The 71,465-nt window shown below is 34.7% G+C and overlaps 6 protein-coding genes and 1 pseudogene across 11 annotated transcripts in view; 3 read left to right on the top strand and 4 right to left on the bottom strand.

Annotated features, from left to right (window-relative positions):
• The window catches only part of LOC127795107 (BTB/POZ domain and ankyrin repeat-containing protein NPR1), an 18,536-nt gene extending 12,137 nt beyond the window's left edge, over positions 1-6,399 (top strand). For both annotated transcript variants that reach the window (XM_052326562.1, XM_052326561.1), the window contains 2 exons: positions 5,148-5,351; positions 5,861-6,399. In XM_052326562.1, coding sequence (XP_052182522.1) covers positions 5,148-5,351; positions 5,861-6,132 — 476 coding nt within the window. In that variant the 3' untranslated portion in view covers positions 6,133-6,399. The remainder of the gene's footprint in view (positions 1-5,147; positions 5,352-5,860) is intronic.
• A 2,816-nt stretch (positions 6,400-9,215) lies between these two features.
• On the bottom strand, positions 9,216-11,527 carry LOC127793949 (heat shock factor protein HSF30-like). 2 transcript variants are annotated; one of them, XM_052324775.1, is made up of 3 exons: positions 10,887-11,527; positions 9,717-10,510; positions 9,216-9,564 (listed from the first exon to the last, which is right to left on the bottom strand). In XM_052324775.1, the coding sequence occupies exons 1-2, from the start codon at positions 11,307-11,309 to the stop codon at positions 9,725-9,727; spliced, it is 1,209 nt and encodes a 402-aa protein (XP_052180735.1). In that variant the 5' UTR covers positions 11,310-11,527; the 3' UTR covers positions 9,216-9,564; positions 9,717-9,724. The 2 variants fall into 2 exon arrangements, with proteins under 2 accessions (XP_052180735.1, XP_052180734.1); XM_052324774.1 differs by having other exon boundaries at positions 9,216-9,570; positions 10,887-11,525.
• Positions 11,528-15,045: 3,518 nt separating this feature from the next.
• On the bottom strand, positions 15,046-25,093 carry LOC127795619 (zinc finger CCCH domain-containing protein 65). The gene is made up of 7 exons (XM_052327406.1): positions 24,828-25,093; positions 21,704-22,746; positions 19,769-19,834; positions 19,250-19,378; positions 19,065-19,115; positions 16,566-16,706; positions 15,046-16,465 (listed from the first exon to the last, which is right to left on the bottom strand). Exons 1-7 carry the CDS (start codon positions 25,006-25,008, stop codon positions 15,314-15,316), a joined length of 2,763 nt encoding a protein of 920 aa, XP_052183366.1. The 5' UTR covers positions 25,009-25,093; the 3' UTR covers positions 15,046-15,313.
• Positions 25,094-26,708: 1,615 nt separating this feature from the next.
• LOC127794621 (cytokinin dehydrogenase 5-like) lies at positions 26,709-28,814 on the bottom strand (annotated as a pseudogene).
• A 1,757-nt stretch (positions 28,815-30,571) lies between these two features.
• On the top strand, positions 30,572-35,112 carry LOC127795558 (30S ribosomal protein S16-2, chloroplastic/mitochondrial). Its single transcript, XM_052327321.1, has 3 exons — positions 30,572-30,800; positions 31,052-31,097; positions 34,486-35,112. Exons 1-3 carry the CDS (start codon positions 30,668-30,670, stop codon positions 34,724-34,726), a joined length of 420 nt encoding a protein of 139 aa, XP_052183281.1. The 5' UTR covers positions 30,572-30,667; the 3' UTR covers positions 34,727-35,112.
• Positions 35,113-37,070: 1,958 nt separating this feature from the next.
• LOC127795557 (DNA repair protein recA homolog 3, mitochondrial) lies at positions 37,071-47,436 on the top strand. The gene is made up of 8 exons (XM_052327320.1): positions 37,071-37,394; positions 38,042-38,099; positions 39,555-39,772; positions 40,483-40,570; positions 41,196-41,368; positions 41,575-41,721; positions 45,588-45,719; positions 46,599-47,436. The coding sequence occupies exons 1-8, from the start codon at positions 37,338-37,340 to the stop codon at positions 46,986-46,988; spliced, it is 1,263 nt and encodes a 420-aa protein (XP_052183280.1). The 5' UTR covers positions 37,071-37,337; the 3' UTR covers positions 46,989-47,436.
• A 5,175-nt stretch (positions 47,437-52,611) lies between these two features.
• Positions 52,612-56,427, bottom strand: LOC127795556 (putative transcription factor bHLH041). Of its 4 annotated transcripts, none has more exons than XM_052327315.1 (8): positions 56,077-56,427; positions 55,859-55,987; positions 55,593-55,698; positions 55,437-55,451; positions 55,285-55,347; positions 54,481-55,182; positions 53,908-54,288; positions 52,612-52,939 (listed from the first exon to the last, which is right to left on the bottom strand). In XM_052327315.1, the coding sequence occupies exons 1-8, from the start codon at positions 56,190-56,192 to the stop codon at positions 52,871-52,873; spliced, it is 1,581 nt and encodes a 526-aa protein (XP_052183275.1). In that variant the 5' UTR covers positions 56,193-56,427; the 3' UTR covers positions 52,612-52,870. The 4 variants fall into 4 exon arrangements, with proteins under 4 accessions (XP_052183275.1, XP_052183277.1, XP_052183276.1 ...); XM_052327317.1 differs by having other exon boundaries at positions 54,481-55,152; XM_052327316.1 differs by lacking the exon at positions 55,437-55,451.
• Positions 56,428-71,465: the final 15,038 nt, after the last annotated feature.

Raw genomic sequence — 71,465 nt, 5'->3', positions numbered from 1 at the left:
AGCTAGAAATCCCAATGTTCGATGGATTGAACCCAAGCTGGTGGGTGCGCCGGTGTAAGAGAATGTTCATTGTTTACAATATATCTGAACAATAGTCGGTGATTCTTGCAGCTGCCTATTTCAATCATGCCAGAGATGCATGGTTCCAATGATGGATGAGAGCTAAGGAAGGTTGCCGTTGGGCAAAATTTGTGGAGGATCTGTGTGAATGATTTGGAGATCGAAATATGTTGGATGTTGTGGAGGCGTTCAATAAGCTAAGGCAAGAGGGATCGGTTCGATCATATCAACTGAGGTTTGAGGGGCTCAAGTCTCTCATGTTGATTTTGAGTGAGACCCATCGTGAAGATGTTACAAGCCCCAAAACTATAAAACAAGCCGTGAAGTGCGTGAGATTGCAAGAATTGTTAGTGGAGGCTCTAATGAGGAAACGTAGATGGCAAATGAAGGGAATGAACTCCGATGTCACTCAATAGGGAACAAAGGATTTAGCGGGGGGGGGGGGGGGGGAGGGAGGAATAACCAAGGGGTGAAAGGAGTAAGCAACTCTACTGCCATTATCCTTGCCCCAATAACCAATGGGAAGATCACGGAGCAGATGAGGTAGGTCGGTTTATATTTTCATTGTGGGGATAGGTGTACTCCAGGGCATCAATGTCAGAGATAGCTCCTACTATTAGAAGGAGAAAAAGAAAAGAAGAGATAGAGGTAGTGGATGAAGAGACTAATATTCTTGCAGAATTAGCAGGGGATGGAAATGTAGAGAGCTCTCTCCATGCCCTAAGGGGACTAATTAATAGGGACTGACAAGATCATCAAGGTAGAAGGGAAGGCTGAGGATTGCAGACTTATGGTTTTAATCAACAGTGGAAGCACACATAGCTTCCTAAACAAAAGTACAACTAAGAAATCGAATTGCGAGCTAACGGGAACCCAACCACTGTCGATGACGGTAGCAAATGGCCACAAGGTGATGTGTAAATCAGCCTGCGTAGGATTCTGTTAGGAAATGCATGGAGAGACATTCAAAGTTGACCTAAGGTTACTCAAACTTGGGGGATGTGATATTGTCTTGGGGGTGGACTGGATGAAGGGGGTGAGCCCCATTAGTTTTCACTTTAATAAGATGGAACTAATGTTTGAAAAAGAAGGTAGAAGAATGACACTTACTGGCAGTCCTGAAACAGGGGTGTGCAAGATGATTTTAGGGAAGAAGTTGCAAAAAATATTCAAAAGTAAATGGGCATAGGTGGCTCAACTCTTTTCGATCCATGTGGTGGAGCCAATGGGAGATGACCAAGAATAGGAAGGAGAATTGAGGTTCTCTATCAACTGCCAACCTCCACCCCAATAGAAGGTGCACGAACTCGATTTACTTGATTGAATAACTTGAATTTGAGGACCTATTCATGGAACCTAACTCTCTGCCTCCCAGCAGACCCCTAGACCATTCTATCACCCTCAAACTCAACACTGAACCGGTTAACATAAGGGTCTATTGATACCCTCCCAAGCAAAAAGCAGAAATTGAAAGGATGATAAAGGACATGCTTAAAAAGTCCATTATTAGGCCCAGTCAAAGCCCATATGCCTCATCAATACTCCTTGTTAAGAAAAAGGATGGTAGCTGGCGTTTCTGCGTTGACTACTGATAGCTAAACACCCACACTGTCAAAAACAAATTCCCTATCACTATCATAAAAGACTTATTAGATGAATTGAAACATGCCACTATCTTCACTAAATTGGACCTATGATTGGACTACCATCAAATCCACATGAATCCTAATGACATACCTAAAACAACCTTCACCACTCACCATGGGCATTATGAATTTTTGGTGATGCCTTTTGGGCTCACCAATGCCCCTGTCATATTCTAAGCTTTAATGAACTAAATTTTCGAGCCATACCTCAGAAAATTCATTCTAGTTTTCTTCGTTAATATCCTTGTGTATAGCCCTTTGTTCCAACAACACCTAGACCACTTGAGAACCACACTAAAGGTCCTTAGATTCAACCAGTTGTTTATTAAGAAATCAAAGTGTCCCAATGCACAACAGAAGTGGAGTACCTGGGACATGTGATATCTAGTGCTAGAGTGAGCACTGATCTAAAGAAAGTGGCTGCCATGACAGCATGGCTAAGACCTACCAATGTGAAAGCGGGTTCTTGGGTTTGACTGGGTACTACTGGAGGTTTGTGAGGAATTACGGAGTGATCAACAAGCCCTTGATGGATTTACTAAAGAAGAAGGGATTCAATTGGAGTGATAAGGCAGAGGAGGCCTTTGAACGACTTAAGAAGGCCATGAGTGAAGTACCTACTCTTGGTCTACTTGATTTCACCAAGCCATTCATACTAGAGACAAATGCAAGTAGCTCGGGGGTAAGGGTAGTACTTACACAAGAGGGCAGACCCCTGGCATTCATCAGCCAAGCCTTGGCACCTAGACATCAAGGGTTGAGTGTTTATGACAAGGAGTTGCTATCAGTGTTGATTACGGTAGATAAGTGGAGGCATTATTTGGAAGGGGGTCAGTTCACATCAAAACTAACCTTGAAAGCTTGAAATTCTTGCTACAACAAAGGTTGCACTCTCACCTATAGAAGAAAGGGATAATGAAGCTTATGGGATTAGACTATGTAATCCAATATCAGAGGGAAAGGGAGAACAAGTCTGCCAATGCCCTATCCCAGTGTGTGGAAGAAGGAACCATGGCATCAATCATCTCATTCATTCCTGATTGTATCAGGAAATCATTGCCAGCTATGAGAAGGATGAATGGTTCAAGGAATTATTGGAGCAACTCATCATAGACCCAGATAGCAAGCCAGGATTCTCACTAAACGACGGGGTAATGCGGTACCAAGGGAGATTGGTAATTGGGGATAATGAGCAACTAAAGGAGTAAATCCTCCAAGCCTTGCATGGATCCTCCCTAGGAGGCCACTCAGGTATGCAAAAGACTTGCCACTGAGTTAAACAACTATTCCATTGGCCAAAACTAAAGAAATGGATAGTAGAGTATGTCATCAAGTGTGATACATGTAAAAGGTGTAAACATGAGACTGTTGCCATGCCTAGGCTACTGCAGCTTTTAGCTACCCCAAAAGCATGGTCTAGCTTGTTGATGGATTTCATAGAAGGATTGCCAAGGTCGGAGGAAAGAGATTGTGTACTGGTGGTAGTGGACAAACTCACCAAATTTGCCTACTTCATAGGGTTGTCACATCCATTCATAGCGCAAGAGGTGTCCTGGGTTTTTTGGGACCAAATGGTTAAATTTCAAGGGGTTCCCCAATCCATAGTGTCAAATCGAGACAATGTATTCACCAGCCTGCTTTGGAAAGAGTTGTTGAGGTGTTTGGGTACAAAATTACACATGTCATCAGCATATCACTCGGAGACAGATCGTCAAATGGAGAGGGTCAACCAATGTTTAGAAACATACATGCAATGTCTTTGTTTCCTACAACCTAAGGGATGGCACTGATGGTAGTCCTTAACCCAGTGGTGGTACAATTCTTGCCACCATAGCTCCATCAAGATGACCCCATTTGAGACCCTATATGGATATAAACCACCCCTACTGCCTACCATCCCGAGGCTTACTACAGTGGCTACGTGGACTCCTATCCAAACACAGACAGCATGTGCTGAATTTGCTTCAAAATGAATTGGCTAATGCTAAAAATAAGGCTAAACAGTTTGCAAATCGGAGGAGGAGTGACAGGGAATTTGCAGTAGGAGATAAGGTTTACTTAAAATTGAGGCATGCCCATTTGAAGGCTTTAGCCCAAGGTCAGATCTCTAAACTAAGCCCTAAGTATTATGGTCCCTATCCTATCGTGGCAAAGGTGGGAAAAGTCACATACAAGCTTCAATTACCTGAGAACTCTCAAATACATCCTATGTTCCATGTGTCACTACTCAAAAGGATTAGTTGGGGCAAGCCCAATGAGTGCAGCCTTACCACCTACTCAATGAAGCTCATGAAGAGTCAAAACCCTTGGCCATCATCGATAAGAGGGTTATTTACTGGCAAGGAGCCCAAGTGACACAAGTTTTAGTGCGTTGGTCCAATCTACATCCAGAGAACAATACATGGGAGTACCTCCTAGACCAACTCTCAATTTCCAAAGGTGGCGGCGGGGATACTCTAAATTTCTTGAGGGCAAGGAATGTCCTAGTTGGGGGGGGGGGGGGGGGGGGGGGTTAAGAATTGTCATGGGACAAAGGTTGTAATGGCAGATGGCAGGAATTACAGTTAGGCAGTTGTGGCCTATTTCCATTTCAAATAATATGTAATATTTGAATTTTAGGCAGCCAATTGGTGCCGTTTCTGAGCTTGGATCAGTATAAATATCAATGGATCCTGCTCCATTGGAACATCTTGGAATAGAATTGATCTCATTCTCCAGCCTAATTCTCATTCTCTCTCTCATTATTCTCTGTCCTCTCCCTCCCTACCTTCAATTCCCACCAATTCTCCCCAATACAGAGGAGAATCCTCCCTTGTCAGATTCAGTTCTGACAGACTCTAGAAATTTTAAGGATTGTGTTGTATAGGTAAATAAATTGTTTCAATTATTTTTCCATTCTTTTATTTCTTAAATGTTCTAAACCTATATAATCATTTGTAATTCCTGGAGGTTCTAAATCTTTACTCAATAAAATTATTTTTTGGAACCATTTCTTTGTCTATTCTATAATTCATTAATTGGAAGCTTTGTTTTCTTGAACAAGTAATTAATGATCTGTGATGGAAGCTGGAATCCACATGAGATGAATATATGTTACTGTTAGTCAATGTGAATTTCAAATGATCAAAAATTTGGAATGTGTGACTAATAATAATATCATAAAAAAATAATTATAGTAACATCAATAATAAAAGAGAATAATTGTTTGCCCTTTACTTTTAAGTAACTCATCATGGTCTGTCTTTACAGGAATTATGCTCACCTGCTATTAGGGAACCAAGCAGATAGAATGTTTCTTCTGCAGTAGAAACATGCAGTATTTTCAATCTGTTTGCCCATTGTTGCTATCCTTGTCTTATTTTCTGGTAAAGACTTAAAAAAAAATGTAGTTCTGTGCAGGCTTGTTATGATGATTAATATTAACTAATTGACCATTGCCAGTTGGATTAGCAAAGCTTCTCTTCCCCATGGAAGCCAAAGTAGCAATGGATATTGCTCAAGTGGATGGTACTTCAGAATTTACATTGGCTGGCATCAACTCTACGAGTCTGGCTGGTGGCCAGAGGACAACTGTGGACTTGAATGATGCACCTTTCATCATCAAAGAGGAGCATTTGGATAGGCTAAAAGCACTCTCCAAAACAGGTAATAATAATTCATAATTTTGTTTGTTTTTTCAATTGAAGTGCTTTCTACATTGAATCTGAAACCCTGATGTCATCAGGCATGAACCCTAAACCCTCAGACTCATCAAGAAAATATTTTTCTTGGTCTAGCAAGAGAATAATGAGATAAAGTTCCAACACCATCTTATATGGAGAAGTTTGATGAGATGACAGTGAATGAAGATAATTGATATAGCTGTGTTGCCAAAATACCTACATAAGAACATTTATTTTCCAGTTCTTCCTTTTCCTCCCACAAATCCAAGTTCCCAAAATGCTGTTGAGGGTTGAATTTCAAAATTTCTGTTTTTCACCACAATGTCATAATCGCCATACGGAATCATCTGTTTATATAAAAAAATAATCTGAAATCATATGATATAATGCTGTTTGGCATTATCAATTATTAGAATGTGAATACTATTGTAAAATTGCATGTAACCTCTTCCACTCTGTTTTGATTTTTGTTTTTTCTCGTTGTATGAGCAGTGGAACTGGGGAAGCGTTTCTTCCCTCGGTGTTCAGAAGTACTCAACAAAATCATGGATGCCGACGACTTATCACAGCTAGCTTATATGGAGAACGAGTCTGCCCAGGAGAGGCAACTGAAGAAGGAGCGGTATCTGGAACTCCAAGAAATTCTGTGCAAGGCATTTGATGAGGATAAAGAGGATTTTGGTTGGTCTACCTTATCTTCTTCATCATCATCAACTTCCATAGACTTGACCAAACCTAATGGTACGCTTATCTTCAAGAAATAGGCGACTGCAATTGCAACCCAGAAAAAGCATCCCGCTCTTGTACCATATTGTCCTCTATTACCTCAGTTATAGGTGAGAATGAGCCAAATCGTATAGTTTCCAATATGATTATCAGGATTTTTTTTTTTTTTTTTGGTCTGGTTAATTTTTGAGAAATTATAGGTCACTTGCTATATTTATGTATCCTAAGTACCAGGTTCAAATTTTTGGATGCAATGTGCATCTTTGTGCAAAAATCTATTCACACTAATCTGTATTATCTCAGAAGGAACACTATGCAAAATTATGTTGATTGTGAAATGCATGCAGTGTCAGTCCCTTGCATTATCATTTTAGAGTGCGATTTTGTTCACCTCCTTTAACGGGGTGAACGTAACCCTGTCAATTTTTTGGGCCTAATGTTTTGAATACCAACCTTTTTCCTCATTCTCTCTCCTCTCCTCTCTCCTATCTCTTCTCTCTCCCCTTCCCTCTTCTTCTCTAACAAGCCTCTCGCCGTCACCATCTCACAGCGATTGTATCCTCCCTCTCCACGGCGGTCGGCATGCCAGAGGCGATGAGACAACGTGAGACAAGAGGAAGGCGATGAAAGACTCGTTGGAGAAGAAAAGAAAAGAAGAAAAGAAAAAAGGAGAGAAGAGGAGAGGGCTTCATTAGTTTTTTGACGGGTTATGTTCACCCCTTTAAAGGGGGTGAACCAAATTGCACTCATCATTTTATCCCATCCTTCTAAGGACATAAAAGTCCCTGTGCCCATACTTCATTACTCTTGATAGAAGAAAAGAGGAGCTACATCTTCTTGGATTTGGAGCAGCAAGGTTCCAGAAGAACATACCTGACATGTCGGGGTTCGCTCTAGGGCTAATAATCAGGGGACAACTGGGTTAATCAAGGACTCTCTGAATTCCAGAGTTGCTTGAGATGGCCCGGAAATAAATGACAGAGAGACAAGAGGATGTGTAATCTCATGGATTCTTGCTCAAAAGTGTCAGTTGAAGGCAATACTCAGTAATAATATATGTCAAGATCCTCTCAGTAAACTACTACCAATGGAGGATCAAGTCGTGACAGGTTGTTTCCAGGTTCACATGGCTAAGGACACTCTGGCTGTACTTGGTTTCCTTAGCATCACTTGGGATTTAGCATTCTGTTAAATGGTCTGCTTGCCTGTGCATCTGCAAGTTGGAAATCCTTCCATTTCAAGAATCCAGTACCAAGGCCAGTGTAACCTCATTAGCCCAAACTCTTATTGCTAAATTCAGGTTTTATGCCAGATTAATGATGTGCTTCGATCTATGGTCTTGGAAGGACAAGAAAAAAAAAGATGACTCCATTTTTCTCATCATTTTAGTGACTTATGAGCCATGTTTATTAAAGCATGGCTATACGACTTTCAATAAATAAATAAATAAAAGCATATCTATATGATTTAAGGCACAGCCCCTCCTAGGATAAATACAATCCCAGCAGGCTGAGATTATCTGTGTCTGACCCTGCCTGATGGTTTGTTGATTTGCTTTTATCCTATATTTTATTTATAGCTAGCTAAATGAAAATTTCTTTAAGACGTTTATTAGATAACTTTATTATTATATGGTAGAGAGTGTTGGCAATGAAGTATTAGTATGTGTAAAATTTAAGTGTATTAGAGATGATATTAAGCTGGATGTATTTTTGTAAAATAAAATATAAAACTAAAAATGGGTTTGTTATATTTGAAGATAAGATGTATGAATTATAATAAAAATTGTTTGATTATGTGAGAAAAAAAAAAAAATAGAGCTTGAGAGCCTCATGGGTGAAAAAGAAAAACACTAGTCACACTAGTGTAAAATTCATATGACTAATTTTGTACAATAAATTCTGTGCGTTATTTTTATTTTATTTATTCATATATGAGATTAGAGTGAGAGAAAATAGGGGATGTAATAATTTGAATTTGTAGAAAGTTCTTAGGTGGGACCAATTCCATTGCCACATGTTTAAGAATGAGATAATCTTTGATAAAAATTGATAAGAAACTCTAGATGGGTCCTTTTTTGTCTATAAGCTTTGTTTATGTCCACAAACAATCATTTGGGGCCTCTTTTCCCTTGCCTCTTTTCCCTTGCCTCTTTTACTTTTAGGCAACAAATCCAATCTCAAACCCCCCTACCCCGCTCCCTTTTGGCCACATCTTCACCTCCCCAAAATGATCCACCATCTACACTTAATAAAATATTAAGTACAACTGGCGTGGCACAAATTCCATCACAGGATTATGGCATTGCATGAACTTTCAGGTGGAGATTTTACAACACCTATCAGCTTCATCATCCACATATTTTATTAAATAGAATTGAGACGAGATCATCCACTTTGTCAAATGTTAGGGAACACACCCCCTATCTTGTCTCAAAACAATATAATCAATTTCAAGAATAAAGAAATAGGTTCTTGTAAAATTTTGATGTACCAAAAGTGCAACTAAAGCAATACAATAAAGTGTTGTTATAACTAAAATTAAGATTTTTCACTTTATACGAGAATTCATTTACAAAGACATTTTTCACAATTTGAATCCATTAACTTTTGATTATAAAAACACAAAATTTTACAGTTGCCCATCAAGGTTTATCTTATTTTTTTTTTAAAATAAACGAAATTAAGAGAAGTTATGAACTTCTTAATTTGTATAAAATCAGTCTTGTTAAACATTATTTTGATGATTTACCTAATCTTCTAAGTCTTTAACCTTAGCAACAAACTGTAAAAATTTTCCTCCCATAAGCTTGCATAGAGCCGACCCTTCCTCAATTCTAGATGAAGGGGTAGTTTTGTATAACTAGCGACACCCTTAATTAACCAATATTTTATTAGACGAATCTAACACAATATAATTGCATTAATCAAAATGAGCCATTTCTACTAGCAACAAATTATAATAATCTTCATTAAAACCTAACCACATATATATAATATAACTACTTTTTCCGAGCCCCATTGATCTGGACTTTCAGAGTGATATAACCTCCTCTGTAAAATTTTAAATGCCACCCAAATAAATATATGAACAAAGATTCCACACACATAATTCAGGAGAGAGAAGAAATTAACCAGGTAGGAACTTTATATATGAAATTGGAACTAGAATATGAACAGCTGCTATATAGACTTGTACGTTTTGGGTATAGAAGGTAACAAAGACGAGAACAAACTGTGCCATGACTTAAATGGCAGCCCTAATTTGTACATTGCTTTAGAAAGCAGAACTCCACATTTACAGGAGTTGAATAAAAGGGAGAAAAACACAGTAAGAATTAACAATGGAGAGAGAAAGAGAGGAGTTCCTTTGATACAGGCTGCTGCTGGCACCTTCACTAGTGAGCTATTCAAAGAAAGAAAAAGGCCTATGTATGGATCCATCCGAAGTTTCTACTGATCTCCTCTAACCTGCTCCTGTAAATAAAAACTCATCAACTTCGCAATTGTAAAAGGACAATAAATATAATATAGACAAAAAAAAAATGAGTGGCTCATAATAAATTTCATCTTCTTGGCATTTTTCCTGTAGAAAATTCAGAAAAAGAACAAGGAGATCATACCAGTGAAATTACAGCTTCAGTTCAACACAACCCACTTGCCCCACCATGTCCTTGGCTATCAGATTCTCCAGTTCTAGAACAATCTTAGACTGGTGCTGCGCCATTTCTGCCTCTGCCTGAGCTTCATTCTCAAGAATCAGTTCATCCTCCAGCAGTTTCTCCCACAAGATGTAGTTATCAGAGCAGAAATCTGGGCTACTTGACCCAGAAGCTCCATTAGCCTCCTGGTCTTGGCCAGGGCTTCCCCCCTCGTCCAATGAAGCAGGGAACAGTATTTCCACTTCCTCCTGATTTTGGCTCCGCCCATTTGAAATTTTCTTAGCAATTTGCATTGAATCTCTGTTTTCATTGCTTCCAGGGGCTGCCAATCTCCTCTTCTTCGCGATTTGGCCGTCGCAGAGCTCACTCTTCTGCCTCAGAAGCCGGATGAATTGATGAAGAAAGGCAGGATTGGTGAAAGCTTTGGCCATGAAGATGAAGATCTGTTTCTGCCTGCACTCGTTATTTTCTATGCGCTCTTTAATGGCGGCCAAGTAACTGTCTGTGTTCTCTTGTTGCTGCTTCAGCTTCAGGATTTCCATTTTCATTTTGTTCTTGTCACTCCTCAGATTTTCTAGCTCGTTTTCTATTCCGAAATTTACTGAATCAAGCCAGGCTGGTTTCATGGCCCCTTGTTGCTGCCAATTTTGTGGGTTCTGTTTCCTCCTCTTGATGTTCTTCAGCAAATGCTTCTTCCCTCCTTGGAACCCTTCATTGGCAAATTCCCATCTGTCTGAATCTATCTTTTTAAAACCCTTCAAAATTCACAGAAAAGAAGAGAAAAAGGCAACACCTAATCAGCAGCTTCCTTAAAAGCCCAATTTCAAGACAGTAAGTTCCTAAAACTTCAATTAGCCGCCAAACCAATCAGAGAAAAACTAAGCCAACAAAGGGTGTGGGTTGTATATTTACCTCCCTTACATAGTAAGCGTGACGGGCTGTTACGTGTCCCGTGAATTTACCTATTACACAGCCGTTCGGTAGCGCATAGAAAGGGGGATAAACCGCGAATTCAGAAGGCTTGAAAAGATGAAATAGCTAGGGCTTTGAATTTGAATCACAGGAAAAAAAAATAAAGCACATATTCAGGCCTCAAAATTAATCATTAATGGAGATAGAACACAAACTCACGTAAGTATTGAGTTGGCGAATGAAGCTCGAGAAGTTATTGTGCTTGAAATATTTGGGAAGAAGATTGCAGGAAAACCGGTGATGATCCCAAACGATAAAACTTTTCTTGGAAACACTCCACGAAATGATCTCATCCGTTTCTGGATCTTCCACCATTTGAAATATCTTCCTCAGAAACGGAGGCGGCCCCGATTCGTGCAGCCCCTCCATCGGCTTCGGCACCAACGTCGCCGGAGACTGAAACCCACTGCCTCCACCTCCGCCGCCTTCACTGCCGCTTCCACTGTACTCATCGTCTAGAAATATCAGCGGCTCTTCCTTAATCGCCTCAACTTTCAGCGCCATCTCCTTCCCGGTAAAACCTTCAGCGTCGACCACCACAATGCTCTCCTGCTTGATACTCAGTGATTCCATGGCTGCCATGGCAAATACGCTTTATCTTCTTCTTCTTCTTCGTCTTCTCTCTACTACAGTAATCTCACCACTTCGAAAGGAGCTGAAGCAAGATGGATATTTACGCGTGCATATATATAGAGATCCAGACATATATTAATATATATATATATTATAGAGAGAGAGAGAGAGAGAGAGAGAGATATCTATAGAGAGAGAGGTGCCTGTGTGTGTTGTCATGGCAATGGCCAAAAATGGCAAGGTGTTGCCAATCTCACTGATTGCAATGCCACTTGGAACCCTATTTTTCCTACAGATATCCTGTCTCCATCTAATCCAGTCCCCGTACTTTCTGGAAACTTCTTTTTGACCCCCACTCCTTACTTTGTCTTCATTCTTATTTTCATTTTCGACCCCTCCAAAAGCCCAATAATTGCTATCTACCCCCCCTAGGGAGCACACCCCCTTGCCGCTACCATCAGACATGCTACTTTGTGAAATCACGGCCGTTGGCAGATGAAAATCAAATGCCTTTTTGATCTCATCCAACTATATTGTTATTAAAATCGAGCCGATTTAGCTTGTTGCGTTGATAAAAATGTATATTCATTGTCGTAATAACAGTCTCATTCGATGAAAGGATTAGACAAATCATAAACCGATTCATGAATCGGTTGAATTAATAAAATTAAATGAATGAAAGCGTAATTCAATTGTCATACTAGTTGTTCGTTCAAAAAAAAATTAGACAAATTATAAATTAATTATTTTTCGTGAGCCGATCAAGTTATTACAATTGAATATGAGGTGTCTGTTTTAACTTTTAAACTAATACACGAAATACTCTTTTGATTTTTCTTTCTTTTCATATAATTTTTTTAATTTTTAAGATATATTTCTTTAATTGAAATGTGAAGTACTACTTAATAAAAATAAAATTTTAAAATATAAATTAGTTTAATAGTTTTTTTGATTTTAGTAACAAGGCATCTATTAACCACCACATTGTGCCATTGTCTTTGTCATGTCTTATTGAGATGCTCTTTTTCGTGGGATCTTTATCACTCAGTCTTACAATTTTTTAAAAAAGAGATAAATTTTAGTCTGATCTATAATAATTGCGCAAAGAGTAAATTCGAACTTAAAAATTCAAATCGCCCACCATTCTTTATTGATCATAATCTTTTCATGCTCTCTCATCAATATATAGGTTGAGGTTAAGAATAAATCCTTTATACTTTAAAATCAAAATAAATAATAATGCCTTAATAATACTTCTTCAAGTTCAAGACGTGAACCCTCTTTCAGCACAATTGGAGATTTGGATAAAAAAAACATTGAACGGTTGAGATTGCTCGGTTACGAGGACCGCGTCTGTCGGTTACCCATTTACATGGCCGCCACGTGTTGCTATTTGGGAGAGTTGTCTTTGGCGGGCGGAGTGTGAGAAAGCCCTTTAGAGCCCCCAAGGAAATCTCACTCTACTCCGCAAGTTCATCATAGATAGCACGGTCTTGCATTAGGATTCTCTCGCGTGGCATGAACCTTGGTCACAGTTCATGGATTTTTTTTATTTTTTTTTTGGAAATTTACAAAATGAATTCAGAAAAAGTATCGGATATGTGTGCTTTTATTTTTTTATTTTTAATTATTCAAATACAAGTCGAGAATAAGTTGTGGTGTAGTTGTCAAAATTATTTTAATTTCATCATAATATCGAAATTCATGCATGTTTGAGGTAAAATGAATAATATTTCGTGCTATAAAAAGACATATCCTAATTATATGAATATATAAATGATTTTATTTTTTTTAAATAAATATCACTAGAAGCATAATGCTAAAACTTTATTTATTTCTTTTAAATATAAACTTATACGAAAATATAACGTGGATAACTCCGATCTCCGATGCACGTGAGAGACTTGGATACGTCACTAACATTCATTGAATCTAATTAAATGATAAAAATGAAACGAATATCTCTTACATTGTATCTAAATTAAGAATTACTATCATAAATTAATTTATCTTCTCCTTTCAAATCACTTATTTTAAAAATGATATTCTCGTCAAATATGTATGCATTAGTAGGCACGAAGTAATGGTGGTGCATTCTATATGATGTTAAAAAATGAACATATAGACGTAAGTTTATTATTTCTGATGAGTAGTTCGAAGGAGATGGGGGGGTAAGATACAGAGCACCCGTGTGAAAGGGGGGACGAGACGATGGAGATGAACTTGAAGAAGAAGAAGAAGAAGAAGACAACACCGCCTGAACTGAAGTGAAGGCTGAACGATTGGATTTTCAGTGGCTTTCTTTTTTAATTATTATTAAGTAATAATATTTGTTAATTGTTTGTGGGCAGAGGAATTGATACAGAGTTGACAGATAGGTGCCAAGTAAGGGGTGACCGTCTTCTTCGATTCAAAGAATCATCAATTATCCATTCCCAAGTTTCAGGACTTTTACTTTCCTTCTCTTTTCTCATCCCCACCCACTTTTTTTTTTTTGTTCTTATCACATGTCATTCTAATTTTATTTTTTTTAATAATAATAAGATTAATTTGTAAGCCGGATTAATTAGTTGAATGAGAAAAAAATTTAGAACACTTTTATTTTGAATTTATCGATCACATGTTAAATGGTAAGAATTAGAATATTCTTAATTTAATTGTTAAAATCAAAAACAGTTGATCGACCCACCAATTTAGTAATTGTATCATTATCCTTCCTTATTTATTTTCTATTTATTTATTTTGCCTCTTTGATGGAAAACAGAGACCATCAAGATCAAGGCGCCTTTTAATACAGTAAAATAAGTGTAATTGATAAAAGAAAAAAATATATATATATATATTGTGAACTGGGCCAGGCGGCGCGGCTTAGCCCATAGGCCCGGGCCTGGATGGGCTGCGCTGGGGCCGAACCCGACAGGCCCTTTTTGTTTCTAACTAATCCTCAAGGACCAGTTCCTTCGGAGTTGAAAAATAAACAAATTCGACATGTTCCACCTCATAATAATAATACAATTATAGCTGGAGCTACTGAAAAGCAAACCAGACGGGGAAAACTGGAACAATGAAAGGTGCAAATTTAGCCAGCCTTGGATTTACCAAACAGGCCAGGAATAATGGCAGACTGGTAGGGATCTAATTCATCTCTTCAACAATAGTCGACTTCTCGAGATCTATTCATCTCTGTACTAGCATACATTGTATATAAACCCATCCATTCTCACTGATAATCGAATACCATCCACCCATTCTCACTGATTTTTTTTTAGGATTTTCTGTGCGTATTGGTTCCAACAAAAATCAGTGTTTTTCCCCCCAACAAAAACTGACGGGCAGTGTTGTAAGGTCAGCAATGAGCAAAAATGAGATGGGGTGACACAGTGGGCAAAAGTCAATTGGGTACTTGGCAATTTCATTCAAACACCCAAACGAAAACAGTGTGCATGGACTTTTCATCAATTGAATCTTGTTCTTGTGGGGGATTTCCCCCACAAATATCTGATGCACAGTGAACCATAATGCGTGATTTTTCTTGTAAATTCTTCAATTCCTACAAATCCTTCAATTGAAAATAAAAAAAAGAATGTATTCGTCTTCATGCCATGCAACCAGGGTGATGTTTATGTGGAAGACTAACGGAAGGGGTGTTGGTGCGAAAAAAAGAAAACCATAGACACCTCCAGAGATTTTTTTAAACCACAACGAGAGACAAATTACCTAAACTATAGAGGGCCTGATGAGCAAATTAATAAAAATGTCAATAACTTCACAGATTGAGGGGCAGGGGATTGCCCTTAATTCAGAACTCGCAGCTTTGTGATCCATTCCCAGAAAAAATTACAGGAAGAACCCTTTGGACAAAAAAACAGCTGCCAAGTATGATAAGCACTAAAAATTCGGTAAATAAATAACGATTTGTGGTACAGGAAAATAATACTTGCCTGGTTGCCGCGATCAAGAAACGACATTAGCAACCACAGGGATCTGCCATTGGCAATAATGCAATCCCCTCTTTATTGTTTGATTTTACTATTGTCACCATACAAGAAATCAAGAATAGTCAACTCCCTTGATTTACTTCCAGAACTACTGCCGCCGCCGCCTTCTCTATTTAAGTCAGCACTGACAGCCGGGAAATTCATCTTGATGGTAGACTCATACTTAGATGCAAAAGCTAACGTTGACCGGAGTGCCTTTTGTGCAGAGTTTGGCATGTTTGCAAGACGGGACTTCTGAGCTGAGTTTTGCGTACTTGATAAAAGTGCCTTGAGGGATGAACTTGGTGACTCTTTACCATGCTCATCTGCCAAAGGATTCAGAGATTGACCTGAACAAACAGAAGATAATAGTCCACGTGGTCTTGAAGTAGCGACCTGAAGTTTAATGTCGCTTGTTTGAACAGGCAACACAACCTCATTATCCCTATTGGAAGGTACACTAGCCAGCTTCACATCACTGGAGTCACCTAATGGAGTTTTGCCATATGAAAGAAAGTTTATTCCTCGTGGTGGCACTGCAAGTGTTCTCTTTGGCATCTCACTCGAGTTATGAACCATGTCTCTTGTGTTTTGATCCCCCAGGTTACCAACTTTAAGACCATCATTCATCTTTGAAGATGAGGCAGCTTGCTTATCCTTGCTAGAGTCACTGTAGGTTGATTTTTGAACACTACAATCCCTACTCAAAGATATGCCAGATGATTTGTCATTACTAGAATCATGCAGTGGAGCTTTTCCCAGTGACAGGAAGTTTATTCCCTTCAATTCCATTGAAGATGTCATCTTTGTGGTCTCATTTGAGTTTTGGGGCATACTTGGTGGACCATAAATGAACGGGATGCCAACTTTGACACCACCATCAGGCTTGGGACATGATCTGACTTGATTGACCTTATTCTGATTGCCCAGTGATGATTTTCCAAACAAAAGCCTACTTATTCCGTTGGGTGCATGTGCAGCAGGTTTAAGTATGCTCTCCACTACATTCTGTTCAGCATTCTTACAAGAAGAGTTCACAGTGGAGCTAAATTTTGAGGCAACCTTCTGCTGAGAGGAATTATGTGAGTTCAACTGCTTCACAGAATGCGTACCCCTTGGCAGGGACTGAGACATTGACTCAGTTTTAGAAATGCTTATAGTGCTGGTGGAACCTTCAATTAGTGGCATCTGAGCAAAATGTAGTTGGATGAGTACGCCATAGAGGTTTATGGCCATTCATGCAGTAAAAGTATAAATAAAAAAAGCCAAGCAAAAGATAATAAGTTACCTCATGTGAAAACATACAATCGGTGCCCCTGATGCAAGAGCCTTTGGACAAATAATTGTTGCAGGGATACTTGGACAGTTGATGGTCAAATGGACAGTCGTCTCCTTTCATGCACGAGTGACGTGCAAAATGACAACATGGCTGAAACTCCAGAAGGCATGAAAGAGAGAGATAAGAGAAATACTTTGCCACATATATGTATGAACATATACAAAGCTTCTAAACTTTGACAGAAGAACAATAAGCATAATTTAAGAATACTTTTTCTATTAGCATATGATACATTCACCTTGAAAAGAGTGTGCACGAAGCAGGGAGGGGTATGTATGCACGTGTGCACATGCTGAATCAAAACTTTATTAGAACAACAAAGATAACCAGGAAACACCACCACAAAACAGCTGAGACTAGAAAAAAAAAGAAACAAAAAACTGCCAAACTAGGAAGAGTTGCTGAAGAGAACATAATTAAGAGATAAGGGATATGAACTTGGTCATTTTCTACAGCTTCAAGTGCTGAAATAGAAAATCTTTATCAACAAAGCACCTGATTGTCTATTTCTAAAAGCCCAAGCTGCCAATTCATCAGCGCAGCCATATTAGGTTCTATGGGCGAAAGCATCAGACCACTGCTTATAATTTAAAATTGTTTGGTGCTATTCCAGTAATCTAATTGGACCAGTGACCAGTAAATCCAACATTTTTGGCAAGTTTTGATAATGGATAAAAAATCACCTTTGAGAGTTCCATACTGGTATCCCAGAAAAACATCAAATCTAGGAACAAGTACTTCAGCTGTGCATGTGTATAACTGTTCCTACAAGAAGCTTTAGCACTAATATTGCTCTATTATGATCTCTAGAATAACATCACCATCCATTCTTCCATTAAGTGCATCAAGGTTTATTTTTTACAAAGTCTAATAAAGAAAGCCCAACTGTAATTAATTACTGTAAAGACTTCCTCCCAATGTTGGACACATTTTTATTTGAAGATTCCTGACTACTTATATTCTTTTCCATATTTCCCTTGTAAGATTATATTTTGCTTCAAATTTGCATAGTTTCTCTGCTTCCAAATTCTATCCATTAGGTCATTAGCTATATAGAACATTGGGGTCCCATTCATACCAAGCACACATGGATCCAACAGTGGTACGACAATTCCAATTTCCATCTAGTAAACCAGACGGTCCTGGCTAGAGAGCACAAAAAGTGTGAGTTAGACCCTTGATATGCATTATGAAATCCTGGCAAGTATCTCTAATAGACAACTCTAGAAGTGAGATTTTTTTTTGTTTTTATTAGGGATTGCTTCAGATACCACTCTCCAGATCATAATTTTCAGTTGGTTATCTATCCTCTTCTTCAAATCACTAACTCAAAACAGGTTGAAACCAATTAATCTGCATGAACGATCTGGTGATACACAACTTTCAAATAAAAAGCATTCCTAATCCATTTCCATGCATCAGACCTTTCAACTGACAGGGACAGGAATTTTAAATATTCGAATGAATGACTTAGGATCAACCATATTTCTCAGCTCCTCATCCTTTTACACAATACCAAACAATCAAATCTGCTACTTAACAATGCATAGTATTGTAATTCCCTCTGCAATAAGGTATTGACATGAGAGAATTAGGGATCCATGGATTAGTTCAGATATCAATCAATTTGCCAACCAGGTCTTTTCTCAGTATGAAAGAAGAGGACAGGTCATTTGCAAAAATGGGCTTAGAATCAAAATCCTGGCCTGACTGGCTCTGCTATTGGAAAAACTTGACCCATGGCCTGTCTAAGAGACATGGAGGTCCAAATGGGCCAAGACCAGATCAAGGCCCCATTTTGCAAATCCTCAATCATGTGGCCGATATCTGCACACCTATAACAAAAATCTCCCAGCCTCATCATCATCATCAGCTACACCTTATCCTAACCAAGTTAGCATCAAAGGCACAGCATTATAATGTCAATCTACTCCAAAAAGTCACATTGACAATATAAATTCATGCAAAAGAACAATGTGGCAAAATTTTACTTTGGATGCCCTTCATGACACTACTCTCTAGCTAGGGAATAATGAGATAAAGTTCCAACACCATCTTCATATCGAAAAGTTTTATAAGATGATAGTGAATGAAGATAATTGACATGGATCACATATATATATATATTGATTTAATGACCCTTTAATCCCTCTATTTAGAGTTTAAATCCAATCTTTAATGGTTTATAGACATCGTTTTCAATCTCAATCTTAGATCAGAGCTCATTATTTCATTCTTTAACACACAATCATCCATTTCAATAGATCTACCAATGGAATTTGCTATTTTTAATGGCATCTGTCCAACTCATTCTATCGGGGGGGGGGGGGGGGGGACTAATCAGAATGAAACTGAGCTAATGGCAAGTCTCCAGTGAATAACAAGAGAGTTCAGTTAAGGAGTGACATGATATGCCTAGCCAAAAAAAAAGAAGTGACATGATCTTACAGTGGATTTCGTCAATGGTACGGTGTCATGTGAAAATTTGCAGTTCTGACCCTGTCGAATAAAAAATAATAATAATAATAATAAAGGCAGTGTCATCAGTATGCAGACAGTGAGATTTCTGAGCAATTCAAACCTTCACACTGAAATCAGACAAGAAAGAAGAACTAAAATTAATATTACACAACCTCTTGGCATCTTCCCTTGATATAATGGCGGCAATACGATACTGTTTTTGGCTTCAATACTGGTCTGATTTTTAACCTTTTAACACCAAGCTGTCTGTTCTTTTCTGCACGTTTGATTCTCTTCTTTTCCTGCAATATGGAGACGTGGGTAAATAAGTGGGCACACACACACAAACATGGAGATATCAGAAATGTAATATGTAAGCACTAAATTTGACATGCTGTGTGTAGAGTAACTATTCGAAGCATGAACAGCACCGAATTTGTAGAATGCAAACCCCTTGTGCCATAAAGGGGCAAACTAATAAAAACACATTCCAACGCACATGGCTCCCCAACCACAGTTTTTAGGAAGGATCAAATTTACACAACCTCAACGCCCTGTCCAAAAACGGGCATAGAGAAGTATTTATGCATTTTGAATTTATGATTGCCAGGTTGGCGATGTAGCTAGATTGCCATTGAGTAAAGACCAGGATTTAAAGAAGAAAATGGAGGAAACAGTAGTGTTAAATATACCTTTTTCTTTTCTTTCTTGCTCTTGCTTGAAGAACCCCGCTTTCGATTTATGCTAATGCCAGCATCCTGCCACAGATGACCACCATCATACCGAAGATAAAATATCTATGACCAAATGTAACCATAATGCTGCAATACTAATTCAGGAGGCAATTAATATATCACTTGGGCGAAGAATCCAAGAGCTACAACCCTAAAGCGTTCACGCACCTGAATAACACTCAGATCAGGATTCAAGGCCCAGAACCCCTAAACATGAACATCTTTTTTGGCATTTAAACAAAAAATAAATTTGATGATTCGACGATTTTTATATACCAAAGCCTTTAATAATGTCTCACTGCAGCAAATGTGTACGCAATCATAAATTCGATCCCCCAACAAGTTCCTTCAGGCTTCACTTTCCTCACATGGCTCTCGTTAATCATTATCAACTAGTTTTATTAAAGGAGCTCAAATACAACAAGCCTAGCAAAAAAAAGCTTCTATGTAATTAGACTTGTAAAACAAGCCCAAAATAACAATGCCGTAAGTGTGAATTTCAGGATGAACTACAAATAATCATGGCCACAAGTGTTTAAGTTCCGGTTGACTCCAACATTGACTTCAATTATTGACAGAAAATACAAGGTTTGAAGAGGTTCTGGGGTGTGTATGTAGGAAACAAACTAACCCAGTAATATAGGTCCTTGACCTTCTCAACCCTAGCAGAACAGATTGGAGGGACAGACCTCCAGTTGGGTTGGGTGGTTTCAGGAGGAAAGTGTTAAACTTGCTTGGGTTTGAGGCAAAGAGGGATAGGGTGACTCAGCCGTCCCAGCTTGTCTAATATGAAAATATACAAATACCCTTAATTAAAATTTTCTTCAAGATACTGCTATTCATTGACTGGAAGTCCTTGGTGGTTGTGACTTCTGGTCATCACCCCGTACAACATAAAAAGGTGGAAAAGGAAGAAAAAAAAAAGGGAAGGCTAATTAAATCCTGGTTATCGATTAAGAAGGTGGATGGTTATATATATCTCCTTTTTCCTCATTTGCAATTCACTCATTCAATTCTAAGCATTTTCCAAGTAATACACAGCTTAGTGCCAACTCTCTTGAGGCACACATCTGGTTAGGCTTTACTTAGCTACCAAGAAGGCTTGGTTTTTACTATGTTGCATGACTTACTTGGGGAGAGCAATTGGGTCGTGACAATATGTTACCAACCAAGCATAACAGTTCAAGATTCTTCTATGTTATAGAAAGTTGTTGTTAGTGAGAGAAGGATTGAGTTATCAAGAGAAGAGAGCTTATTTTGGAGGGAACATGAAATGCAAAGTATAGAAGGAAACCTTTGTAAGCCACCCCTGCTTACTCTTATAGTGCGTTTTCTCTCATTAGGTTTATTTTATTTCTTCCATCTTTAGATTAACAAAAAGATCATGAGTACCACCCATTCTGATTGTAATTTCCTAAACAGAAACATTCACAAGCAGCAGCGTTTTTCATAAAGTAGTTTAGTTTTTCTTGGGAATACAGGGACCATATGTTATGTGCGAATGTGGGGGTGGGTTGGGGTGGGGAAGGGTTCATCTAGCCAGAGTGGGGTGGGTAGGGCAATTCATACAGCAGAATTGTAATCCTTGGGTGTACAAACATGACATTCAGACTTAGATGTACAATGAAATACAGTGATTCACTTGCTCCATATTAAGGACTGCACAATAATTTGCTTCCTTTTCATCATCGCTAAATAGGAGGGCAGAAATCTAAATACTCTTTCTCTCACTAAACAGGAGCACACTTCAAATAAACAACACAGAACTTCCCCTTTTTAATTAATAAACTGACATGAAATATAAATCAAACAACTTTGTGAAGGAAAAAATATATATTTTAGGCAGCTGCACTATAAGCACTGAAGACAAAATTCAAAAAATTCAAGCAGTACCTTTCCAGTGGATAAAGCGCATTGAATTTCAGCAGCATTTCCCCCTGAGATTTGAACAGCAACTGCTGGATGGTTTAACTCTTCATTAATTTTTTTCGCTTGTTTCTCAGTTTCTCCAGTTTCTAGTAAAGAGCCAAAACCTTTTCCCAATTTCGCCTCTCCATTTTTCTGAAAAACAACCGTTTCAGACATGCATTCCATCTCTGACATCTTGTTTTCTTTCAGTTCTAATTCTACTCCATTACCCACATGATTGACTGTCTCCGGAAAATTCTTATGTGCCAGATCTTCTTGATTTGTTTGTTTCTGTTTAGACATTAATTTTTCTTCATTAACAATGGATTCAGAAGGTTTCTTCTCATTAACCTTCTTATCTTCTGATGATGCAGCATCTTCAAGCAATAAATCAATCGATTGACCAAAAACACCAAAGTTCCCTAAAATTTCCCCTTCTTCAATCTCTTTATCTGCAGTTACACAAGGAGAAGAATTTACCACACCACAGTTTGCTTCTGGCTTCTCCAATTCCATCAGCTGCATTTCATGCTCCACTTCATCTGAAACAATCCTCTGCATCAATGAACTTCCTTCTCCATCATTTTCATCAGGCTTCAAGGACTCAGAAATCCCATCTATATCTAAAGGCAAATCAAGAGTTTCATTAACCATACAACTATTATGTTCCTTGTCTAATATTATTTGCCCTGCATCTCCTGATTCCTTCATATAAATTTCATGGAAACTTCTTTGACCTTCTTGATTAACTGTCAAAGAAACATCATTACCATCCAGATTCTTATCTTCCAATGATTTTACAGATTTAATACCATCTACCTGAATGGGTACTCTATCTATCCTATTTACATGGTCAAACTCATCTGTTTCCATTCTATCACCATTAAGACATTCATCTATCCTGAAAACTTCAGAACTGGGAGCATCCCTCTTGCTTGCCAAGGCTTCAGGCTCCATAATGCTAAGACCAACTGGTTCACCATGCACTTGTCCTTCAGTAGCGTGCCTAAATTGCTTCTCAACATTATCTGCATATGATTAAAAAACACAAAATGCAATTTATGGTACAAATACAAATTTTATAATGAAGTAATACCCAAAACTCACAATACCGTAATGAAATCAGTTTCGATTCCATTCTTTTTATCTAAAACGAATTCAGGATTTGACAAAATCAAGGCCAGTACTCCATGATTCTTTTTTTTTTCCTGTAAATAGGACTCCATGATTCAAGATGGTTAAATTGTGATAGATGCCTGTACAATGTGATACATAGAGTTTGATGCCATTTCATTTTTCCAATCTTTTTCTATGATTTTCTGAGCAATGAAACAGAGGAACCCAAGAAGCAGACATTCGTTCTCACCACTGCCTCAATATGCAAATACTAACACAAAAACAAATTTAAGCTAAATTTGGCATAGCTGATAATCAAGCAAACCCAAAATTCATGTTTCCCTTATGTGGTAAGATGTTTTTTCCTCGTTTCATAGGAAAGACTGAAAAGTCAACAAAATCTAAACCAGAACTCTGTTAATAAAAAAATAGCCTTAAATTTTGGCAGAAGCCAGGGGTGCTCATAAGTGCTATAAAATCTAAGGGTTCTCGTCAAGTTTTCTTTGGTCTTCCTCTCCCTCTTTAACTAAATTTCCTTTGTTTCATCCACTAGCCTCGTAAGTGCTTCTATCAGTTTTCTTATCACATGTTCAAATCATCTTAATTATGACTCCCTCGTCTTATCTTCAACAAGTGCCACTCTAACCTTATTATGGACACAGTTCTCCACTTTAACCATCCCATTAATTCTATGAGTAATATATCCCATCATCTTCCCATCTTTTTGAACAATTGATCCAACACAAGTTAATTTTTATTTAGGAATAACTTGCTTCAAATTTCATAATAATATCATACACAAGGATATATTTACAGAACTTACATTATGCATACTCAGTTTTTGACTTAGTTTAAAGCCTTTGAATTCTAAGGTGTTTCTCCATAATTCAATCTTATTATTCACATGTTGTTTTATCTCATACATGAAGACAATATCATCTGTAAATAACATACACCAAGGCACTTCTTCTTGGATGTGTTTCATGAGTTCGTCCATAAAAAAAAGCAAAGAGGAAAATGCACAATGCAGATCCTTCATGTAATTCAATTGTAACTGGAAAAGTCTCAATATCTCCTCCTTTCTTCTCCAATACTCTCTACAAGACTTCTCTAAGTACCCTATCATAGGTTTTTGTTCAATTCTATAAATACCGTATGCAAATCAAATCTTTTTGTTTATAATTTACATTAAGCACCTCATTAAGTAGATGGCTTCCATTGTTGACCTACCAGGCATAAAACCAAATTGGTTTTCAGATACTTTTATTTCTCTCCTTTGCCTTTGCTCAATTACATTATCCTAAAGTTTTGTGCCGGTGATTAGCTTGATCCCTCTATAATTTTCACAGCTTTGAATATCTCCTTTGTTTTTATAACTGGGCACTAAAATGATCTTTTTCCACTAGTCTGGCATTCTTTTGATTTAACCATCACATCTTAAAATGGACTGAATTCTGACGAATTCTAGATTGTGACGCTATTATCTTAAAAATTGGATAAATGTTCGAGGAACCTGGTAGAACATGACACCTAGGTTTACTGATAGAATCAAGGCCATGACTCCGTGAATTTTCATCTAACCCAACAAAAATTATGACATAATCAATATTATGATTCCTACAACTCAGAGATAAGGTAAATTTTTCATTCATAGCACCCAATAGAAGATAAATAGGTTTTCTGGACAACAAAACTAAGATAAAGTCAAAAACGGCATGACTAATAGTCAAGTAAACCACAAAACTATGATTCCGCAATTCAGTCGGTTGTTCTTCATTTGCTTGTCTCCTTTTCCCAAAAACTAATCAGACTTTTAACAGAATCAGGACAGGGTCCGATAAAGTCAAAAAAACGGCAAGTTACTCAGATGTCATAGAACCAAGTACGACAAGATGCATAAGGTTTGACAACTTCTCATTCTTGCCTCTTTTCCTACGATAACAGAGCAACCAAACAGTGAATCCGAAAGTAAACACGAGTATATAAAAAATACCTTGTACTGGCTCGCCCTGAACAACTTGATGGGACTGAAAACCTTGGTTCGGGCCATAGCAATGAGACAGAATGCGAACTAGCGTGCAAAAGGTTTCGCTCTTGAGGTGTCTTCGGCGATGGGGAGGGAAAGTGAAGACGGAGCCTGAGGGGCTTAAGCTTCCAAATTGTGCCTTCTCCATCGGCGAGCTTCAAGTCCTCGCGCCTGGAAAACTAGAGAGACAGAGAGAGGAATTCCTACTTCGCTTAAACGAATTCGGGGCAATCGGGTCGGGTAGAAACTTGGTTTTTTATATACGTTTTATAATAATCGCCTTTTGTATTTTTTGTATTTTTTTTTGGGGGGGGGGGGATTAAATTTTCTGTTATCTTTTTGCCAAGAGCATACTAAAATAAAAAAATGGAAAACGTTTTTTGAGAAAATATTAACTTAATCATGCAATTTAATTAAAGGACAAATTAAAAAATATTCAACTTTTAATTTCGTTTTAATTTTATAAGAAATTTTTATTTTTTATTAATATATAACTTTATGTTTATTTTAATTTTGTAATGAATTTTTAATTTTGTGCTTTATTTCAAATTCATAATAAATAAAATGTTCTAAATCCCATTAATTTGAGTCATTTACATGAAATTTTCCTATAATGTACAAATATTTTTAAATATTCCTATTATTAATTTTGTTTGCATGGTATAACTTTTGTTATTAAAAATGTTAAAATTAATTGTAATTAATTAATATATTAATCTTAAACTATAAACTATATTGTATATATAACGATAAACTAAATTAACTATAACTATATTGTACATATATATTGTATATTGTTATTTTAAATTAAAATATAACTATAAACTAATAAGACATTTATTTGGATATAAAATATGTTTTCAGTTAAAATATATATTATATTATGTGTGTTGAATTAAAAAGACAAAATGAGTTGTAACTTTTGACAAAGGAAAATTAGGCAAGTCATAACTTTTGACAATGCAAAATTAGGTAAGTTACAACTTTTGACAAATAAATATTTAAAAAAAATATATAAGAAGATGAGAGACGAGGTTCAAGTATTACTATCTCATCTCCATAAGATTTAAGCATCTTCAATTATCCCATTCTCAAATTTCATTCCTTATTATAAGAGATGTTTTACTTTTATTATTAGAGAGAGAGAGTGATATTGTTCTCTTCTTACAATTTGAGAGTAATTGTAATTTCTTTATTTTTTTTAGTAAAGTCATTATTTCACTTGCTTATAGATGTAGCCTATATATTGGGTGAATCATGAAAATTTTTTGAGTTTATTTTATCTTCAAATTTTATCATTTCAACTATTAGTTGGGGTCATCTACAACCCATTATTTCTAACTATGTGTATATATCAGTGTTGTTAAAGGTGCGTCAAGGCATGCGCCTAGGCGCAGCTATCTTACCTTGCTATGCCTAGACGAGGCGAGATCCAACCAGACGCTCCTAGACCCTTCAGGCGCACTTCCCTCAGGCGCACATCCATCAAGTGCAATTGATTTTTCAGCATATTTTATTTTTTAAACATTCTTCTTCTTTTTCCGTTGCTGCTAAACTTTTTCTTTTTCTTCTTCTTCTGTTGTTGCTAAACTTCTTCTTCTTACTACGTTGCTGCTACTACTAAACTTATTTTTCTTCTTCTTCCGCTGCTGCTAAATTATATATATATATATATATAAAACTTATTTTTGTCAATAATACTTAGAAATAAATAAATAGGGCGAGGCCAAAGACTAAACTGTTTTCATTTTACCAATTCTCACCACAACAGAAATGTCACAATAATGAGAACGCCCTTAAAATGTGTCATTGCCTTAAAAAGAAAAGGATATATATATATATATATTATTAAATAGAAGTGAAAATCCTTTGGCCAGGAGACAAGATCATCCTTGGATCCTACTGAGCTTTCCTCTGAAGGAAAGTATCCAATCTGGAGCCAAAATGATTCATCCAATCTTCCTTGGTTGTGTAATGTGGAAAATACTGCTTTGCACCGATTCCAGCTTTCTCACAAAACTCTAGAATCTCCTTGTTCTGATTTTCCAGGATTTTCATAGTGGTGATGCACGATATATATATATATATATATATATACTTCGACGTCATTGGTGTTGATGATGTTGGTGAGATTGTCAACGTAGTCGCAGTGCTTGACGACTTCTAAGCAATAGATCATGATGGTGTGTTTGGTTAGGAGAGAGCTTATTTATTTTGGATTGACATCGTCGGAGGGTGAGAAGGAGGAGGATCTCCTCTCCAGTTATTTGGAGGGCTTTGGTTCATAATAATCGGGTCCATTGAATCAATGGAGACAAGGTGTTCTTGGTCTCTTGTGAATGAAGAGAAATCCTCGTACAACATTCGGATCCATTTCACCTGCAATACTCTCTTTCATATGAGTTACCAAATCAAGCATCAACTTTTGCGGGAATACACATTTTGAGTACTTGTTCTATATATTCATGGGCAGAGCCACATGCAACTAACTACCAACTGTATACTAAATCTTTTAACCAAATTAATATGATATTTATTTATTAGGCATGATTTCCATACAACCATCTCCTTGTGCTAATAGCCCAAATAGGTTATCTTTAATTAATGTTGAATTTGAATTATGAATAATAATAATAATAATAATTAAATTAAATTATAAGAGCCTAAAACACTAGAAATATAAATTGTAAATTTAATGGTATTACAAAGTTGTTTAAAAAACGAAACAAACCATACGAATTAATGATCCCAACTTGTTCGGCTAGCCAGTCCCTCACACACATGACGTACCCTATTTGGAGCCTTCTGTAGGGCTATTCTTACTCTGATAATGATTCTAAATTGGCTTAAACCTCCTAAAACTACATAAAATAAATATGAATTTACGTGTTTGGAGCAAGTCACTAGCTCTCATTTTATTGTATATCAAACAATATATAACACAACCTTATATCATTTAACTATGTTAAAACTTTGCATTCATGTAAACTGTTATCCAAACTTAAGTTACATTTTTTGAAACGAACGTTCATCTATAACAAAAGTACAAAAGAGTTTACTTACATAAATTCCAAGTAGAATTAAGTATTTGCCACCCATTAATACATAGTCATGAAAAGAAAAATCAAGATGGTTTTTAATAAATATAATTACTTGACTATATCTCATTGATGTAAGACCCTAAGATTTTTCTCTAATATAGTGCCTCCAAAAATCACAATTATTTATTGTATTAGTCTTGGGTGAGGACACTACAATCCCAGCTAAAAGACATTTACACATATATATGTATCCTAGGCCAAAGATTGGTCCTTGATTTGGAACTACCAAAATATGAATACAACACATTATTCTCCCATATTAAACATAAATTGTCGTGACAATCGCATCTAGATCTCACCATGTTGGCACCTATATATTCTCAAATTATTTGAAAGTGACTCTTTATTAGCATGTTTTATTCATTGTACAACAATATATAATTGGTTGCCAACTTCTTTATCATATTTTAAACACAATAACTAATCTAAGATAAAAATGCATGCACGACTACAGAGACAATAATTCATTATTTCTTACCAGTAATTATGTCTATTTCACGGATATTAGAGATTTAGAATTGAACAAGAACGACTGATCACTAATCCCTACATTAAAAAGTGTCCCACCAACGCTTGGGAACAGATAATCAATCCATGAAACTAGTGCAAGTCCATGCCCAAGAGTGGCAAAAAGAATATCGATCCAAATATGGTCGCCACCCATGTAGGCGTAAAACCCTAATTTAGGGTTTCCCAAAACCCTAATTCTAGTTTCATCATTGTGGTGTTTTAAGGCTTCCATTTCCACCACCACTTGATTCTCTGTTATGACCTGTCTTCTAATTGAGTAGCCTTGACCTTTGGCGACTATGCTAAAAGGGGTTGGAGAATTAGAAGAAAACTCAATGAGGTTAATGATTTATTGAATTGGAAATGGGTTAAGAACGACAACTAGATTTAATCTTACAAGCTTGCCAAAATCATTAGAAACTGATTCAATAGCGATCTTATCTACGCGAAGCCAGTTTGCAATATCTAGAATTAGGAGTTCAAGTGACAGCGAAGTAGTTTACGTGGACGAAGATGAACTCAATGTTTCTATACTAATGGAGAAGACTAAGAAACTTATAGTGGAAACGACTGAGAAGCTTATGATACTGAATAAAACCCCATATTGAAAGATGAAGGAAATGGAGAAGCTTTACGTATTGTAGAGAGAATTAAAGGGAAAATGGTACGTAGAAGAAGTTGCTAGAGAGGACACGAAAGGACAAAGGTTTTGATAGACCTCTTAATGAGCTTTTGTTTTCATGTCGTGGCCTGTCAATTGTGTTAAGACATCAGGTTGATTGTAAACGTCATGATTTTAATTAATTTCTCATTTCATGCTTATATATATATATATATATATGTACGTACGTGGTTACTGACTTATAAATTATTAATTCTTCTTTTCTGCTAGTGTTTCTGTATTCATTATCATCCCTAAAAAATTCTAAAGCCACCCACAGGTTTTGTTCCATTCTCTATACTTATAAACAAGGGAAAAAATTACTAGGACAAGTATAGATACGAAAACAGAGACACAAGCTCTCTGTTTGGGTGATCAACTGTTTCTCTTCTTTTAACTTTTAATTTAACCACATGTCCATGCCAGTTACAGTTTATATCAAATATTATTTTTAAAAATAATTAATTACACCAAGCAGTAATAAAAAGTTCACCGTAGTCATCCTCGTGAGCTTTGACAAATCCAAACAAAAATTAAGAATTATTATTTAGGGTTCTTTTGGGAGAGTTCTCAATTTTTAGTTTTTGTCTTTATTAAAAAACGAAAGAATGGAAAGTAAGAATATTGCTTGATAATGCTATCCATTTTAAAAAAAAATTAAAATAAAGCAGAACAAAAAATTAGTTTGAGAGCGATGAATAATTTGGATAGTAAATAATAACTGAATTTTAATTATAGATGATAAATAGATATGTGAAACTGATTCCTGATTTAATCTCTTTGAAATAATTATTTTATGAGATTTATAACATTAATTATAATAGCAATTGCCTTAGAATGCAACTAATTTACAATTATTTTATAATCATTTTGTGATTAAAAAATTAAATTAATTTAGATTTACAACATGTATTTATTTTTATTTTTATTTTAAGGTGAAAGTTATTTTAAAATTACAAAATTATTATAATTTAAAAATAATAAAATAAAATGAGTTTATAATGAAGATTCATTGACTATTAGATTGACCTAATTCGTTAAACTAGAGGTGGGTTCGAATTAATTTAAGACAACTCATTTGGCATTTTATTAATATCAATTGTGTTGAGTATTAATGTGAGTAAAATATTAAGTGGAATTGATAAATGAAAATATAAATAAAAAATGAAAACAAAATTTTTGTATGTCCAAAATTTTAAAATTTTGTTAACAATAAAAAAAGTAATCAATTATTTTTATTTTTATTTATAAAATTATAAAACAAAAAAAATTACAATTAAATGTACCCTTAACAAAAAGACGGAATGGTAGATATTTTTGTGTTAAATTTATTCTTATTTCAATTGTCAAGCAAAGCTTACATGGCCATGCCGGGGCAGGGTCGGGTCTGGTCGATCAAGACGGAAACCCGTTACCTACGGCCCAATCGCGGAACCGAGAAAAACCCAAAACCCTCGATTCTACGGTTCACTTCTCGCGAGACCAGAGAGAGAGAGAGAGAGAGAGAAGAGAGAGATCGAATTGGAAGAACGGAAATGGTGGTGAGGATAAGATTGTCGAGGTTTGGATGCAGGAACAAGCCGTTCTATCGAGTAATGGCGGCCGATAGCAGATCTCCCAGAGACGGCAAGCACTTGGAAGTCTTGGGATACTACAATCCCCTCCCTGGTGCTCTCTCTTTTCCTTTTCCTTCCGATTGAAACCCCCTGTTTGGTTACCTGGAAAATGGCAAAGAACAATTGGGGGAAACCCCTCTTTTTGTTTCGATTGGAATTTGTGTTATCAACGCAAGGAGCATAAATTGTGGGATTCTTCTGAATATACTGTTTTGGATTTTGGTCGGTTATCTTATCTACTAAATGGCGGTTTATTTTGATTTCTATGTTAATAATTGATTTTTCTGTGTTTGGTTTGCGCAGGGCAAGATGGCGGTAAACGGATGGGTCTTAATTTTGACAGAGTGAAGTAAGTGATTTAGAAACTTGGATTTAATGCTATTGAAGCATCTGTCTGAGATTTTGTGTGATGTATGGTCTGTAGCTCAGGAAACTTTGGTAAATCTGTTTCAACTCTTTTCAGCTATAAAAATCTGTAAGGCAGACTATGACACAACCTGGTGAACTGGTGTTTTATTATGTTCTTATTTCTCGCAAACAGATCATGCAAACACGTCACACAAGGATGGGTAAAAATTTATAGCAATTGGGTTATGCAATGTACTAATCTTTAAAGCTTTTAGTGAGCTTCTTCATTGTATATATCCCCATACTCTCAAGTGGTCAGCCTCTCAACTGTAAGCAGGGCAAACGCACATGCATTACAATTATTGAGAAGTAAGTAAGGGTGGAGTGCATGATCCTTGTTTACCTTCACCGTCATGGTGGATTGTTAATAATCATCTCACTAAAATGCTTAAGCTTTTAGTTGACTTTGCGATCCATTATGGCATGAAAGGGCTAGAATAGTGGTGGTTTAACTAACTTTATTGCATCTAGCCGTAACTCGCTCATCACTCTGGCAGTGCCAATACTTATCCTGTTCCACCTCCATTTTCGCGGATAGTTATAAAACATTGGTTATGTTTATGCTTGTCACACTTGCTGCTTATAACAAATAGTGTCTGTTATTGGGGAAGTGAAGAGGCCTTCTCCAGATCAGTTTTACCCATGGACACTGAAAGATCTGGTTTCTTCTTGAAGCCTTTGCTCCATTATCAGGTGTCATGCCCACCTTCAAATAAGCACATGCTTCAGTGACTATGCTTTGAGAAGCTTTGAGGGGGTCCACCATGATCATGCCTTTCTTTGAAATCTATCATCAAATGGAGTCATTATTTGCAAATTTCTTGATATTCCAGAATTCTTACCATTGTCCTCGACCATCATGGTTGATTACAATTAGGCATTTTTAAGCTTTGAAGTCTTAATTCTCAAGTCCTAACCATTGAAAGATTTGGCCTGCCTGTCAACAGTCTTAGCTGACTGATGAGTGACGGCAGTGTGAGCCTCTCAGTCAACCGTTTGTGTCTCTTCTTCTGGTTTCTATATAGTCTAGACAACTACCGACCGTTACTTGATGTTATTCAAAGTTCAACTGACCCCACAAACTGTCAGCCAATGATTTGCAACTATTGACTGCCTGATGGTTTTGGCTTTTGATTGTCAACCAGCTGTTGACATTCAGGATCATCACTCTCAGTATCTTCAGGATTTCTTGCATACTGTTGGCTGTCTCCTTAATTGTGTCGTCCATTTTCCTCTACACCTGCAAGTCCTGCAAACTTTTCTAAGTTCTTCTACTTAGGTTACATTTGGTCATCTTCTTTGGTTGCTGAATCCCTGTTCTTATCCTCCTACCAGCTTGTTCATACTATGCTAAGTGGCTTGCCTTTATTTTTCTAGCCCCTTTCTCATTAAAAAGTTTGAAGGCATGTGCAAATAACCTTCATAGCAGGTAGTAACTTATACTGCTCGTAGCTTGCCTTTCTATGTTATTTACCAAAACATATCACATTTGCGTGCATACTCAACTCAACATGTTTGGCATGTTCAACCTATTCAAAAACACTCTTTCATATTCTGTCCACAGCTTACTTCATCCAATACTCTAGCTATATTTATCTCATTTTGCATGCTATTACTTAACTAGTGACTAGTGTGCTGACCAATGCTAGCTCCAATTAACATACCCAATTCTGGTGTATATTTCAAGTTCAATATCCCAAATTTCTATTTCTGGCATAAGTTCATCAGATTGGACCTGCACCCTTAGCAGCCTAGCTCTAGTTGCTTCACAGTGTTGCTGTTGTACTTGAATCTCAGTCAAGATTCCTTCCTGTCTGCTGTTGTGCTTGGATCTTACTCAGAATCCTTTCCTTAAATTCATTTTGTTGTGCATTCATTATTTCCAGCATCAGAGCTAATTGCTCAGTTGACTGTGTAACCTTGGATCGGGTCCCACCAGCCTTTTTGTGGCTTCTCAATTTGTAAAATGATGAATAAGGTTTGCAGATCTCCTGTGACCTTTCAACAAGAGCACCAATGGTAAGAATCTACCCACTGCTTAGGTCAGTGATCAACCTCCTAGCAGTTGTCAAGGGTCATTGAAGCAGAATTTGAATTAGAGCAGATCGGAAGGGAGGAGAGAAAGTAGATAGAGAGAGGGAAATTTGGAAAATGGATTCTCTTTTTCCTTCATTACTCAACAGCATTCAATTTATACTAGTCTCAATTATTCCTGCCACAAGCTAGCTCACTTAACCAACTGAGCTCACAACTACAGCTGTGAAAGTACAACTTTCACTAGCAGAACCAACAGCCAAAACTACCAAAATACAACTACGGCAAGAACTCTTAGACGCCACACTTAAGAAGACACTTCACTGAAGCAAAATGGCCTAGTTTAGCTAGCTTCAGTTTGCTGGTTCTTTTTTCTGCCAATCTCTAGTTCTTCATTCCACTTCATCAGCCAAGCTCAAACTCTTAGTCCAGAAGTCTCTTGGGTGATCTCTTCTTTCTGAAACTTCTCCTGTTTTCTCTCCTGTAGCCTTTCCTTGAAGCTGTATCAGTAATGCATAAAGGGTGCTTCAAGAGGTAACTACTGCTCCCTCTCCCCAGATGCATCCTTCTGTTGTCCACTTGCATTGGAAACCATATGTTGTGATAGACAAGGCCTAATGTTTTATGCTTCCATAAAAAAGACAGTTATGTTGCCTATGCAGTTAATTTTTGTGCCATTGGGTGCCTTGCCAAAAGTACGAAGGTATCCATTTGCTGTGGATTCAAGTGATCAACTGATAAATCATTTAGAGGATGAAAATGCCTTTGGTGAATGTTCAACCATCTACATCGTGGTGTTTCTAGTTTGTGTCAAGCTCATCAATGGGAAACATGACTGTTTGTTCTATATTCTTTCTGCTATATCTGATGTGTTAAACTTGTCACACTTTTGGCAACTTACACTAGTGGGGCAATATTTCATGAAATTGGAGTTCAACACCTAGATTTTAAGCATGCAGTTCCCATGAGAGCAGAGTTTTATAGTTACTTAAAAGATTTCCTTTCTATAGAGTTAAACAGCTAGACTTTGTCGGAAATGATTAACTCAAATCTGGTGTAGAAGATAGCCATTAAAGTGTACTCTTTACAAGATGTAAATTTCATACCTTCTTGTGCCAATGACAAGAGGGTCGTAGGATATGCATATTTTCAGCTAAATGATTGTGAAGATGCAAACCATCATGTTAATTGTGTATTAAGGCCTTCTGGACATCTGTCGCGAAACTTTGCATTCAAAATTTTGATTTCTGGGGGTAGTTCTTGTGTTTTAAGTGCCCTCTTTCCTGCAACTGCAGATATTGGCTCTCAGTCGGTGCCCAGCCCTCGGAGCCTGTTCAACGGCTCCTGTTCAGATCTGGGTTGCTGCCTCCGCCACCGATGGTGGCTATGGGACGCAAAGGCGGGCCAAGAGACACCCGCCCCATTGACCCTATGACCGGGCGTTATTTGTCACCAGATAAGCCGGGGAATGCTGACCAGCCAGAGGACTCTGAAGGCAATGAAGATGGTGTTAAAGATATTGGAACATCGTCATGATGATAATGGTACAAGGGACCCATGAGCTTTCTGTTAACTTGAGCTTCTGAGATCTGGATTTTGTTGTTGGATGGTTTGGCTCTGATTATATGGAAGAGTCATTTGTGTAGAGAGCCTTTTATCTACGTTTTGGTTTTGGAAGCCTCTTGAATATGTTTCTAGATAGTTTTGACTACTTTTAAGACAAGTCTTTCTTTGTCTGAGAGAGTAGTAGTTCCAAATGAACAATCATACAATAAGGGAATTGGTTGTTTAGTTACATAAGAACATTTTCCAGTTCTTCATCTTCAGTTATCCATTTCATCTCCAGTTTCCATTTCCATTGTACTGAAATCTGGAAAAACATTTTCAAATAACAATTTTATAAAACATGTCTTTAATTATTATATTAGAGGAGTGTTTGCTGCAAATACAAAAATTCAAAATTTCAAGTAAAGATTTATTAAGTGATGCTTGATAAAATTAGTCATATATTGCAAAAGGTGAAAAAGTATTTTGAATGTGTATTCTTCTACCGGTTAGTATATTATAAATTGAGTTTTTTATTTTTATTTTAAAAGAAATTCCATTTTAAAAATCTCATGAACAATCAAACAACCATTACATTGTTTTTCATAACTAAAAATCGTGGGGGTAAAATTAATAAATAGTTATTTAATTTTAAAATTGTAACTATTTATTCATTAAACATTAAATTGTAACTAGTTACTCATTGAACTTTACTCAACGTCAATCATCCATCACTCGTTATAACTCCGTTAGCTATTACAAATGAAAAATACTAACGGAATCTAATGTAGCTAACAAAATCTGACGTGACAAAAATTAATTTAACATACACTCACTAAACTTTAAAAATGTAACTATTTACTCATTGAACTTTACTTAATGTCAACCATCCATCACCCCATTACATCACTGTCTGATTTTGAAACACCCGTTATATCACCGTCTGATCTTGAAACATATTAAAAGATTTTTGTATATATTTGAGATCATTTATTTCTCAAACCAAAAGTGAAAAACTAAACTAATGATTCAAATTAAAAAAGATACTGATGCAAACCAAAAGTAAACAAAAAAAAATGTTTGCTTATATTTTTTTATTTTCATTATGAACAACAAAATTCAATGTATTCAATAATGAGATCAAAAGTCAAAAACTTAAGATATGTCGGTCACCGGATATGACCAATTTGGTCTCATTATTAAATACATTTTTTGTGAATTTCGTTGATCGTAATGGAGGTAAAAAATTAAATACATTTATTGTGAATTTTATTGTTCGTAATGAAAGTAAACAAATCTAAGCAAACAATTTTTTTTTTTGTATTTTTAGTTTGCATCAATAGTTTTTTAAATTTGAATAATTAGTTTTGTTTTTACCTTTTGGTTTGAGAAGTAAGTGATCTCAAATGCATATAAAAATATTTTAATATGTTTTAAGATTAAACGGTGATGTAACGAGTATTTTAAGATCAAATGGTGATGTACTGGGGTGATGGATGGTTGACGTTGAGCAAAATTTAGTGAGTAAGTAGTTATATTTTTAAAGTTCAGTGAGTATATGTTAAATTAATTTTTGTCATATCAGATTTCGTTAGCATTTTCTATTTGTAATAGTTAACGGAATTATATGAGTGATTAATGGTTGACATTGAATAAAATTTAGTGAGTAACTGATTACAATTTAAAGTTTAATGAGTAAATAATTATAACTTTAAATTTCAATGAATATTTATTAATTTTACCCAACTCATGGGTTATATTATCAGTTTACTCCTATATTTTTAAGTTGAAAATTTATTTAGCTTTGTAAGTAAAAAAAACCCAAAGAGTTCACCTAATGGTAATTGTTCACATTTGCATTTTTTTCCTATTAAATTTTGAATATTTATTTAGTGAATGTCGTGAATTTTAGTTATTTTACAAATATAAATAGCTCATAAGTAGAATTAGAATTTATATACCCGAACGCAAGGAAAATGACTCGAGATTATGATGCTTGTAACAAGCTAAAATAACAACACAAATAGCTCAAAGAGTGTATTTGATTGTACATATTTATCATAAAAAATATATAATTATTAGATATATTTTATATAAAAGTAATTAAAAATTTTTAATTTTTTTTACGAAAAATATGTGTATGGTTTAAGTATTTAAAACTTATTTTCATAGAATTTATTTTACAAAGTGGGGTGATTTTTGTTTTTAAGAAATTATTACTTAAAATTAAATTGTAGATAATCCAATCAAATAAACTCTTAAGTATACTTTATTAAAATAACAGGGCAAGCGACGAATGGTTATAATTTAGGAGGTGCAGGCGTAATAAACCCTTATTTCTTTAGCCAAAATGAATCCGAAGGGAGGGAAAATCATAAACCCTAAACCAGCAGAACATCACTCCCTCCCTCTCTCTCCCTCTATGTAATATATCCATATATTTGCAAAACCTTTTGATGTGATACTATGTATCTATGCGCGGACTTGTGTATCTATACAGTATTAATTTCTTGGAGTTGAAGACTTCTCCTCGCAGATTCTGCTTAGGGTTTTTGGGTCGACTGTGTAAAGGGTTTTGAACCATTTCTTTTCACCAAATACAATGGCGAGGCTACTTCGAAACGCCTCGTATATTAGGCGCTCTCTATTGGCCCCTCAGGTAATGCCTTCGCGGTGTGTATTTGCATTTCCACGGTGTATTTATTTATCATGTGAAGCAACAATTGATGCAATTTTTAGCATTTGAAAGCGAGGCAAATCAAAGCTCAAACAAAATGTAGTTCCAAGCCTTTTTTTAGGAATTTTTTTTAATGCAATCTTCCTTCTAGGGATTGTATTAGTTATTTGTCTCCCTTGAATTTCTTATTGATTCTCTGTTTCTCAACATATCGTGTGCCGACGATTAATCTTAGTATAAGAATAAACTTATTGCTTACTAGAAAGAAGCCTTGGGATCAAATGGGTTTTAGGCGTTTCACCCTGTGATAACAGTCTGCAAATTGATTTGAAATTTTATTTTATTTTTTGTTTTGATGATGCAATGAGTTTGGGAGCAATTATATAAGACTGCAGCAGACGTTTTCCTTACACTGCAGTCACATGCAAGCAACCTTAGGCAATAAAGGAAAATGTATTTTGATAGAGAGCTGGATAAAACAGCTACTAAAAGTGCATGTATGCGATTTATCAGTTTGCACGCTTGCAACTTCAAAGTTTGTTTTGGTTCTTAAAGAGTGATGACAGAGCTACCAATGGTATGTCTCACTCTGACTCTGCGTTTATCTTCTATTTCTCTTTGGTTGTCAGGTTCCTGGAAAAGGTTTTTTGGTAATGTCTTCTGAGATGTGCAATTTTTCTACAAAAGGTACTGGAAGATTTCAGAATGGCTTTTGGTTGCTGTAATTAATTAAATTTGCTTAAATTGCTAAATGGAATCACCCTGTAATTTATGTTCCTTAGTCTTGAAGTTTTTTTTTTTTCTGTAAATTTATTCTTGAAGTTTTACCACTGTTTTATAGCCACTCTGTTCTTATGATACATTGTTTGGTACATCACTTGCTGTTTTGTGTCTGCTTGGATACAGCTCTAGATAGAGATATATGCCATGCCCCACCCCACACCTGCTTTGCTAACCAGAAAGCATGCTAGTATCTTTTAATATGGCTAGTTAGTGGTTTGACAATATTCTCAATGTTGCCAAACCGGTTCACTCTTGGCTCTCCCCCTGTCCCCCTTTTGTGTCTGTTCTATTGTTGCTTGACTGATTTTATTTAATTCTTTTAGTTTCTTGTTAACTATATTATGAAATATAACAAGGAAATTGAAAATACTTTAGTTTGACACGTTAACATCCATTATTTGAATGATGGTCATCTGAGAAGAAGACCAATAGAGGCTCCTCTACTGTGAGGAGAGTTGATGAAATGGAACATGTAGTTAGCAAAAGAGTGTCACGATAGCAGGCTGTTGAGCCTTATGTAATAGGCTGTTAGGCCTTGTTAAATAAGCCACATGTATTGGCATAGCTGGAGGAATGTTCCAGCATGTCCTTTAGCAAGTTGGCAAGTGGGATGGCATAACCGTTTTTGGCGCCCAATCTAGGCTATAGATCAGTATAAATACAACTGATCTACGCCTACCCCCACATGATGAATGAATTTGGAAATCAGTTTCCCTCTCATTTCTTTTCCCTCTTTCTGAATTCTCCCTCTTCCTTCCTGTCTTTCCCAATTTCCCTCTTTGCAATCCCTCTCGGAATTTGAGAATTCTCCATTGTCAGATTGGGGATCTGACAAAGAGGTAGAGGAGGATGTCATGTACCTAAATGTTTGTACTTAAACAGCATTATTAGTAGCAGTTATACTTAGAGTTAGCTGCTCATAGTTGTACTTTGAGTTTGTAATTGGCAGCCTTGTTGGCGCCAACTTAACTGCTGCTTGGATTAGTATATAAAGCTAATCCAGCCTAATGCAAAGATATCAAAGTATTATTCTGGAATTCTCTGTTTCTCTCTCAATTTCTTTCTTGATCCTTCTCTCTCTCGCTTCTTTCTCTCTCTCAATTTTCCTCTCAATTCACCCTACTTTCTGCCCTAATTCTTCTTGCCAATTGGCTGAGAATTCACATTGTCAGATCTAAGGACCTGACAGAGGACAAACAAAAATGAAAAAACCATGGTGGGAGAAACTTAGCCAATTGGCTGAGAATTCACATTGTCAGATCTAAGACCAATTTGTTCTGTTCTCCCTTGTTATTGTCTTCCTCCCATTCCATATGTGCTAATAGGAGCTTATGAGTCTTGTCTTATGCCTGTTTGAAGGTAAAAGGAAATCTAAATCAGATGGAAGTGACTCCAACGATGAAAATCTGTCCAAAAAAGATCTTGCCCTACAACAAGCGTTGGATCAAATTACTACTTCATTTGGAAAGGGATCTATCATGTGGTTGGGTCGGTCTGTCTCTCATAAACAAGTTCCAGTGGTGTCTACAGGATCATTTGCTTTGGATATAGCTCTGGGTATTGGTGGATTTCCAAAGGTATCTTTCAGCAGTTGAATTTTATAAGATCATATATTTTTAGAGATTTGATTTTTGACACATACCTCCTATATAAGACAGATTTGTCACATCATTAACCGTGCAACCTTTTCTATTTTTATATGAGGCATCCTGTGAAATATTTTATGATTTTCAATTTTAGATTAAGTTTTGTTGGAGAATTTTCTATTTATTTTCTTTTTTTGGGAAATGTATGCTATGTTATACGCAGTCACAGACAGCTTTCATCTAATATTTTCTTCGTTAATATTTCCATCAAACACCCATAGTAGGTTTTTAATTAAGATAATATGCTCTCAGCTTCTGCAAATGCAAATGACCACACTTAGGTACTGTAATAGTTAATGTTTCTTTTTTACTTCAGTTTGAATCTAAGCTCCTTGGCTGTTTTTTTCTTTATTTATATTATTAGAGTGTGTTACTGTGGAAGGCATTTTAAATTTGTAGTGCTCTGTCTCAACTGTTTAGGTTAGGGACAATTGCTTACTCTCAGCTTGTTGAATTCTATACATATACTTGCTTGAACTGCTATCTGCATACCTATCACCATACATCATGTGCCTGCATGTGTATGTTCATAAATTGTAAGCCTGTGATCTGAAAAATATATTTCTTATGGGCTTGAGGAAGATTTAATTTTGTCCTGATTTGCTGTGTGGCCACTTAGTGTCTATATTGGTTTTCTTCAGGGACGTGTTGTGGAGATATATGGTCCAGAAGCTTCTGGAAAAACAACTCTTGCTCTACATGCTATTGCTGAAGCACAGAAGCAAGGAGGTTATTTTTAGAAATTTCAATATATATACATGTTGGATTTGTTTCTAACCTGTCTAGATGGTATCTTTCCTAATTGATAAATCCAAATTATTTTTTGCCCCAGAAATGTGGATGTTTGGGTAAATAATTTTATGCACCTTCCCCCCCCCCCAACCCAACTTTTTCAGTCCTATTTTTATATCTCATGTTTATGTGAGATTGGAGACTTGGATCTTGAATTGATCACTTGGACAGATCAAGATCAATGTCGCTGCCTTGTGTTTGAGTTTTCACTTTTTCCTTTTATCCAATATCTTTACCTGCTGCTGCCTATAATGAAGAAAAAAAGTGCCAAATTGATAACAAGTTAGATCATGAAATATTCTGCCATAGTGCATGTGTTGCTCAGCGGAAACAGTGGGTTCCTCCCTAGTGTGTAAAAAAGGGAAGAGAAAAGAAAATGCATCATTAACAGTTTTCTAGTACAAAATGAATAATTGAGGAGAAAATGAAAGCATGTGCAAGCTTACTTTTGTCCATCATTTATTAACTTATTTTCTGTTGTCTCATTTTTGAGGAAATTTCTCCTTTGTGGTGACTATTACTAACTTCTTCTGGTTGGTTAAGAATCTTCTCCTGGGTGCAGGTTATTGTGTTTTTGTTGATGCTGAACATGCTCTTGATCCAGCACTTGCTGAGGCTATTGGCGTAAATACTGAAAATCTGCTTCTATCACAGCCAGATTGTGGCGAACAAGCTCTCAGTCTTGTGGATACCTTAATACGGAGTGGTTCAGTAGATGTTGTTGTTGTAGATAGTGTAAGTGTTTCATAGCTCAAGCTTCCTTTTCAGTGATTTACAAGGGTGATTATGATTGTGTGGTAATTGCAAGATATACTTATGATAACCTTCTCCCCAACCAAAAAAAAAAAAAAAAAAAAAGGGAAGGTCTATGTTGCTAAAATCCACCAAGAATTTGCTTGAAAGAAATTGTTGACTTCCTTTTGTGTATATCATGTTGACAGGTTGCTGCTCTTGTGCCCAAAGGTGAACTCGATGGTGAGATGGGTGATGCACACATGGCAATGCAAGCTAGATTGATGAGCCAGGCACTTCGCAAATTGAGCCACTCTTTATCTTTATCACAGACGATTTTGATATTTATAAATCAGGTACGTGGCTAACAATTCTTTTTGACACGTGTTGATAGCAGACTTTGAGCTTTTCACAGCTTTAGTTACTGAGACTTCCTTAATCAGCATACTCCACTGAAAAGTGTTCAACCCTCTAAGCTAGCTTATAAACTTACAGTCTATTGGTATGTGGCTAAAAGAATTTATTTTGATACATGTTGATAACAAACTGAGCTTTCACAGCTTTAGTTACTGAGCCTTCCTTAATTGGTTTACTCCATAGAAAGTGTTCAAGCCTCTAGCTAGCTTCAAAATTACAGTCAATAGGTGGCCATGCCATATCAAAGAGCAGTGGGAAACATATTAGATGTTGTATAACAGGCTGATGAATCTTTCTTGGAGCTAATACTGTAGATTGATTTGTGTGTTCTTGTTTCTGTCAGTTCAACCAATTTTCCTTGTTCCTGGATTTTTGTATTTCTCTTAAGAAATGATGCTGTTGATGCTTCAAATTTATTTATTGGAGATAGATTGATTTGTGTGTTCTTGTTTGTCACTTCACCGATTTTCCTTGTTGCTTACTACTAGAAGATGACTTCTTAAGGGTCTAGCATTATTAATGAGAAGGAAAGAATTATAGAGTGATTTCTTATTTATTCCTTCTTTAATTAAAGAAGGAAGACCATAGTTGTCAGAGGCCCGCCTACGCACGAGGTGCAGAGGTGTAGTGGCGTGGCACCTCATCACCACAGAGGCACAACGCCATGCTTGAGGTGCTGCCTAGGTGCATGAGGCTCACACCTCATGTGAGGATCAAAGGTCAAGGTGCATGAGGTTAAAACCCTATTTTGTTGTCCAATTGCCATCTTAGATCTTATTTCTTGTTGATTTGATTGCATATTTTTGCATATCTGCGAGAGGCAACCTAGTTGTGTAAGTTCGAGGTCTGCTGGATCTCCCACACCCAAATCCTTTGGCAATGATGTTCACTCGCTAGAGAACTACTCTTGTTTGCGTTCTACTTCATTTTTGTTTCTTTCTTCTAATTTCTTTTGCAATTTAGAAGAAACTAATTCTATACTGTAATTGTTTTTTGTTGTATTCTACTCTATTTTTTTTTTCTTCTAATTTTTGTTGCAATTTAGAAGAAATTAATTGCTAATAAACAATTTTTTTCATTGTGTGATCTACTGTTTTTTTCTCTCTTCTAATTTCTTTGGCAATTTAAAAGAAACTAATTGTTTTTGTTTAACTTTTTTGTGTTGTGTTATCCTGTAATTTTTTTTCTTTCTTCTAATTGCAAAAGAAATTAGAAGAAACTGATTGTTTTCCTGTAATTGTTTTTTGCAGTATGTTCTGCTATAATTTTTTCTTTCCTCTAATCTCTATTACAATTAGAAGAAACAAATTGCAAAAGAAACTAATTATTTGTTTGCAATTATATCAGTTGTTATTATAGGGTTGGTTAGTTATTTATGATTTTATGAGTTTGCATCTATCTCCTTAAGGATCCATATTTAAAAGAATAGTGTATAAGTATTTTATAAGCATTTTGAATAAATGTGTGCCTCATGTGCCTAAGGCACACACTTTGCCTTGTGCCTTGCGCCTAATTTGCGCCTCAATGCTCCTTGTGCCTTTGACAACTATGAAGAAGACTAGGCAACCACACCCAAGTTCTTAGGTACTGACACCAGGCGTTGCACTTCATTCTCAGGGAAACAAATTGCCAAGTAGACTTGGTAATCTTGGTGCCCAGGACAGACAACACGGAACCTTCCTCAAGTCCACTAGTCCCTCCAAATTAATTGTAATCAATGACTATGCCCATACAGACCATGGCAGCTCACTAGCAGACCCGTGCAAAAATTATGGAAATATGCCTAATGACTATCTAATATATTTAGCTTGATTATAGCATTAAACCAGTTAAAACATCCAAAGATTCTGAGTTGTCAATCTATAAGATCACGTAGAGGGTGTTTACTTTGCTTAAATTATAGCTTATAAGCTCTAAAGCTTTATGTTGTAAATTTTAGATTTTGAGGAGGGCATGTTGGTCTCTTATTTTGTCAACTATAGCTTTTTTGAGACAGCTTATAAGCTATTAAAAAAAGTAGGGGGTACCAGCTTTTCTAAAAAGCTGTTGGAATAGCTTATAAGCTCCTCCAAGTTAGCCAAACAGATAAACTTTTTATAAGTTCTTAGGGAGCTTATAAGCTCCCTTTGACCAACAAAAATGGAGAGCCAAATGCCCTCTTAAGCTATATTGCAGATACTAGAAACTGCGCCAAACTAATAAAATATGTCCCATTTCAAAATTTCTCCTTGTTTGGGCCCTTAAGGGCCATTTGGTATCAGGATTAAATACTGATGGGATAATGTTAATGATATGATAAAATAGTGATGCAATTAAATAAGATTGCCCTATGTTTGGTATCCGAGGTATTACTTGAGGATAATACTATCCTGTGTTTGGTTTCTGTAACTTCGATAGAGTGAACACGTGAAGTAAAATCACAATTTACCTTTTTGTCCTTATGCCATAATGTACATTATTTCAGGAAGATTGTATTTCACAAGACTGCTGCTCGTGGAGAACTCTTTATTTTTTTCTTCCTCACCTCACCTCACCTCATCTCCAATTTTTGGTATTGTTTTTGCAATGCCACAGCCACTGATTATTCAGAAATCCAACACAAGAAAACTAAAACGATTCCAAGTTTGTGAAAGAAAATCAATCTACTCTGTGTGTAATTCAATTTCCTCTTTGGATTCGTACAATGAATCTGAAAAACATTGAAAACATTAATGTCAGTTTGAAATATAAAAAAATCAAATGGACTGAATCACATCAGGCAGACACGTTCCACTGAAAAATCTTCAATCCACTTTACATCTAGAAACTAGAACTCCAGAAGCATAATACATGCATTCATATGTGTTAATTGATGAGAAATAAACAGATTTAATCTCAATTGATGCAGAACATTTTAAGCAAAATGAAACAGAGACAGAGAGATGCTGAACATGTGAGAGGGAGATAAGCGGAAGAGGGATCTGAAATCAAATTTGGATATATATATATATATGTATATATATATTTTGAACCTACATCTGATATATATATAGATATATTGGATCTGCAAATTGGAACCAAAGAACTGCAAGTTGAATAATAATAATAATAATAATAGGAAGAAGACTGAAATTGAAGGGTTGATGCCTGAAATTGAAGATGAAGAATGGCCGGCGGCTGAAATCAGAGAAGAAAGAGAAAGCCTGCTACTGAAGGTGAAAAAGGAGACTGAAATCGAAGAAGAGCCAGAGACAGCGAGAGCAGTGGTCGTCGATGGCAGTAGCCAATGCTGATGCCGTTGATGGAATGTTCATAGATCTGGAAGGTGAGGTTGAGGGTGAGGGAGATGATGAAGGAATATGGCTGGAGAGGATAGAGATTGTGGCAGTCAGCTTATAAGCAAAGGGTAAAATTGTCCAAAGATGATAAAATGTTAATCCCACCAAAGTGGGATTAATTAATACCTGGGGAGGGGGGGGGGGGGGGGGGGTAGTTAATCCCACCTTAAAAATACCAAACGAAGTAATACCATGTCAGGAGGTATTACTGATTTTATTTAGACTTTTATTTTGTCTCTGAGATATAATTGACACTGTTCAATCATGATCCAAAACTTTGAGCTATAAAAGCATTTGCAGTTATTTGAAGTTCGTCTGCTAATACATGTTCTGATTTTAAGTTGTGTTTGTCTAATAAAGCAGTTTTTTCAATTTTTTTTAATTTATTGCTATGGTATAGAAAAGCAGTTTGATTTCAGAGTTCCATTTGAAATGGGAAGTGTTCATTTCATGATCAAAATTTCTTAACCAATTATATTTTCATTCAGGTCAGGTCCAAGCTAGCTACCTTTGGGTTTGGTGCGTCCACAGAAGTCACCTGTGGTGGCAATGCTTTAAAATTTTATGCTTCTGTACGCCTAAACATTAAGAGGATAGGATTCGTCAAGAAGGGAGATGAGGTATTAGTTTCCATTAGTCTGTAATACTGTTTGCATGTAGATTATAGACGGGGGTTCTGGAATAAATGTATCTGCATATTGTACAGTCCAATTTTGGCAAGGGTTTGAAAACCATTATAAATTTTCTTGGCTAAAAAAAGAATCCACTTGTTACTTTGCTTTTAGCTTCTATTTGTTTCCTGTTAGGATTTGAGACTTGTTTTGTAGTTTGCTTGTTGTTTCAGGACTAGCAAGTCTGTGAAAGGACACTGACAAATAAGATGGCAGCCAATCATTCTAGAACAGTAATAACCACTTTGATTTGCCCAAATTATTTCTTGGGCATTGATAAAGAACATCTGGCGTTAAAGCACCATGACTGTAGACTGGCATGTTCTTATTTTGGAGCCTGCAAAAAATGATGCCGCCTTGTTCTTTGAGGGCATCTAAATTCAAAATAAGCTTTTGGCTGTAACTTGGAAGTAAGCACTAGATTATAAGCACATGGCTAGGGGCCTTGAAGACTTGCTAGTCAAACTTTATAGTTGAGACTAAGAACTTGATGCCAGCCCTAGCTCTTGTTTTTGTCTTTACACTTGTGCTTCTGCCACCTGTATTGATATTGCATAACAAAAATTGGAAAGGCCAGGGATGCTGGGAATCCCCCTTCTCTTAACAGATCATTTTCCATTAATGTTAGTAAAGTTAGAAGTTCCAACCATCTCCAATTCCTATGCTGTTAGTTGTTACTATGGAGCCATTAGACCTTAACTATGAAGCTTTTTTTCTTTTTCAATAAATTTAGTCAATCTTTATTTTAGTTGTAGCCCTTTGGATCTGTCCCCGATTGTGGTAGGACTCGTTCAGGACTTGCATTTTCTTCTTTGGGTTGTCTTGCAGACCGTTGGGAGTCAAGTTCTAGTGAAGATTGTGAAGAACAAGCATGCCCCTCCATTTAAAACTGCAGAATTTGAGCTCGAGTTTGGCAAAGGGATATGTCGTGAGTCGGAACTAATAGACTTGGGATACAAGCACAAGTTGATAACAAAGATGGGAGGTCCTTTTTCCAGTATGAATGGTCAGACCTTTCGTGGGAGGGATGCCCTCAAACAATACCTTATTGAGAACACTGATGCTAGAGAGGAACTGGTGATGAAGCTTAGAGAGAAGCTGCTCTACTCTCAGATGGAGAAGGGAAAGGAGGCTGAAACGGAGGGTCTGAATGGAGACCCTGCAGAGGTGATTATTTCACCAGATTCAACTGATGAAGAAGCAATAGCTGAGGCATGAGATTGCAAATGACCACGAGATATAAGTTAAAAATGCCCCCACATCCCTTCACAGGTTTTGTCCAAATGCCTTCTGAAATCTGCAGTAACATTTTCCTGATCGGCTGATGATATTGGATGGCTTCTCTGCTATAAAGCTGGCCGCTCATGCCTTACCCTCGGCATAATTTTCCTAAACAAGCTACCTTTTGAATTAATGCTGTCATTGTACTTATTCTGTCCTTGTATATCACAGTTTTGATTTCAGAAGGAACCACTTAGAAACTGCAGGTTCCTTCTTGTGTCCTGCACTCGGCCCCATTTTTAACTATAAATTGTTACAAACTGCACTTATTGCATTCTGGGGGCCGTGGCCCTCTACGTTTGTAGTTCAATTTCGTAAGTGAGAAGATATATTTTTCCAGCATTTATGCCTTCTTTTCTATAGAAAATCTTAAATTCATTTAGATTCTTGCCAAATGAAATGATGATGATGATGATGATCAAGTTTTTGTGGAGGTCTTCTTTTTGAACGGTTTTTGTTGCCCTTGCTGATGTTTGTTTGTTATTCTGTCTTATTTTCTGCATTGGGGTTGTTTGTTTTTAAACAGTCTTCTTAGATTAATATCAGCATTAATGTACAAAAGAATCCTGATCAGGGAAAAAAATAGTAGCAAATGCCCAAGACTTCCAGTTATGAATAGTCTTAAGAGAAAGAGCAGCAGATACTGACATACTGTCCTTTTGTGTGCTATAAATAGATAATAATCAATCAAAGTTGTCTCAGCCTAATGAAGTCACGACCCTTGGGGAAATAAAATATATATAAAAAGAAGCCACATGATGTAGGGTGTAATATTTCTAATCTTGGTCCTACGATACTTGAAATGCAAGGCTGCAGGCAGAGGCTGCTGCTTGAAATTCTAGATATAGGCTAGTTCCTCAACTAATTTTGACTTACCAATCCTTTTTAAACTCTAAATTTGGTCACATGAATCCTGTAACTGAAAACTTCAATTCCATTGTTGAGATATGGTTTTGGATTTACGTTTGATTAATATAATCCAAAGTATGGTTGAGATAACTACTTTTACATTTAATCTAAAACTCATTGAGTTTAAGATTTTTAACTTATTTTATTCTTTCCATAAATAGAATTGCATATTCAAATTTTAAATTACGGGAGAATTAAAGAGTAAATTAATGTTAACAGATTCAGAAATTGGGTATATGGTGGTTTTTAGGATTGAGAATGAGTTATTTATCTTCTTTTCCCATAAACATAGACTTAGAGTTGAATTACGTTCAATTTATATGTCTTTAATTTTGATCTTATATGAGTATTACAAAATTATTATTTCGTATTTGACTTATTTCTTAAAGAAATTGTACCAGATTTTTCAAACAATTATTACTTACTTAAAAATTATGAGTTAAAATCACGGTTATTATTTTTATATAAAATTAGAAAAATGAATATTTATTACGATTGCATTTCGTGTTGGGGGGGGGGGGGGGGGGGATTGTAAGTTGTTTTGGTCCAAAGACAAAAATTATGGCACATGCTTTAATGTTTATTCAAACATGATATTATTCTTAATGAGTTCACATCATTGCATTTAGTCTTGTTCAAAAGGGACTTTGAGGTTCCTTCATCAGTTGCTTCCTCTTTGCCAAACAATGGGCGCCATTGCTTTCTTGATGGATCCTTGCTTCCTGGAAGCTACCTTGTAAATCTTTTTCTTCAGCTTTATTAATTAGTTTTGACTTTATATATCATATCTGGTTACTAGAATGAGGCTTCGGAAAATTCTGAGTCAATTTTATCACTATTATTATTTAGATATATTTATTAAACACAAATAATTATACATAAATCATGCACGACAAGCATACTTGTATTTCGGGTAAAAGTTATTTTCAAAAAAAAAAAATTGACCCCTCATTTAATTATGTCTCGTTACCAATCAACTAAGCTGGGCATCCCACAATATTTTAGAACAATAACACTGATGTAATGTATATAAGAATGTTGGGTTGGTTATGGGCTAATTTTCATTTGGAAATTAATTATCTGGGAGTTAAAAAAGTTTTGTCAGCCCACTCATATGTTATGTGATTTGTATTAAACTTTGTGTTATGGTATGTGAACCAAGTACTTATCCCCCCCCCCCCCCATCATATCTTATCTGCATATATATATATATATATATATAAAATGGAAAGGTAGATGTGAAGAATGAAGCTGTAGAGGTTGTGTCTGCAGTTAATAATAATTGAGAAAATGGAAAGATATGGTGGGTAGATCTCATCTTAACTGAGAAAGCAAACAATGGAAAGGTATGGTGGGCATACCTTTGTTGTTGGGACCTTCTTTTTCAAAAAAGCCAAGACCCAAGACTTGTATGCCAGCTTGTTTGTCTCTATTGGAAGGTGGATCCCAAAATATTATACTTCATTCAATCTCTTTACAATTTCATTCAAGCTTGTTACAATTTAACTTTCTTTGATATTATTTTATGAAAAAAAATTAAATTTATATGCCCGACAAAAGAAAATGATTGTAATAATTTAATTAGTCTTAAATAATTATGCGTGATTTTATTATTATTATTATTATAAATAATTAAAAATAAAAATATCAAACTTATCTTTTAAGTAGAGGAAACACAATATAATATTTGAAAATTCAATCAAAGTTGTATTTATTGAGGAAAAAATCAACGAATTATGCCTTTAAAAATTTAATAAAAAATTGTGTATATATAGGGAGAAAAAAAAATAAGGAATGAAATAAAAAATTTAATTCTTTAGAAATTACTTTGGTTCTGCGATTCAAAGATAAATTATAAACTAATTTATTTCTATCGTTTAAAGATGAATTGGATCTCACTCCGATTATAGATTGATTGATTTTTTTCACTTTTTTAGAGAAAAAATAGGACTTTGCTTGGAATTAGCTAGAGACTTAGTGGGTTTTTATAGTTATATTTTTTTTCCCTCTCAAATCATTAATTATCATCACTTTCTTCCATTTAAGGACAAATTAGTATTTTTAACTATGAAGTACATTTTTAACTTACACGTTTGTAATATGAACCACTTCTTTAATTTATTTAAAAAGTTGTTCCAAAATACTGATCGAGTTGGATAGACTTGGAATTGGCAACTGGGTTATGACAATTAGGATAGTCCCTAAAAATGGTCCTTGAAGAGGGAGGGAGGGAGGGAGGAGAGGAACCTTCCTTCATGCTTGCTTCCTGAACTGAGTTCTCAAGTGGTTCTACCAACTGCCACTTTTAGTTTGATTAAATTTTCCATTAACCACTCAATTGAACCAACTGTGTTTTATTCTATCATTTTTACGGGGCCACGCTTCAACTATCAATCACGTGACACTTGATTGACCATTATACCCTGCCAAATAACGCTTTCACACTAGCTATATCAAATTATTATAATCCAATTTTAAGATTGCGTACGAGGTTTGATGAACAAACCTATTCTTAATGTATATATGGAATAATATTATTTATATTAAAAATAAATTTTTAGTCTAATTCGCACATGTATTTTTTTTTTTTCAATAAAAATATATTAACTAAACTGAAAATTCATTTTCAGTAGTGTAGATAAATAGTATTATTCTAATGTGTAATAAATTGTGATAATCTCTTTTGCTAGACTTTGTCTTATAAAGAGTTAAAATAGTGAATGTGAAAGCCATCACTTTATCTTGTATTATATATAATAATAGCTTTATTATCATTTGGAGCAGATACTTGGTAGAGATAAAATAAATAATAAAATTACTCTTAATGAATAGAATTATTCTTAATGTGTGATGATGATGATGATAGAGTGCTTAATCTATGATGAGCCACCAACAATTAATGTTAATGTTAGTGACATTTACCAATAATAATAATTTAAAAAAAAAAAAAAAAGTGTAAACGGGGGATGTGACTGATTAATCTATCTAGCAACTTTAATTTGATTGACCCAGCAAATTACACATAAATTAAGAGACACGTTGGTAGTTTTAAAATATTAATTAATAATTTACAATCGTGTTATATGGTTAATTTCCCTTGCACAATTAATGCAGTCCACCAGAACAATACTTTAAAAACCAATTTGGAGATGACAATTTGGACCTCCAAAATGATCTCAATATATATTGTTTTGTACTGTAATTGTGTATATATAATGGGTAAATATATATAAATTTTACGATTAACCTAAATAGGTAATATAGACAACTGTAGAAATATTATAAACAGCGTATATAGCATATGGAAGATACCAAAAATATATTCAAGTATTTTAATAATATTTTTCAAATATTGTGACATTTCCCTCAAACTTAAAGAAGCTAAAAGATCATTTAACTTGAATTTTGATACCAACTCTTGAAAGTGTTTAGGACGCTATTGGTAAGAAACTGACAAGATGAAATCTTTTTTGAGTAAAGTTGTTGTTGTTTGAATATAATAATAAATTTATTTGATTGGAAACGTTGTCATTAAGTCGCTTAAATGTATAAAAAGAAGAAAACAATTAGAGGGTATAGAGAGGTCTTTGTGTAAATATTTCGATATTTAAATCAAATACTAAAGATGATGAAAATTGTATTGAAATCAATATTAGAGACGTACACTTTCAGCATTGAGTGCCTGCTTATTTATAGAAGAATATAGAGTAATATTAATTAATCTAAAATTAAGATTATTGTTTATAACACTTATTTTGACTTTTTCTAATCTTGTTAAAATTAGAATTCTTATAACGTTTTATCTTGATTTTTTCTAATCCGACTGAGATTAGAATTGTTATGAATAACGTTTATCCCAATATTTTAAAATTATTAAATTATAATTATTTATGAGTAATTGCTTGTTTTGTTTTTAGAATATTCGAAGAGATTTTTGAATGTCGAAATTATCTAGTTTGTGCATTTGTGTAAAATCCCCTATGTATTGAAAATTTATACCTTTTAGGCCAAAAAGATTATTTTGCATTTTTAAACTTTTTTGTCCTTTAATGGACTTTTATCTATGAAAAAATTATTATATTATGTGTATTGGATAACATAATATTTGCCTAACGCAAACAAATTAAGAGGGGGCATAGACCCCATGGGGGTAGGGCTTGCATCTGATAACATAACATTTGTTTGATGTGAGCAAATTGAGAAGGGGTAGGACACACACACCACCCCGACACAACAATTGCCAAAGATGACAAAATACCCTTTTATCAATTTATTTGAACGAAAGCTGTAAATTTGCACATATTGGTATTGTTTGAAAACAAAGAGAGAAAGAAAAATGTGGGGACGTGGGTGGGGTTTTTAAATTTCTCATCCATTGGTTTTTGAAGTGTGGTATTGGAAACCACATGAAAACCTGATTTGGTGGGTGGGCTTTGGAAAATTGTTTAATTTTGTGGAACATTTGGACCACTTCGAAGGAATCTATTCATTCTTGGTTGGGTACTTTTCTTCTTGGGTTACCCTCACAGTTTGCAGTCAACAAGGGCGACAATTTTGAATTCTCCAATTCTTGCAAAATATATATATACATACATATATATATATATATGGGGAGGGGATTGGTGTCTTGGCAGTCCATGATGAACAATGGTGATTCAAAATCAGTTGGATGGGATTTCTCTGTCATCAAAATTATCAGCAGCATACATGGTTTGCTATATATATATATATATATTATACTCTCCACTACCAAAATTGTGCTAGAATTAGTACACCCGTACAAAAGATGCAATTTTTGTAATCATTAATGGCGGAAAATGGTGAACCACCATTGACCATAACGTGTCGCCGCCAAACTTGTCGTCGTGTTCGGACACGTGGTGGCTTCTGGTATGACCAGTTGGCTGTTGTCACTGTGCCATGTCAGCAACCACTCTTCTCACAGCTTCTTGGAAAGCCGATTCGTCCCAATCACCTCCCTAACGAAGAAGAAGAAGAAGGAGAAAAAGAAAATTAAAGCAGGAATTAACAAAAAGTTAATTACAAAAAAAAAAAAACATTCAATATTTTTGAGTCACTTTTAACACCTCCTTCCTCCTCGTTTCCTTAAAAGAACGTGAAGAAGCAGCCCAATTGATTGATCATATGATAAATAGCTAAAATTCCAAAGCTTCGTGTCAATGTCATTTTTTCTATTTAATTTGTAGCTATTGTTTTGTTTTCTAGGGACGTATCACGTGAGACTTAAAATTTTATTTCATGTTAATTTTGTATTGAGTTATAATTTAGATTTAAAGGATCGATGAATAAGTTAATATGATATTGTTAGATCCGCACGAAGAGGTTAATATATATTAAAAGTCTAATGATTTATTAATGTTAGATCAACCCGAATGACATATATATGATCAGTACGTACTGTTGCCCAAAGTCGTCTATTGTTAGATAGATTCACCAAGAATCACATATTATGATCAGTACTGTTGAGCAAATTAACCTTGTAAATTTTGAATGATTGTTAGTCAGTGAATTAATATGCATTGATGTGTCCTTAATTTTATCATCCAACCCAACCTTAGCCATTCTAATCAACAAATTAAAGTTGTTATGAAAAAGAAATTAAGAAAATGATTCTACGAATCAAATTAATTTGCAGGATAAGCTTTGGTTTAGTATATCTACGTACATGATCTAATTGATGAAGACTCGATCGATCCAATAATATATACAAGATCATCAAACTTAAAGCAAAACAAGAAATTACGGCAGCTTAATTAGTTTGTTGGGTGCTTAATTATAATTAAGATTAATGGCATTCATGATTCTAAATTGAAGCTTCAGAATATGCGATTAGTGTTGCAATGCTAATTAAAGATCCAAGTGTTGAAGAAAACTGTGTTGATAAAATGTGCGAAAACAACTCAACTTGTATACATATTCACATTACCTCAATGTTCAATCTGAAGACGACCCGATTAATAGAGCTTGATTCCTCCACTTGGGTGTCAGCTTCCGTGGACATTAAGCTGACATTCCTAATCTGCTTGAAGAACTCGAGCATTCGGATCACCAGATCCAGCATGTTACAGTCTCCTCTGACGATCACTTGCAAGTCCACGATTCGAGCTTCTGATGTCGATTCAGCAACACCTGTAACTCGAACATCTAGCCTCTCTGTTGTGGGCAGTCGACTCGCTTCTCCACTTGCTTCTCGTCTTGGCAAAATCTGTGCTTCTAGTACCCGGTTTCTTCGGGAAAGATCGGCCACTTGAGCTTTCAAAGAAGTCAAGTACTGGGTGGTGCTTGCAAGCACTGATGCTTTGTCTTTCTATAGAACACAAAACTCAAAATCATGTCAGTGAAGTGTTGATTGTTTTTACATAACTCTTTAAATTCCAAATGGATAGAGAGAAAGCATCGAGCTCTTATAATACACCCAATTTGATAGAGCAGAAGTCTCTCCAAGTAACTTAATTGTGTGTCACGATTCGATAATCAGATTCGAAGAGATCATTAGTACCTTTGTTCCGGGAGGAAGAAGGGATCTAAGTGCTTGAAAGCTTTCGTTGAGCTTCTCGCGTCTCTTCCTCTCCGATATCGTATGGTGCAACTGCGTGCTCGTGGGGCGGCTGCCTTGAACCCTTTCTTGCCTCCTCGTCAAATTTAGGGTTCTAAGGAATGTGATCGCTCGCTTAAGCATATTTTGTCTCTGAATTCTGGCTGCAATCGGGACTAAACCCGACCTGTATCGCTTGAACGCACTGCTCTTTTGGGTCGGAGGATTAAGGTTTTGTTGCTGCCAGGAAGAAGAGGAAGAAGAAGGCGAAGAGAGAACGGCGAGAATGGCCTTTGTCATGGCGGCATCTTCAGTTTCAGGCGTTGGAAATGGAGCGTTTCGGATTTGGCTGAAGGCTTGCATGGCTTGATGCAATGGACTGATTGAAGCAGAAGAAGAAACTGGTCTCAGAGCTTGCTCCAATGGAGCTTCTTTGGGCGGCTCTGCAACAAGGGAAGAGCTCGGAATGTTGAGGAGAAATGGCGAGAACTCTTGGCTCTCCATGGACAGCGATCTGAGCGAAGAAGAAGATGAAGAAGGCCTGTTCTGATCAGCCAGAATTGGGAATTCTCGGATGGGTTTCTTCCCGGAGAAATCGTCCGGGAACCAGTTCTTCATCTCCATTTCCAAGTTCGCCTGTGAAAACCTTCTGAATATGAACTTGTCCTAATTCAAAATATCTTTTGTTTGATATCTCTATAATTCTTTTAAGATGAAGATATATCCTGAAGATGAATATATAAAATTAATAGGGAGTGAGTTACTTACTTGAGTGTCAATGGACATGCCGAGTTCAATTTCTCCGGCATTGCAACCCATGAAAATCGCTCTCTGCAACAAATGATAGAGGGAAACCGTTGATGATAGCTTCAAATTATTGTTTCAGGAAACACTATAGATTAATGTTGTTGAAAACAAACCTTAATCCTAGCTTCCTGTAATAGTCGAACACAAATGATGATCAGGATACATAATGATATAGAGTAGAATAATGCTTCTTGTTCGGTAAATATATATATATATATATATTGTTGCAAGAAATTAATCAGGTGGTCATTGGAGAATTAATTAATTACCTGATAGAATTGGAGCTGGGCTTCGGCGGAGGCTAGACCTTGAAGCTCCAGTTCCTTGAGCTCCATGAATGGAAGCCTGTTCTTGAAAGCAAGGCCTGGAACTCGGCTGAAACAAACAGAAAATCACAAATTAATATTGATTTACATAGCATCGATCACTATATATCCTGCAATCCAAGTTGTCATTCGCCTACAATTATGTAATCAGATATGAATGAGTTTAATCAGTAGACACTTGAAGAGTATCCAATTAAAGAAAAACATACTCGTTGTCGACCACGAAGATGAGTTTCCGGTATTCCTCGAAAAGCCGGCGGGCTAGGCTTCCGGTGGAGGAGCTTGGCTGGTTGACGCTCTCCAACTCGTTGTAGAATCCGTCCGTGAAAATCAAACAGCTGCAGCAAATTAATTCACAGACGCCATTAATGAATGAATGAATATTGAACTTCAGAGAGAGAGAGAGAGAGAGAGAGAGAGAGCTTACTTGGAACTTGGGGAGGAGAAAAACCAGAGGCAGATGTAAGAGCAGCCAAAGGCGTGAACTAGTTGCTGGAGAAAGGTGGCGCGAGCTCCATCAGGCTGCAGGAAGATGGAGTCCATAAATTAATCAGCACCCCCCAGCCCCTTAATTTGCGATCTCCCTCTCTCTCTTTGCCTCTCCTCACATGTCCATGATCATGATGTATATAGTCATAGATATATACATTAAATCAGATGAACAAGAAGAGAGAGACAGAGAGAGATTGTAATAATCAGAAGAGCCTTGTTCACATGAAGGGATCTAGAGAGAGAGAGAGAGAGAGTTGAAAAGTAGGGGAAGGGCACAGAAAGAAGATCTACAGGACAGGGGCCTATACATATATATTTATATATGCAGCTGGAATAATATGGAAATGCAAGATTGAAAAGTAGTAAAGTTGGGAATAGAATTGAATTATTATGGAAGCACTGGGACCCCCTAAACTTGAAAAGTATTACCAGGAGAGAGAGAGAGAGAGAGAGAGAGAGAGAGAGAGAGAGCAGCCAGGTCTTGGACATAGACGGAAGAGCGAGGGAGTAGATGGAAGGAGAAGTAGTATTGGTCAAAGTCCACTCTCACGAGGATTTTTTCAAACCAGTCAAGCAGCTGCTAGAAAGAAATTTAGCCTCCGCCTCCTCCTCCTCCCTTATCCTTCCCTCCCTTTCTTATTTATTTCTTTTCTTTCTATCTACCCATATATACCTTTCATTCCACAAATCAACCTTTTCTCTTTTTTCTTATGTCAAATTCTAATACAACAAAACCCATGATCATGATTTGATTAAATCAAGTTTTTTTTTTTTTTATAATATCATAAGCTCTAATAAAAAATAATTTAGTTACTTATTTAACGAACTAGCATGGTAAATTCATTTTTGTTATAATGTGATTCCGAATCCAAATTTATCTGTGATTAGGATTCCTAATTTAACTTTGATTAAGATTTCAAATTTGATTGTTATTAAAATATTGTCAAATTCGATTTTGATTAGAATTTATTGATCTTATCTGGAGGAATATTCTCATGAATTATATTCTGATCAACATATTATTTCTTGTGTACATCTATAGATGATTTTAGGTTTATAAATATGCTCAATGCTCTAAAATTAGTTGCAACAATATCATCTTAGTGATATTTTGGTAACAATTATATCATTATTATTGTACTAGTATTATCGTAGTGATATTTTGTTTTTTCTGCTCTTGATTTTCCCTTATAGTGGTTTTCTACATTAAATTATGTGTTCATTTGTGTGCATTTGATAGTTTGATTGTGATTTATTTTCGATCCAAATTTCATAACAAATTGAAATTTTTAAGGCACTTTGAATTTGATGTTTAACAATTATTTAAGTAATCAGTATACATTGACTATAAGTTTAAAGATAAAGGGGATTGATGGTGTTGTCATTAATTATTTTACTCGAGTTTTTTTTATTTAAAAAAATTAATTAAAATAAAAATCATGAAACCGCACATCATTTTTAGTATGACACCAAAATTGATAATTATACATATATAACCTTCTCGGATAATTATAGAATTTTACTTAAGCTTTGTCATAATATTCAATATTTCATTAAATTTGTTATATTCTTACAAAAGATTAATAGAGACTTACTTAAGTTTTAGATATTTATACAGAAAAATTCAATAGTTAAAACACTTTTTCAATCGTTGAAAAAAGTATTGGTAATGTTACAATTCAAAAAGAAAAGAAAAGATTTTTTTTTTTTGTAAATAAGTATTTCATTAAAAAACCACAAATCTTCTACAGCTTTTGTTGGGGTATATCTCGAGCATCACAAAAAAAAAAAAAAAAAAAGGTCAAAAACACAAAAAAAAAAAAATAAATTTGAATCTACACTACCAATATTATTTATATATTTCTCCTAAGATAAAATATATACAAATCTTGGAGGAAAACTTCGTATGTCAATCTTGAACTCATAATCTTCAATTGTCTTCCCCCCCCCCTAAGCATTTTAAAGATTTTGATGCGAATGTTGACATTTTTTATGCCAACACCTAGTTACTCACAAAATAAACACTTAGAGAAGATCATGAATGTCGTTACTCTTCTCATCTCTCTAAGTATTATAAGGCTTTGACACAAGACATCCGGTTACTCACCTAAAATAATAATTAGAGATAACCACGACTACTTGACCACATTCTTTAAACTTCCCTATTAATTTTTAAGCATTATTTGATTTTTGACATAAATGTCAATATTTTTTATGAAGAACGCTAAGTTACTCTTTAAATAATAGCTAAGAGTGCATAAAACATACTCATGATTTAAATCATCGTTTTACATGAAAGTTAATATTTGTGATGCTAACCCCCAGTAACTAGGTAGTTCAAAACATAGGAGTAGAAAAAATTAGCACTTTGGAAGTCGCAAAAAATGCCATAATTCCTAACGCAACAAATTTTGAGAGAATGAAACGACAGACAACCATGTCCAGACGACACACTAAATCAAATGTGCCAATTGAGACACTGAATGCTCTTGCTTTAGGAAGCAACGCTTATTGCGCTCTATTTATATGAAATGCACCATCGCTTGCAAAACAAGATGGTTAGCTACCTGCCAAGAACCTTTACCACTCTACCGGGACGCCACCCACAAGATACTATGGCGCTCTATGCCTCTCTGCAAATAAAACATCTTTTTGAAAAATATAACTATAGGTTAATATGATTAAGAGTAAAAAGACGCTCTTTAATCGCTAATCAAAAAATAAAAGTATGAGAATAAATACCTAAACTATGGCATAGCAAACGATGTCAGGGGACACGAGGGCACTATATCAACAAACTCTACAAGGCAAAACAAATAGAGAAGATCCCAATTGAGGCTAGCAACCATCTCAATTGATCGCTACACCCAACCCTAGAAGGCCAAGGCATGTGTTCCTAAATAAGGCCTAAAGATGACAATAAAGCCATCTCAGGCCAAATCCAAGAATTATCGATGATGATATTTGAGATATGAACAGTGACGTATATTCCCAACTGATAAGGCAATTGGAAAGAAAATCTATTAACAAGCACCCCAAGAGGATGCCACTAATCATGCTACAAGAAAGTAGAGTCAGCTTGACCATGAAGTCATCTAGACAATCGCCTAAAGCCCCACATTTATGAAGAGCCTAAAATTTTATAATTTATATATATATATATATATATTTTTAATAATAAATATTTTATTAAGAAAAATTTAAGGCTAAAATAAAATTCAACTTTTAGTCCAAATTTTCACAACGCCTAGCCCAACAATCAATTTACAACATTTTGTCTTTCCAATTTTTACTATTTCTTCTTAAATATCTCATAGAATTTAAGACTGTAAATTTATTTTTGATTTTAAATATTTCAATTGCAATCCTAAAAAGAATCCCATTGTTCCCAATTTTCTCTTTTCAATTTTTACCGTTTCTTTGTTTATTTTATTTTGTAATTGATTGAATTTGAACCTTTTTTTTAATTTAATGAAATTATGGAATTTTTTTCGTAGAAAAGTGTATTATTTATTTATTTACAAAAAAAAATTAATACTTTTGAGAAGGCTTTGACAAATTTTTTCATCTAAGGCCCCCAATTTAGTTGAGCCGACTTTGCAAGAAAACTGCCTGACTATCTCTTATCTTCCATCCAAAATAGATTTTAACCACATTGCGAACTGAGAGAAATTTCCTCTAGTACCAAGGGCACAAATATGGTACTGGAAGCAACCAAAAACACATATCTTTCACCCTATAGGTGTGGACCCATTTAACCTATAAAGACTCTTTATCACCTGAGAGCAACTTCCAAATTAGTTTAACAACGAGGGTTTGGTTCCAAACAAATAATGGTTTGATCCCTAAACCCCTTTGCTCTTTAGGATAACACACATCACTCCAAGTTACCTTTGCCTCATGAGAAATTAGATTCAACCATTACCAAAAAAAAAAACAAAAAAAAAAGACGATTTTAGAGAAGACATTTTTTCGTCTCTAATAAAGACAAATTTAGAGACAGATTCAAAAAATATAGTTCTAGAGATGGATTTAGAGACGTAAATTAGTTGTCTCTAATTTAGAGACTGATTTTTTCCATCTCTATTTTTTTTTTTTTTTGGGCTTAGAAACAGATGTAGAGACTGATTTTTTTTGTCTTTGAAATTAGAAACGAAAAATTTTCTATGGTGAAAGACAGATTTTTTCTGTCTCTAATTTCAAAGATGGAATTAATTTCGTCTATGCCTTTTAACTTAAAGACAAAACTAATTTCGTCTCTACCCTCAGCTTAGAGATAGAATTACCGTCAAAGACATAATTAAATTTTGTCTCTGCTCAATTTAGAGATATAATTAATTTCATCTTTACTTGTACAAAATTAAAGAATATAAAATCAAAATAATCAAAAGTGAAAGCATGTGCGCAATAATAAAATAATTGGTATTTTATAATATAAAGCATAAGCGCAATAATAATGATATTTTAGAATATAAAATAGTTGGTATTTATATTCTAGCATATGTGGAAAGATATGAGTTCAGAGATGAAAAAGATTCATCTCTAAACTCTATATTAAGAGTTTTTTATTTTATAATAAAATAATTAATATTTTTCACATATGATAATTTAATAATAATTTGATTGGTTGTTGGTAGGATAGGAGTCCGACAAGAAGCTGGGATTTTATTATGAAGAGTAGAAAAAAATAGGCTAAATATAAGTTGTGATAAATAAGTAACTGACCAAGTTCATAGCCCTATGGCTAAGCAAGTCATTTTAAGGTCTTTAGTCATGCCAGGCTCTAGGTTCGAGTTGTAGGGGAAGTATTATTTTTCAAAAAAGAAAAAAAAGGAAGCCATGTGCTTGGGTGTGAGCCTCATGCCGTGTCGTACGTGGGCTTCGTGGTTAGGTGACACTTGCGCTTGTGTCACACGCACCCTAGCCATTAAACGCCAGATGCCCTCTGCTGCTACTGCTGTTGCACTTGTTATTAACGGCGGAATATTCTATCTCTAAGAATTTTTTTCCCTATTTAAAACTAAAATGTGACCAATTTAGTGATAGAATTTTTGGCTTTAATGACAGATTTTTATCATCTCTAATTAGTGATGGATTTAAAAATTCGTCACTAAATAATTAGTGATAGATCAAAATTTGTTGCTAATTCCGTCACTAAGTAATTAGTGATGGAATTTTAGGTATTTAACGACATATTTTTTTCATCACAAAAAGCCAATTTTTTTTATAATGAACCCCACTCCACAAAAAATTTCTAACTAATCAAGTTGCTTGATCATTCGTTTGGACAAAAGGAAAATAGAAGCCCAATATGTATGAATAGTAGTAAGAACATAGTGGGCTAACTAAAATCGACCACCAAAGGAAAGTAATTGATTTCACATAGAACGTACTTTGTTTCTCATTTTTTCTATTATGGGCTTATAATCCCCATAAGAGAGCTTGGAGGATAGTAATGGCACCCCCCCCCCCCCCTCCCCCAAAAAATATCTTATGGGCTACGAACCCTTCCTAAATTCAATGTAATGTAACTCTTCCCTCAAAATCTCATCACCACAAGATACAAAACAATCACTTTTTGAGGGGTTTACAAGAAGACCTAATAATAAAGAGAATATCTCTAAATAGGACTCTAAAATTCTATCAGAGGAAGAGTCTCCGTGAGAGAATAATAAAAATTCATCTGCAAACATGAGCATCAACATCCACATCTATTCGCATCTCCATTGAAATTGGAAATTAGTAGCCCAAGTACAGTGTCGCACAATGCCCTGCAAAGCTTGCATGACCAATACAAATAAGTTAGGCGATAAATAATCCCCCTACCTTAATCCTTTACCCCCAAGAAAAACAAAAACACACACAAATTTCTATTGATCTTAACAGAATAACGGGGTGTTTTCACATATTTCTTAATCTAACTACAAAATTGAGGTAGGAAATTCATAAAACTAAGGTAGGAAATTCATCAAAGTGAGAACCATAAGAAGAAAATCTCATTCCACAAAGTCGTAGGCTTTTGTTCGGTCAACTTTCATTGCACAACGAGGAGGACCTTTATGAAGGTAGTATTAATGGACCAACTCCTGTGGTAACAAAACATTATCGCCAATTGATTTATTGGGCACAAAATCAGTTTAAGACTCATCCACCAATCTTAGGAGTATCAATTTTAACCTATTAGCCAAAATCTTAATAATAACCTTATATAGGACATTACAACAAAAAATTAGCCTAAATTGACTAGGTGTCTTAGGGTGAGGGACTTTTGGGATGAGACTAAAGATGGTAGCAACCTTCCCAAAATGCAACCCATGGAAAAAAAATTTGGATGGCCTCAACAACATTAGGACCTACCATCTGAAGTCTTTTTAAAGGACTTGATAGAAAAACATATGTGCTTTTCATTACCAATTCCAAATAAAGACTTCCAAACTTCATCAAAGGTCACAATATTAGTAAACCCCATCCATTGATCTTGAGACAGTTGCCCATCCCCAAAGGGGGCAACATCATCAAGCTTCAATCTCTCAAAGTGAGCACGAGGCCTTAGTAGTTATTGATAATAAGACACTATGATGTCCACCACTTTTTATCTAGACTCTATATTCAAACCATCTGTCCTCTGAAGGCTCAAAACATTATGCTTATTTTGTTGAGCCATTATAGTTTGGAAAAAGAATTTGGAACACTGATCCCCTTCTGCCGATCATTTGACTCGAACTCGAATACGAAAAAATTATGATTCTTGGGGTAATGTCACCATATAATTGCTACTCAATTCCAACTCTCTTTGGCAGAGAATTGGTTTTGAGGGATATCCAAGATATATTGTTGCACATTAGCCAACCTACTTCTGAGGTCAATGACCCTATCAGAGACATGACTTCTAGTTGTGCTATTTAGTTGCTTTATGGTGCCTTTAATTGTCTCGAGCTTTTGCACCAAAAGAAACATAGCGGTCCTATGAACCCTCTTTGCCCAACTTGCAACAACCTTGTTTAAAAATAAAGAATGATATGCTAAATGGTTGAGGAAATGGATCGAAAGGTCCCCAGAACTTCAATGGACATTTATCAAACTGACCACCATAGACTAGGATTTGAAATCCTAGGATGTGTGAATATAGCCTTGCTTTCAGGATACCTCGAAAGCTATCCATCATTGACAAGGGCTCTATCCAACTTAGATATATGTAATCCTCCCCCTACCTCTTATTATTCCAAGTTAGGGTTAGACCACTATATGACAAATCTTGAAGCGACACAACAAATAAAAATTGGCAAAACCTACACATGCCCAAAGTAGCAGAGGTGCTACCATTTCTCATCTCTGAAACATGACAATAGAAATAAAAATCTCTAATAAGAAACCATGGATCATCAGAAACTGACATTCCCACGGTCCTTAAGAAGTCCCACAAAATTGCTTAATTTGCCTCCTCATTCCTAGCATCTATTCATGTTAAGAAGAAAGAGACATGGATAAATAGATTGGACACCTAATAATGAAAGAATTAATCTGATTTGTTCAAACAAACCATATTAACTACTAAAGGGCTGTAACCTACCCAGATACGTCCACTCTCATAGCAATTATAATTATTTTCCTAGTTCCAAAATAACATAGTCAGACGAGAAACATCTCTCACTTGACTTGTGTCTCCAAGAGTACCACTAAGGATATTTTTTTCTGAACAATGAAAAAGCGAATCTCCCATTGCTTTGGGTCCTGATTAAGGCCCCTCACATTCCATGATGCAACCTGCATCATGAAAGATCCTTAGGGCTCTTACTATTAGAGCCCTTATTAGCTTTACCCATATCTCGTTTCTTCTTCCTACTCATTTTAATTGGGATTTTGATTTTTTCAGTGCATCGCTCGAACTATAACTATTTGTCCTATCAGGGTTAGACTCTTCAATCCTCATATCCCTCAACTCTCTCACCATCTTTATCACACTCCATCCCAAAAGCCACCTCACATCCCTTATCTTCAAGCAAACTCAAATCCCTTAGAAAGGAGATATCATCATCCTCTTCTACTAGGGTACAAAACCAATTAACCGTTAAATTTCCCACCTCTATTGGTCCATTTGGAACAAACCTAGACACTTTTTCCATAATATCAATTATGGGAATAAAGCTTAATTCTTCCTTGGACTAACCCGAGGACTCTTCAGCTTAACTTTTCTTATTAGAAGCAACACCTTTACTATTATTATTCTTTACTGTGGGGGAAGCCCTGCCCACAGGACCCTCTCTTAAAATCCTATCCTTACCTTGATCAATCATTTGTGCATCATTCCTCTCCTCCAAACCTTGCAGAGGCTTCTTAGGACATTTAGATAAAGGATGTCCAAAAACATTACAATAGGTACACATAGATGATACTTTATGGGTAATTTAGAAATAATTAGCTCCCCCATAAGTTCATCTAACCCTTGATATAGTTCAACAAATTTTGGGAATGAGGATGAAATGTTAACTTTCACACAAACCCTAGTAAATCCTAGCTTAATCCTATCTTCAATCATGGGATCCACATGAATAGGACATCCTAATGCGCTATCAAAAATTGACATACCTTTCATTAACCATCATTCCAACTAAACATTATGAATCTTTACCCATAGTGGAATCGAGGTATGAGATTCTTTGGAGAGATTCATCCCCGGTTCCCAAGATCTTAAAAACAAAGGTTGACCTGCAAAAAGCTAGTGCCTACGTAAAAAATATCGAGCATACTATTTTGGTTATCAAAGCAAAAGAAATAAAATCTAGCATTGTTAGATAGTACCTCGATTAAACCATGTCGTTGCCAATTTTTCTTTGCAATTGATTAAACCATAGGGAACGATAAATGTTTCTCAATGAAGTATCCAACAGATGGGTTCTTCCAATATTCCAAACATTCTTCAATGATGTCTTCTGAAAGAAGAACCACGCAAATGCCATTGGCTGAAACTTGAGGCGAAAGATACTCAAGTCTAATGGGAACACCTGAGCCTTGAGAATTAAGAAGACTAGCCCAAGATTACTTGAGGCCACCACTATTCTTATTCTCAACTCACGTCATTGATTGATTATCACATTGATCATTTCCTTCTGACTAATTTTCTTTAGGATTTAGACTGCCTCGCCCACTATTTAGTAGAGTAATATGGGGGTTTATGATATTTTACTCTTGTATTGATCTTAATGATGAAAAATAAATGATTTATATCTTAAGTCAAACAAAAACAATTTCAAGTACCTTTGTGAAAATAAATTAAATGTATAGAGATTTACAGAAACAAGTATTAAGATTTAAAAGAATTTCCTAAATAATTTTTACAAATTGGTTTTTGAACCATTGGATAAATAAAGCAAAATATTTTCAAAGGCAAAAGACCATGCATGTTCTTTATAGATTGATTTTTTTATTTTTGACATGATTTTAATGATGAAATTCAATTGTATTTTATGATGAAATTATTTTATTAATTTTTATTTACTTGGTGTTCTAAATTTCTTTTATATGATTTATTAAGTACCAAAATAAAAAAAATTAATTTCATCATACAATTTGTTAAGCTCAAGGGTAAGTAAATATGATTTTGATGATAACAAAAATATTTTTATAATATAAATATATTTTTTATTCATGTAAAATGTAAATTTATTTTAAATTAAAAGTAGGTACAAAGAGTAAATTTATTTTGAATTAAAAGTGGATTATTTTTAGACATATTTGCTTGTTTTGATCATTTATGTCTCAAAAGTTTATGTTTAAATTTTTTATATCTTGATAAATGCATTTCTTACTCATACATAAAGTAAATTTATTTTGAATTAAAGGAGGATTATTTTGAGACATGTTTTTTCTTATTCATGCAAAAAGTAAATTTATTTTGAATTAAAAGAGAATTATTTTTAGACATATTTTCTTATTTTAATCATTTATACCTCAAAAGTTTATATTTAAATTTTCAAATCTTTATTTCTCATGCAAAAAGTAAATTTATTTTAAATTAAAGGTGAGACATGTTTTCTTATTGTTTGAGAAAGCCTAAATATTTTTTGAATTTCAAACTTCATATTAATCTTTTCTTTAATGACTTGTGTGTTTGGAATATGTATATATAAAGGGTAAGTATAGAGGCTCAAAGTGCAGAAAAAACTTGATAGAGCATTCAAACAAGAGTGATAAGGTTCGAAGTGTTGAAAGTGTGCTGGCTGGTGGAATTCTCAACCGTTGGTGACTTGTTTGTAATTGTCTTTGATTGTAAGTTCATTATTTTTACTCACTTGTTGTGTGAGGGGATTGTATTTGCTAGTGGTTCTTGCTTGGTTAAATGATTGTATGTTGGTTTTAACTCCAATTAAAATGTAGTATTGGTTCTAGCTCCAATTACAAGCTAATGTTGATTCTCTCTAGTGGAACCTCAAGCTAAGTTTTGAGAGAGAGAATTAGGCTCTTTAGAGCCAAACCTCTATAAATTTCTCTTGTTTCTTGTGGTTGTGTGATTTTATTGTTATTAATCTTACTGCAATTATCACATATTAAGATCACAAATTTAAGAGTTTTTAAAAGAGTTAAAATTATTAATTATTTTTTAAAAACCCAATTCACCTCCCTCTTGGGTATTTTTCTAGGCAACACAATTAAATGTCAAAAATATTGTTATAGAATCCTTGATGATGTTTGAAATATTATGTTCAAAATTGTTGAATAAAAATTAAATTCAATGGTAAAATATCTTGGGATGAATTTCTTAATGGCATTTGGAATATTTTGTTTTTAATTGATTAAAAAATGTTGACTACAAATTTTTCTTATTTTGTCAACTAACTTCAAGGAATCTGTCGACAGACAAAATGTTAGTTTTTGATATTTTAAAATTTTGCCTTCATCGGTCGGTTAACTCATTTAATTTGTTAACTAACATTTGAATTTGTCGACTAATTAATACATTTCATTTGTCGACTAACAATTGAATATGTCAACTAACTCATTTTTATCTATCAGCTAACATTTGAATCTGTTAACTAACTCAACTCATATGTCGACAATTTGTGTCTCTAACAGCTTATAACGACTAGTTTTTCAATCTCCAACGACTACAAACGAGTAGTTTTCACTTGAACCTCTTGGGTTGTTTATAAATACAAATTAAATATAATCTAGAATAGGTTAATGGATGAGAATGAAGTGAAGTGAACTTATAAATTATTTTCATTTTTCTTAATTGTATTTGTGCTTTCATAATTTTTTCTCAAAGGCTTTGATCTTCATTTGTATTTATTTGTTTCAAATTTTGTATCATTTTGAGAGACCTTGTAACTAATAAATTTATCTCTTAGATTCTCTCTTTATTATTCAACACATATATTTCCTAACTTGTAAGCTAGAGGCCTACTTGTGTATAAGTAGGAGATTTGTAATTTCATAGTCTTAGATTAGAGAATCTATTTGGGATCAAATATAAGATTTTAGTGAAATGGTTTAAAATTCTTAGTGAGTGGTAAGGTAGTGGATTAGACTTGATTTAAGCCGAATCACTATAAATTATTTGTATTCTTTATTTTTTTTTTTTTATCCTTTAAGCATTGCATTTGTCATTTTATATATATTTTATATTTTAACTCATTAAAACCTCATTTGTATAAAAAAAAAAATTTAAGTTCTATCGTATTTTTTTAAATTACTCAATTTACCCCCCTTTTAGGTGTGTATCATAGCATTTCAAACCTATTAGTTTACTTTACTATTTTGTCACCCACTTGTCACTCGAGCATCTATAAGATTTAGTCGAGGGGAATCTTCTGTTACTTAAATAGGTTAATGAATTAAACTCAACTATTGCTTATTCATCGTTAACATAGGATTAAGAAACTTACCCAATGACTCTTTCGTAACACTTGTTTTCATAACTCCCTCATTTAGTGCGAAATCGTAACCATGACTCTTCTCCAAGATTTCCAATCATCGTTGTTCACTAGCAAGTTAATCGGAGGAAATTGAAATTGCACTTCTAATAGACTATCTAGCTGATGATGAAAATAAATGATTCGACATGTGGGGCCACAAATGTATTTTTAAATGTGGAATATTATCTTAAAGTTTAGCTAATTAAAAGTGATCTATAAAATTTAATTTTGGACTGTTGGGTATTAAATTGTCATGAAATTAATATGAAGAGACAGGATTTGTATTTCGAAATTGATGAGAGACCAATTTAAAAATATTAAAAGATGTTAACTGCTTGATTCAATTATACATAATGGGTCATGATCCTCAATTAAATGAGAATTTTTCCTATCTCTCTGCATCCCATTAGTAAAATTTTTTTTTTCAAGAACTACGTATCAATTGGAAGATTATAACCTGTTCGATCAATCACAATCATGAGTTCAGGCATGCTTATGCTATCTTCATTCTTCATCTTATCTTTGAATCAGTATCGGAATCTAAAACCATGTTAGAAGTTACTATATTTAGATATAATTATAGTCTATACATATTATTTTAAATTTCGATAATTTCTAACGCAGAATGTGAACATGAGACGCTAGCAAATAACAATCATCATTTACATACATCGCCACTTCCTTCCCCCAAGAAGCACCCTACCATAACTCCTTTATTTTTTGAACTTGTTTCTTTGATATACAAAATATGCAGCCCAAAAGAATATGTGGATAAAGAAATAATAATAATGTCGTGGTTCTTATTTTAATGAATTTTTTCATATCATTATTCAGTAATCACAAAATCAACAATTTTTAATCAAATGTTAATATTCAACTTTGGAAAATAGAAAAGGTCAAATTACGTCAGTTGTCCTATGTTTTGCTACGTGGATGACCTGGCCAGTGAAATCACTGGTAGCCCTGTGCATTTTGACAAAATAGATATTTTATCTCTTATATTTATATATATTTTTTATTTAAATACTTAATTTTTTTTCTTATTTCAATTACATCATTTGAACTATACATTTTGAATTAATTACACTCTTAAACTTTTTTTTTTATTTCAATTACACATCTAAATTATATTTATTTTTTTATTCTCAATAAATTTATTGAATTGGGTAATTGAGTCAAAATTAAATAATTTAAAATGTAATTAAAATAGTAAAAAATTAAATATTAAAATTAAAAAAAAACGTACAAATATAAAAAGTTCAAACATGGCAATTCTTCCATTTGCTGCATGGATTGAAATTGACCTGTCATGTTTTCACATATACATACATATAGATATAGGTGTGATCGCTGCTTTTCGACGTGTGAACACGTGTATTTTTAATTTATATTATATGCATGTGTACATATATATATATATATATGTGTGTGTGTGTGTGTGTGTGTACATGCAAATTACAAATTGTATTTAGTATGGAAAAGAGGAAACTTGTCTCCTTTGGGAATGCAAGGCTTGAACCAGAATCGGGATCAGAAAAATCATATGCCAACTGCCAAGTATTTGACCCTATATATGTTCGCTTATTTTGACCAGCTCCCACGTCACAACTGCATGATTAATCGCCGACGAAAAGTATAGCCGCCGGTCTCAAAAAGTAAACCAACAGAAGTAACAAATTTGATGAATCTATGCACATACATTGTACATAGAATGCGGTAAAAAAATATGAATTGGCATGTGAGTAAATGACATGTCAAATAAGTTCTGCGTGTAATTGGTGAGTAAAATCAAAATTTATTAAATTGAATTGGTTAAAATTGATGATTTAATTTGGTTTAATTTGTAAACTGATTATTTTCAGTTTCTAAATTTAAACATGTGTTCTCTTTATTTTTTAATTTTTAATTTTAAGTTTTGAATTCATTTTTAATTTTTCATTTTAATAGTCTATTTTTAGAAAATTAAAAACGCGTTCTCTTTCTCATTTTAAAAAACTATTTCTCAAAACAAAAAATTAGAAAATGTATTTTCTTTGAAATTTTGAAAATAATTTTTTAATGATATTTTATTCAATAAATTTGATTATTCAGTAAATTAGAAATATTTAATGTTAATATATTATTAAAAATATATATATATTTTTTAAAATTAATGAATTTTGTAATTTTTTATTATAATAATAAAATATGAATAAATAAATAAATAAATATATTTTGAGTTTAGAGTTTGTTTTGGACGAAACACTCAAAATAACTTTTGTTGTTTTGAGTTTTTTTTTTTTTTTTTCAAAAATATATTTTTAAAAATAGTAAAAAAAACGCGTTTTCATTATTTTAAAAAATTGAAAACTAAAAAATGATTTAAAAACAATAAAGAGAACGCAACTTAAGTTTTTCAATTATTTCAGCTCAGTTTAATTCAGTATCTTTATTAAAAAAAAAAGTTCAAAATAACCAAACCAACTAAATTTTTTGTGCCTGAATTATTAATCACTAACTTTTTTTTTAATCAAGTAACATCGTACTTAGGGAGTGTTTGTTAACCAAAATAAGAGGGGAAAAGGGTCAGATATGGAAAATATTCCGGGTGTTTGATATTTTCAATGTGTTTGTTAAATTTATTTGATAATCATTAAAAAAGAAGTCGCGTGACTTTTTATCTTGATTTTTTAAGATATGCTTATCTTTCCCCCTTCAAGATAAGCATATTTTGGTCTTTATAGATAAGAAAAAAAAATAACGTTTGCGTCCTTTAGTGCATTTTAAAAAATTTAACAAATAATTTAATAAAAATCTTGAAATACTTCACAACCTTATCTTGATTATTTCATATCTTGGACCAAAAAGCATTCTGACCTTATTTTGATACTCCCTTATCTTGCTCATTTTAACAAACGCTACCTTGGTCGAGCAAGTAAATGATTTAATCGAGTAATAATTATTGGACAAGAGTGTTAATCTCTGTATTCGATTTATTAATCGATTAAAAGAAACTTTTTAATCAATTAATATCTGATGTGTGATTTATGCATAATTAATACCTTAGTCAAATATGCATGTAGTGATGAATTGAAAGGAATGTCAATCTCACAAAAATTAGATCACAATACCAAATTAATTTTAAATTAACTTAACTTGAACTAATTAATTAATTAATTAAAAAGAAAAATTGAAAACTAACAAGAAAAATTAATGTAAAACTAATTTTTTTTTTATGAAAAAGACTAAAAAATGAATGCAACTAAGGTTTAGATTTCATTTAACTAGGTTATATAATTATCTATTCAATCTAATTCAAAACAAAAAATACCTTTATAGTATTGTAAAATTATTTGCATAAAATAATGAATTTTTCTCAATTAATTAATAAATTTTCTTAAGTCATATTAATAATTTACTAATTCAATTATAC

Source organism: Diospyros lotus, chromosome 2 (assembly GCF_014633365.1).
Source record: "Diospyros lotus cultivar Yz01 chromosome 2, ASM1463336v1, whole genome shotgun sequence".
NCBI classification, from domain to species: Eukaryota; Viridiplantae; Streptophyta; class Magnoliopsida; order Ericales; family Ebenaceae; genus Diospyros; species Diospyros lotus.
This window is presented reverse-complemented; position numbering and strand designations above follow the sequence as displayed.

Bases quoted from the DNA above. Each gene is read 5' to 3' on its own strand.
- LOC127795556 (XM_052327315.1), bottom strand. From the start codon at position 56,192: ATGGACTCCATCTTCCTGCAGCCTGATGGAGCTCGCGCCACCTTTCTC. The intron at 55,699-55,858 runs GTATGTTTTTCT...TGTTTGTTTCAG, and splicing joins ATCTTCGTGGTCGACAACGA to CCGAGTTCCAGGCCTTGCTT. The intron at 52,940-53,907 runs GTAATGTGAATA...CTTCTTCGTTAG, and splicing joins TCTTCAGATTGAACATTGAG to GGAGGTGATTGGGACGAATC.
- LOC127795557 (XM_052327320.1), top strand. From the start codon at position 37,338: ATGGCGAGGCTACTTCGAAACGCCTCGTATATTAGGCGCTCTCTATTG. The intron at 38,100-39,554 runs GTACTGGAAGAT...GCCTGTTTGAAG, and splicing joins GTGCAATTTTTCTACAAAAG to GTAAAAGGAAATCTAAATCA. The intron at 45,720-46,598 runs GTATTAGTTTCC...GTTGTCTTGCAG, and splicing joins TCGTCAAGAAGGGAGATGAG to ACCGTTGGGAGTCAAGTTCT.
- LOC127795558 (XM_052327321.1), top strand. From the start codon at position 30,668: ATGGTGGTGAGGATAAGATTGTCGAGGTTTGGATGCAGGAACAAGCCG. The intron at 30,801-31,051 runs GTGCTCTCTCTT...TGGTTTGCGCAG, and splicing joins ATACTACAATCCCCTCCCTG to GGCAAGATGGCGGTAAACGG. The intron at 31,098-34,485 runs GTAAGTGATTTA...CTGCAACTGCAG, and splicing joins CTTAATTTTGACAGAGTGAA to ATATTGGCTCTCAGTCGGTG.
- LOC127795619 (XM_052327406.1), bottom strand. From the start codon at position 25,008: ATGGAGAAGGCACAATTTGGAAGCTTAAGCCCCTCAGGCTCCGTCTTC. The intron at 19,835-21,703 runs GTACTGCTTGAA...CATCTGTGGCAG, and splicing joins GCGCTTTATCCACTGGAAAG to GATGCTGGCATTAGCATAAA. The intron at 16,466-16,565 runs GTAACTTATTAT...CATTTTGCTCAG, and splicing joins ATTGTATGTTTTCACATGAG to ATGCCACTAATTGAAGGTTC.
- LOC127793949 (XM_052324775.1), bottom strand. From the start codon at position 11,309: ATGGCAGCCATGGAATCACTGAGTATCAAGCAGGAGAGCATTGTGGTG. The intron at 10,511-10,886 runs GTGAGTTTGTGT...TGAATTTTGAAG, and splicing joins TTCGCCAACTCAATACTTAC to GGTTTTAAAAAGATAGATTC.